The sequence below is a fragment of the Eretmochelys imbricata genome, chromosome 7 (assembly GCF_965152235.1).
Source record: "Eretmochelys imbricata isolate rEreImb1 chromosome 7, rEreImb1.hap1, whole genome shotgun sequence".
Lineage (NCBI taxonomy): Eukaryota > Metazoa > Chordata > Testudines > Cheloniidae > Eretmochelys > Eretmochelys imbricata.
The window spans coordinates 57929614-57981400 of record NC_135578.1 but is presented as its reverse complement, the minus strand read 5'-3'; the positions used below and the strand labels follow the sequence as shown (position 1 = coordinate 57981400).

General features: G+C 49.5%; 2 protein-coding genes across 2 annotated transcripts; one reads left to right on the top strand and one right to left on the bottom strand.

Moving 5' to 3' along the window:
* Positions 1-14622: 14622 nt before the first annotated feature.
* On the top strand, positions 14623-34876 carry RBP3 (retinol binding protein 3). The gene is made up of 4 exons (XM_077822988.1): positions 14623-17670; positions 24787-24977; positions 32980-33122; positions 34548-34876. The coding sequence occupies exons 1-4, from the start codon at positions 14623-14625 to the stop codon at positions 34874-34876; spliced, it is 3711 nt and encodes a 1236-aa protein (XP_077679114.1).
* A 9764-nt stretch (positions 34877-44640) lies between these two features.
* On the bottom strand, positions 44641-49599 carry ZNF488 (zinc finger protein 488). The gene is made up of 3 exons (XM_077822825.1): positions 49591-49599; positions 47785-48013; positions 44641-45806 (listed from the first exon to the last, which is right to left on the bottom strand). The coding sequence occupies exons 1-3, from the start codon at positions 49597-49599 to the stop codon at positions 44641-44643; spliced, it is 1404 nt and encodes a 467-aa protein (XP_077678951.1).
* Between the last annotated feature and the right edge of the window lie 2188 nt (positions 49600-51787).

Here is a 51787-nt window from a genome sequence, read left to right as displayed (position 1 = left end):
ATATCCCATTCCTGTCCCCTTCCAGTGGTGGCTCAGCCACTTAGAGGTTGATAAACATGTTCCACACTCAGCTAACAGAAGGGGGTGTTTAATTTTCAGTCAGTAGCAGTTCATGCGTTTAAAACCAGAGATCTGGGATTCAATCCCCACTGCCAACAATCCATCCAGGGCACAGATGCTCCAACCACACCCCCAGTGTCGTTCTTGACATTAAGGTGAGGAAAGCTTGTGTTAGACAAAGAAGTTCTTTTAAGGATAACTGTACATCCACCTAACAGCTCACAAACCTGAGCCTGATCCAGCTCTGATCAGCATTCAGAACCCTGTGCGCCTGTGTGAGCAGTGACCCCTGTTACTCTCCAGCCATCCCACGCACACACACACCCTTGCAGAACTGTTACTCCATAATGCCCCCATGCCTGGGCCTGGCTTGGAGTTGAGCTTAGGGTGACCAGGTGTCCGGTTTTCAACCGGAACACCCAGTCAAAAAGGGATCCTGGCGGCTCTGCCGTTGACCGTCTGGTTGGCGGCGCCGCACAGCGGGGCTGGCAGGCTCCCTGCTAGCCTCCGCGCTGTGCAGCTCCCAAGAAGCAGCCAGCATGTCTGGCTCCTAGGCTTAGGGGCGACCAGGGGGGTCCATGTGCTGTCCCACCCCCCGTCCGCAGGTTGAGCTCCCATTGGCCAGGTCACGGCAGGAGACAAACTAAAGCGACTCACAAGCGCGGCGGTTGAGGGGTCTTGGCGCATGCCTCTCCTGCTGCTGCCGGCCCTCTCCTCCGCGCGCTCCTCCTCTGGCCGGGCTTGAGCTGCGGCACACGCTCCTGCGGCAACCCCGCGGTCTGTGGCCCCATCGCCAGCACCCAGGAGGTGGAGGTATGTATCCCCGTCTCTGAGTGCTGGGAATGGGCCTGCTGGAGAAGAGGGGAGGAGAACAAGATGAACCCAGTGCCCAGTCTGCCCTGGCCACCTCTGGGAGTCGGGTGTGGGCCCGGCCTGGCAGCACCACCCCAGCACCGCCTCCACCCCCACAGCACCACCCCCTCATCCCGGGACAGACCTCCTGAGTCCGCTGCTGGCCTCAGCAGCCCCGGACTCTGGGCAACTCCTCCCCCGCAGCCCTGCACCCCCATCCCTGCATCCCTCCCCATCCCAACCTCCCCTACTCCCCCATCCCCCTCACTGCATCCCTCCTTGTCCCAAGCCTCCCACGGGGGCAGGGGCTCAGGAAGGGGCAGGGGTGTTCAGTTTTGTGGAATCAGAAAGTTGGCATCCCTAGTTGAGTTGCCTCACCTGCTCTGTGCCACCTGTATGCTTTCTTAAGCATTCTGGCTGATTTGCACTGCCAGAGCAACCCCAAGCAGTGGCAGCATTGAGGAGAAATCAGGACCATTGTTTTTCTGAAAAACCCACATGTTCTAAACTATGGAAACAGCAGCTAAGACTAACGTATACAACACTGATACCAAACATCACACACCATTCATTAATGCAGCCCCCTGTCCCCCCTCAGCCTCCCTTCTGCCCCCCTCAGCCCCTGCACCCCCCAGCCTTCCTCCTGACCCCCCCCACCCGTCCCACTGCCCTTCACAGCCCCTGCACCCACCTCAGCCTCTCCCTGCACTCCTAGCCAGCCTACTGCCCCACAAATCTCCCTGCACCTCCTCAGCCTCCCTCCTACCCCCCACAACCCCTGCACCCCTCTCAGTCTCTCCCTGCCCTCAGTCACCTCACAGCCCCCTGCACCTCCTTTAGCCTCCCTCCTGCCCCCCATAGCCCCCTGCACCCATCCTTAGCCTCCTTCCTGCCCCCATCCCCTGCACCCCCCAGCCTCTCACTGCCCCCCTACCCAGCCCACTACCCTCCACAACTCCCCTTAGCCTCTCTAAGTCTACCTCCTACCCTCACACACTCCCTCCATCTCCCTTTCACAGGGTCTATGTGCTTCCCTCATCCCATGTCCTGTCCAGCCCCTTGAGCCCTAGACTGGCAGCCATCTTGTCCTTGGGCAGCTTCAGTCTTGCGGAAAAATGGTGGGACATGGCAGCAAACTGTACTAAGGGCGGCCTCCCTTCCCCATGCGGGCAGGCTGTGGGGGATGGTGCCCATCGCGCTGGCTTCAGCCCATTGACAGTACTAGATGGTGGCCATCTTGAATAAGGGAAAAATTCACACGTTGGTGCCTTTCACCATGTTTTCACGAGGCAGGAAAAAACTGCCTGGAGTGGCTGGAGTTGCAATAAAATCACAAGCATTAGTCATACTGCATCACGTTCTCTTTCCCAGGCAGGGCCACTGCTTCTTGGGGAACAGACCCCAACTCTCCCTAAGCTCGGCACCTTTCCCCCAAACTGAGTGACTCGCCTCTTCCCCTCTCTGGAGCTATTTTCCCCTTAGCACGCCTGCCACAGTCCCTGGGTTCCTGGGTGCTGCATCTCCAGCTCTCTCTGCAAAGGCATGGGTCTGCTTTATATAGTCCCCATTCCCCCTCCTCGCCCCCCCGGCCAGCAGCTTCTTGAAAGGACTGGTTCATGGGAGTCAGCTGTCTGGTTGTTTGTTTTCTCCCCCAGATGACAAGCCACGTCTCACACACACCTGTGCTTTGTCATCAGCCCAGCCAGCTAGCTGCTGAGAGCTAGTGATGTCACAGAGGCCTGTGCTTTGTCATCAGCCCAGCTAGAAGTGCTGAGCTAGTAACATCACAGAGATCTGTGCCTTGGCTGATCTAGTGATGTCAGACAGGCCTGTCCTATGACATCAGTGCAGTGCACTGGAGTTTGGGAGCCAATAACGGCTCAGAGGCCTACTTCCTGATACCAAACCAACTAGCTAGAGATTCTGTCAACATACATTGGGCACGTTCCTCCTACACCAGAGTGATGGCTAACAGCTCCAAGATCTGTTTGACCTGGGTTCAAAACTGGCAGGCTTTCAGCATGACATGCTCTTAAAATCTGTTAGGCCACAGTCATTTGTGAGTTCTGGCAAAAAAAAAAAAACCCAAAGAGTATTGGGAGTCACTGGAATTCTCATTGTTTCATGTAATAAGCTAAGAAAGAGAACACTTTATGAGGGTTTAATAATTATTATTTGGCTAACTCTGACAGTGTGTACCAAACGTTTATGATCTAAACTGGACAAACAAGGGATTGGAAGGTACACACCAATACACGCTTATTCCCCAGTTTCTTTGGAGAATTACTTGCATCAGGCCCATAATTCAGCATATGGGTCCAAAATTAGTCCAGGTTGTATTGCTGCAATGCATTTTACTTGAAACCCACTTAGAGGCGTTTATTGGTGAGGTACATGGCAGCTAACCTGCTAGGGTTGCCAACTTTCTAATGGCACAAAACCGAACACCCCTGCCCCGCTCCTGCTCAGAGGCCCCACCCTTGTCCCTCCCCTTCTCCAGGGCCCCGCCCCCGCTCACTCCATCCTCCCTCCCTTTGTTGCTTGCTTTCCCCCACCCTCACTCACTTTCACTAGGCTGGGCAGGGGGTTGGGGTGCAGGAGGGGAGTGAGAGCTCTGGCTGGGGGTGTGGGGGATGAGGGGTTTGGGGTGAGGGAGAGGGCTCCAGGCTAGGGCAGGAGGTTGGGGTGTGGGGGGGGGGGTTGAGGACTCCAGCTGGGGGTGCAGGCTCTGGGGTGGGGCCAAGGGTGAGCAGTTTGGGGTCCAGGCTGGGGCCAAGGGGTTCAGACTGCAGGAGGGGGTGTGGGCTCCAACTGGGGGTGTGGGCTCTGTGGTGGGGCTGGGGATGAGTGGTTTAGGTGAAGGAGGCAGCTCCGGGCTGGGGCAGAGGGTTGGGGTGCAGGGTGGTGAGGGCTCTGAGGTGGGGCCAGGGATGAGAGGTTTGGGTTCAGGAGGGAGCTCTGGGCTGGGGAAGAGGGTTGGGGTGCGGAAGGGATTGCAGACTCCCGTTGGGGGTGTGGGCTTTGGGGTGGGGCTGGGGATGAGTGGTTTAGGTGAAGGAGGCAGCTCCGGGCTGGGGCAGACGGTTGGGGTACGGGGGGGTGAGAGCTCTGGCTGGGAGTGTGGGCTCTGGGGTGGGGCCAGGGATGAGGGATTTCGGGTGCAGGAGGGGGTTCAGGGCTGGGGCAGGGGGTTGGGGTGAGGAGGGTGCAGGGTGTACATTCCGGGAGGGAGTCTGGGTGCAGGACGGGACTCCAGGCTGGGGCAGGGGGTTGGGCTGCAGGTGGGGGTTCAGGGTGCAAAGTCCTGGCAACACTTACCATGGCTGCCGGGAAGCAACCGCCAGATCCCTGCAGCCCCTAGGTGCATGGGCAGCCAAGGAGGCTCTGTGCGCTGCTCTCGCGCTGGCAGGTGCTGCCGCTGCAGCTCCCATTGGTCACTGTTCCTGGCCAATAGGAGCTGCGGAGCTGACCCTTGGGGTGGGGGCAGTGTGTGGAGCCTCTCTGGCTGCCCATTCACCTAGGGGCTGCAAGGACCTGGCGCCTGCTTCCAGAAGCCACGAGGAGTTAGGGCAAGCAGGGAGCCTGCCTTAGCCCCGGGACCCTGCTGTACCGATGACCAGAGCCACCAGGGTCCTTTTTTGACCGGGTGTTCTGGTCAAAAAATGAATGCCTAGCAATCCTATCACCTGCTCACGGGAATAGTTTGGCATGAGCTTGTTATATCTGTGCTCTCTCTGTGGCCTACATGAGCTCCCCATGTGCTTCTGATTGCAACACAAAGTCTTGGCTAAAATTGGAGCTGGTTGAAAAATGATGAGTACCTTTGGCTTAAAATTTTGAAATTTTCCAATTTTTCACCAAAATATGATTTTTTTAAAAAAATTCCCCCTTTTTCTTCCTGTTTTCCTCTTCCCCTTTTCCCTTTTCTCCATTTTGCCACTAGAAAAGGGAAGGGAGTAAAAATTGGAAAAATACCCCCAACAAATGGAGGAGGGTTATATTTTCATCAAAAAATTAGAAAGTTTCAAAAAGAAAATTTGTCATGAAAAAAAGTTTCAAACAAAAAATTTCAGCTCACTCTAGTTTTAATCTATAAAGGCCTGTACAGTCTGGGATTTGATCGCCTCAGGGACTGTCTCTCCCCACACAACATCATGACAGCAGAAGACCATTTGCTGAGAAAGCCCTACCTAGCCTTAGTTCTTTCAGGTTGGGATAGTTAAAGGAACCTAGGGGAGTTATTAATTAATTATTAATTATTTGTATTACCATAGCAACTAGGAGCCCCAGTCACAGACCCCCATTGTGTTAGGTGCGCTACAAACACAGACAGTTGCTGCTCAAAGGAGTTTACAATCTAAATATAAGACAAGAGACAACAGATGGATACAGACCACCAGGACAGTGCTAAGAAATAATGGGATGATATTGGTCAGTGTAATAGGCAGCAGTCTTAGCACATCAGCAGTTGAACCTCTTCCCTGAGTATGTGGGAAGTGTCAAGTTTTTTGTAGGCATCATGGCAAAGGAGAATTTGAAGGAGGAAAATGTTTTGTGGATATTTATGGGGAGCTCCTCCTAAACATGAGGGGAAGCATGGGAGAAAACTAGGAGCCCAATTAATCTTGCCTCCTATTAGTCCAGTCCCCTGGTGATTTCTTTTGCTCTTCCTGGGATTCCATCACTTTGCAGTGTTGCAGTTGTGTTGGTCCAAGCCTATTAGAGGGACAAGGTGGGGGAGGTAATATCTTTTATTGGACCAACTTCTGTTGGTGAAAGAGACAAACAAACAGCTGTTCTTCAGAGCTTCTTTTTCAAGCGGTGTCTCTCAAAAGCTTGTCTCTTTCACCAGCATCAGCTTTGTTGACATTTGAGCACCATGGTGGCCCTATAAATTATCAGATCTGACCCATAATATACTTTTTTTCTATTTAGCATCACGGAAACTCTCATTGCCTTAAAATGATTTCCAAGCACATTTCTGTCTATGATACAATATTCTAAATATAGCCATGCTCATTTTCTCAAGCCAAAATCAGTTTGTGTCAAACGTTTGCCTTTAGCCTCTTGACATGTACAACACAGTGCGGAACGTACCAGACGGAGTCAGTGACTGATCTTTATTGATGACAAAGCTGCTCTTTCTGCCACCTTCAGATGACTCTGTTGCTACTGCAGCTTTGGAATGAACTAGGGTCTTAGGATTGGCCTTATAAGAAAAAGGATAGCAATGTCTGCAAAGAGAAGGAAAGTTCACAGGAGCTGAAAATGATTAAATCTGCCCATTGTGGAACCCATTGACAGTATGGGCTGAGAAATTTGGGACAGGTAAAAGGATGTAAGTCTTTCCTGAGTATGTGGGAAGTTCATACCTACAGGATGTCAGAGAGTGAAATACTTGTGGAAGCTTTCTTAAAAGGGTCACATAATTTTATGATCTATAAAAACTAGAGCTGAGCTTGAGCTATAAAGCTCAGATCCAAACTAGATTAGTTCAGAACTGGGTTTTTGCTTTAGCTTATCATAGAGGTCAGGCTCAGTTTTGAAGTTCCAATAATGGCATAGAGAGTACACTTATAAAGTTTGCAGACGATACCAAGCTGGGAGGGGTTGCAAGTGCTTTGGAGGATAGGATTAAAATTCAAAATGATCTGGACAAACTGGAGAAATTTCTGAAGTAAATAGGATGAAATTCAATAAGGAAAAATGGAAGGTGTACTGCAGAAAGGGATATGGGGGTCATAGTGGATCACAAGCTGAATATGAGTCAACAGCGTAACACTGTTGCAAAAAAAGCAGATGACATTCTGGGGCGTATTAGCAGGAGGGTTGTAAGCAAGACACGAGAAGTAATTCTTCCTCTCTACTCTGCGCTGATTAGGCCTCAATTGGAGTATTGTGTCCAGTTCTGGGTACCACATTTCAGGAAAGATGTGGACAAATTGGAGAAAGTCCAGAGAAGAGCAACAAAAATGATTAAAGATCTAGAAAACATGACCTTATGAGGGAAGATTGAAAAAATTGGGTTTGTTTAGTCTGGAGAAGAGAAGACAGAGAAGGGACATAACAGTTTTCGAGTACATAAGAGGTTGTTACATGGAGGAGGGTGAAAATTAGTTCTCCTTAACCTCTAAGGACAGGACAAGGAGCAATGGGCTTAAAATGCAGTAAGGGCAATTTAGGTTGAACATTAGGAAAAACTTCCTAACTGTCAGGGTAGTTAAGCACTGGAACAAATTACCTAGGGAGGTTGTGGAATCTCCATCATTGGAGGCTTTTAAGAACAGGTCAGACAAACACCTGTCTAGTTCAGCGGTTCTCAAACTATGGGTCAGGACCCCAAAGTGGGTCACAACCGCATTTTAATGGGATCGCCAGGGCTGGCTTAGGCTTGTTGGGAGCTGTGGTGGAAGCTGAAGCCTGAGCCCCATTGACTGGGGCCAAAGCCGAAGCCCGAAAGTGGCAGTGCTTGGGTGGGCTCAGGCTTTGGTCCCCCCTCCTGGGGTCATGTAGTAATTTTTGTTGTCAGAAGGGGGTCGTGGTGCAATGAAGTTTGACAACCCCATGTCTAGTTATTACTTACTCCTGCTTTGAATGCAGGGGACTGGACTAGATCAGTGGTTCTCAAAGCCGGTCTGCCGCTTATTCAGGGAAAGCCCCTGGAGGGCCGAACCGGTTTGTTTACCTGCCGCGTCCGCAGGTTCGGTCGATCACAGCTCCCCCTGGCAGCGGTTCGCTGCTCCAGGCCAATGGGGCTGTGGGAAGGGCGGCCAGCACGTCCCTTGCCCCGTGCCACTTCCCGCAGCCCCCATTGGCCTGGAGCGGTGAACCACGGCCAGAGGGAGCCGTGATCTGCCGAACTTGCAGACGTGGAAGGTAAACAAATTGGTCCGGCCCGCCAGGGGCTTTCCCTGAACAAGTGCTGGACCGGCTTTGAGAACCACTGGACTAGATGACCTCTTTAGGTCCCTGCCAGTCCTATACTTCTATGATTCTGGATCAGGGTGCTCAGAAACAGGGCTTTGGTTCAGGCCTTTCTCTAATAAAAGTATTAGTAAGGTACATATGTTAAGAAAAGAGGAAGTCAAATTTTGTGTTTCAAGGCACAAGTGTTCCTTTGGGGTCAGAAAGGATTTCCCCATATAAGTGGCTATGAATATAATGGGTCATTTCACCTTCCTCTTGAGCATCAGGTATTGGCCACTGCTGGGGTCAGGGCAATGGAACTGATGGACCAATTGGCTGAGCCAGTCTGGAAAATCTTCCATTCCTGTGTCATGGATGTTGAGTTGTGCAAGTTGGGGAATTTTTCATCACCCATCATGTAGAATTTTTATTGCGTGCCCTGTGTGAAACTAGTTCTGCCTGCATGCCGTTACATTCTAATGTCAAGGGGGGGGGGGGACTCAACGATCTGAAATGAAAGAATCAACCAGACTGAGATGAAAGCAGTGTTGCCAAGTCTTGAGCTTTAGCATGAGTCTCATGATATTTGGTATGTTTCTTAAAGCCCCAGTGCCTGGAGTCATGTGAATATGTGAGACTCTCAACTTCCACTTTTTTAAAGTAACTTTCTAGCCTTGATGGTTGCCCAGAAAAGCTTTCAACGTAACCAAAATGCACCCTAAAGGTTAACAGAAGGCAATAAAAAGAACCCGAAATGCTTTTGAGCCAATCTTAAAATTTTTTGGTTCCTGACTCATGATTTTTGAACACATAGAGTTGGCAATGCTGGATGAAGGCATTCAGAACCAGGTGGGACCAGGGCCCAAATGGGTACAGGAAAGTAAGTAATCAGTTTAACTGTGGATAGACAGAGATCATGTGGGTTTAGGTTGCTACACAGCACTTATTCTGCTTGGGTTCAGTTTGAAAATGCTTGGCCACTCTCAGAGCACAGGCCACACAACCTCCCATCTGTGTCTTGTTCTGTTCAGAGAAGAACAGGGAGAATCTGTAAACTTCTTTTCATGGCAAGTTGAAGTAGAGCTAACCCAGGTAATGTTGCGTCGATGTCATGCTACATTACCTAGTGTCCTCCCGCATCACAGAAGCAGGAAGTAACGGAGCACAATGAGCATAACTTGATGTGACAATGCAACACCTCTCAGATATTTTTGAAAGCCCCGTTCATTTTTTGGTACTTTGTTGTGTTTTAAATGGTGAAGAGATGGGACCTCTCCAGACACCAGGAAACTTTGTGTTCCCCTTGTTGTTATTTAGCGCTTTTACTGCCCTTCCTAGTACTGATCACCTATCCCCATATGAGCAAGTCTGCATTATGCACTATGTAGTAAAAGATTTTAAAAAGCCATTGTAAACATGCAACACCATTAATGTTTTCTGGGATGGAAAGGTGGATGCTTGAAGCATTCAGGCTAATGTACAGATGGACAGGAAAAGAGATCGGTGCTGACACATTCTCAGGGACATGGGTTATTGTACTTTTTTTTACTGATTCCTGTCACAATGGATCCATTTTGCAGCCCTGCTCTGTGGCTCGTGGGCATACCCTCTTGCAGCAGCATCACTGAAAGAAAGGAAAGAAAGACAGAAAGAAAGAAAACCCAACACCCAACCCCAGGAGGGAAAACATGTTAGTCTTTCATGTTCTGTGTCATTCAGATCACAGGTATTTTGTTCTTAATAATCTTTTTTTTTCTTGTTCATAATCAGCCTTGGACAACATTGTGTTTTCTTTTTCAAGTGAAGGTAATGCAGGCAAAAGGGGCCATATTGCCAAACCTGGAAACTGACATGCTCTGGCGATTGACAAAGGCAGTTCAATTTTCCCACAGAGTGGGCCTCAACCCTGATCTGAAGGGGCCACATCTAAGGCCGAGAGGTTAAGTTGACCTGCCTCGTTCTCTCTCCAGCCATGACTATGGGGGCCAGCGTAGACTGGGACAAGGAGCCTAGGAGTGAAGGAGACTGGGACTGGATGCTGGTGGTTGATAGACTGCGTGGGGGAGGCTACGCAAGGAGATTACAACCCAGGAACTAGGAGGACTAGAACCAGTGGAGGGGAACAAGGAGTCAGATGGCCTTTTCCATCAACAAATAGCTATGAAACCCCCTAGCAAAGTGTGTGCCATGCTCCTCTAGTGCCAGTCGACAATAGATGATAACCTACTATTGCTATCAGTTACAATGTTAGCTCAACTGGTCAAGGTCTATGTGGTGGATCTAAAGGTTCCAGCCCTGCTGATGATCTATGTGGATGTTGATTTGATTTCACATGATGGAATTTCTGTTTGCTTTTTATAAAAACCTAAGAAATTTCATGCATAAAATTACACTAAAAAAACATTTCTAAAGGTTGCAAAGTCAAGCACTCAAAAGTTAGGACGTGCCAGAATTAAGATTGTCTGTGCAACCTTAATTTGGTCTCTTGTGCATATGCATTATGAGAGAGTTTTAATTATGTGATCATGTACTATTTTTTCCCCACAGGTCCCCCTCCCTCATTCAGTACAGTTCTCTAAACATAGTGTTGTGTGTGTAATTACTATCATTATTATTACAGAGATCGGGGGCCCATTGCACTATGTGCTGCATATACCCCTAGAATGAGAAAGTCCCTACTCTGAAGAGCTTACAAACTAAACCGACAAGACAGACAGTGGATGGGAGGGGAAACAGAAGCCCCAAGAGGTTAAATGACTTGCCCAAGGTCACATAATGGGTCAGTGGCAGCGCTGGGAGTGCCATGACAATCTTTTGAGACCTAATCCAGTGCTGTATCCACCGGAGCAAGGTCCCTGGGTATGAAGGTACCATGGTTTTGCCCCACCTCTAAATGCCATTTTTTAAAAGGTATCAGAGAATTCTTAGTTAACGAGCAACCTCTTCTAAGCAATCAGTTTTTGTATCGTTGTGCCAGCCACTCCTGGCCCTTTGGGGTAAGAGGGTTCTGGAGGAGAAAGGGAGCACTCCAGGGGTGGGAAAAAGACAATGTGCTTTGGTGATCATAAGCAGCAGGGGGAGCCATTATCTACCTGCACAATTTAGAGCAGTCTCTAGGAGTGGGGGGTGTGGGTGTGTGTGAAAGGTGACTAAAAGCTTCTTCTGCCCCTTTCCACCAGGAGTCACCAACCCTGCTCTGGCTCACCCGGGCGTCTCACCCTACACCATTACTAACAAATTATCAGCAGCAGCTTTAGCCTCATCTCGGTCCTGCCTTTGGTGACCCAGCCGGCTGCCTTTCTGAGAGCAGGACTGAATCCTGACTGACGCTGGCCCAGCTGCTGCCTGAGACAGCAGCAGACAGAACATCCTGTACTCAGCACTTTGGCCACAGAATGTTCCTTCCTTCAACAGCCTCCTGCCCTGGCTGCTTTGCAGGGCTGCAAGCCGTTGGGGTTTCCCCCTTCCCTAGTTAAATCTCAGGGGTGACACTGTGTATTTACGGGAGACGCATCATTACCTTTAAGGAGCGTATTCTTTTGGTAACGGCAGTGTTCTCTATCAGTTTGGATAAACATGGCAGGCCCTGAGTTTCGCAAGCAAACTGAAAGTAGCTCAAAAGGCTAAACTGTTTGAGTCACTCTCGCAGCCTGCAGCACTTCCACTAGCTGTGATTAGAGTTGGCACATCCCTGAGTGCCACTGCAGCAATAGGCTCGGCCTACATATTGTACGTTTTAAGGCCAGGATCAAAGGGAGGTCCTGACGCTCTTGTGCAATTGGAGATCCCATTGCTTCAGGGACCAGTCAATAGGTCCAACCCCGCAATTCACTGGTGGGATGAAAGTTAATGTTACATTTAAATAGTTAGGACCCAGAAGGGGTGAATACCTACATACTGGGTCATATCAATCCACTGGGGATCTGGCTCATTGAATCCAATGGGGCGACACTGATTTACAGTGGCTGGTGTAAATTAGCATCGCCCCATTGGAGCTAATGAGCTAGCTCCCCAGCTGGTGTAAATCAGTGTAGCAATACTAAAGCTCAGGATCTGGCCATTGGAGTTCAGGTTCAGGGTGGAGATGCTTCCTCGGGGTCCAGCTGCTTGTCAGTCACAACCTCTTGAGTCTGCGAAACTGGACTGGAAATTTCATAAGATCATGCTCTCTTGCCAGATTTCTGGCACTGTGATTCTGTTTTTATCTTGGGTTCTTGTCTGGCCCGCCCCATCACCACAGCATCTGAGCACCGCACAGCCCTTAATATATTTATCCACACAGCCCCTCTTTGAGGCAGAGCAGTGCTATTATCCCCATTGTACAGATGGGGAACTGAGGCATGGAGAGACCAAGTCATTTATCCAAGGTCACACAGAAAGTCTGTGGCAGAGCCAGGAATTTAATCTTGGTCTCCCAAGCTCGTGGCCAAACCGCTGGACCATCCTTCCCTCCTAGGGTACAGCCTCTTCATAGTATTTCAGTAGTTTCAAGTTGAATCTATCAGCGCTGAGTCCTCAGGAAAAAAAATTGGCCAAACAGCTCCAGACCTCATGCGTTCATTTCTCAACATGAGCCAAGGTTCAACAGGGAGCCAAGGTCCAAGATACCAATGACCAGAAGTGAAGCTAGACACATTCAGACTGGAAATCAGGTGTAAATTTTTTATAGTGAGGGTAACTGGACCAACTTTCCAAGGGTCATGGTGGATTCTACATTACTAGTGATTTTAAAATCAATATTGGAGCTTTTTGAAAAGCTCTGCTCTAGCGCAAACAGAATTATTTAGGGGAGATTCTCTGGTGTGTGTTGTGCAGGAGGTCAGACTGGATGATTACACTGGTCCCTTCAGGCCTTGGGAGCTATGAATCTATGGTTAGACACGGCCAAAATTCTTTTGCTGAAAAAAAATGGAAAGCAAAAAATGTTCAGAAGAAATTTTCAAGACTGAAACTCAAAAAATATCTATATTACCAAATGCTGATTTTTTTATTTTATTTTATTTTTTTTACTGAAAACAGTTTTTGTTTCAGCTTTTTATCAAAAAAATTTTCATTGGAAATTCCAACGAAAATGACAAAATTAATTCTCCCCCCCCAAAATTTCCTGAGAGAAAATTATTGGTATTTTTTAATTATCTCAAGCTATTATTAGAAATTATCTCTGTCTATGTCTATGAAAATGATTTGCCACCTCAGCCCCCCCCCCCCCCGCCCAGCTTACAGAGTGGTGGAGAATTCAGCTTTGTGACAAAAACCTCATGGAAATGTTTCTGCATTTTTCTAGCAGCTCTGGTTATTCTATTAGCTAAATCCCCACCCTTATAGCTAATGCACACTCATGTGTGGCATAAACTACATTCATACTAGCCTACAGAAAATGCCTGCACCACTGCCCATAAAGGACACAGGCAGAATATGAGTCACTGGTGAAGCAGATCCCAAGGCCAGGTAGGACCAGTGTGATCATTTAGTCTGAGCTCCCGTGTAATGCAGGCCGTAGAACTTCCCCAAAATAATTCCCATTTGAAGTAGTGCTTTGATCAAAGCAGAAGTCAGCTAGAAGTCAGTCACCACTCCATGACACTGAGTGGGGATGGCCAGAGCCCCTGTGCACCCACCGGAACATGGCAACAGGTTGATGCACATTCTTCATTCTGGAAGCAGGTGAAAGGGCTGCAGCTCCTTCTCCCTGGGCTATTCTTGCATCTGCCGCATGGCTCAGAGGATCATCACTCAGCCAGCACTTGTCTCAAAGGTAAAGCCAGAATCTGGCCCCATCGTGTATCTTTGTTATGTCACCCTGTAGCTCGGTATGTTGACAGTTCAAATGGATGCCACCATCAGCTGCATCCCGCTCGTGCTGATCCGCTTTCAAACTCTTAATACAATGGAGTTCCGAAGACACTGGAGAACAAAGTTCTATTTTAGTATATCAAGTCGAATGTCTATTGGCTGGAAGCTGTGGCCAGACACGACCATATGTTACCCAGTGGTATTACCAGTAAATCCTCATTGAGTGCAAATTATGAAGATTAAAGTCACCTCAGATTTAGCTGCAGTATGTTGAGGCAAATGTATTTTACACAGCCCCATTCAAAATTATGGGAATTGTCACCACTGAAATGAATGGGCTGTTGTTACCTTGCATTTAATAGGCTGTTTCCAAATGTTCTGTGTTTCCAGTTGAGACGCCGTAGCTGCAGACTGTAAATAGAACCTGTTGCAGTCAGTGGGCTGGAAAATACCAAGGACAGAGAATTATAAGTAATCACCAGGGCAAAAATACCAAATTATCTGCTGATCTAGCCTAATTCAAAATGTTCCAGGTATTATTTTGCCACAAGTGACAATAATAGATTGGATTATTGCTCTTCTAATTGTGGTTCTCTGCCAAATGGCTCTGCATTTAAATGATTTGAGTTTGATAAGTCTAGACCAGTTTAAAATGGGCAGTGGTGTATTGAAAGCAGTTAACTGTCAAAGGGAGACCTATAAGTCTAACAACTTGGAATAAACATCTCCTTGAGTGTTCTTCATTACTGTTTCATAAGAGGTTTGGAAAGTGGCATGATGCTGAACTTCATCTATTCATGCACTTTGGCTGATGCACTCCAGTTTAATGAGATTAGAGGTTTAATGCAGATAAAAGACTTATCGAGTCGGTACTCCCAGATTTAACACTGGGCTTTCAGTGCTGATTCACAGACAGAGAGGGTCAGTGGAGAGCTAAACGTGTCTAGATCTACAAGCATCTCTGGTTTCTTATCAAGGTGCAATTTATTTTCCTCCCTCTAATGATTCAAAATGATTGGGGGACCTCTCTTGTTGTTATCAGCTCTGGTTTTCTGCAACGTATGTACTGAGGAAATCTTCCAGCCAAATCTGGTGCGGGACATGGCCAAGGTCCTTCTGGATAATTACTGTTTCCCTGAAAACCTGGTGGGGATGCAAGATGCTATCGAACAGGCCATCAAAAGTGGGGAGATCCTGGACATCTCAGATCCCAAATTGTTGGCCAATGTCTTGACGGCTGGTGTACAAGGTGCCTTGAACGACCCAAGACTGGTGATCTCCTACGAGCCGTTGGCTCCTGTGGCTCCAAAGCAAGAAAATGAGGCTTCCTTTACTCGGGAGCAGCTCCTGGATCTTATCCAGCATGTGGTCAAGTACGAGCAGCTGGAGGGAAACGTGGGCTATCTGAGGATTGATCACATCATCGGCCAAGACGTTGTGCAGAAGATTGGGGCTTTCCTGGTGGACAAGGTGTGGAAGACTTTGATGGGGACCTCTGCCCTGGTGCTAGACCTGCGCCACAACACTGGGGGGCAGGTCTCCGGCATCCCTTTCATCATCTCCTACCTCTGCGAAGCCGGCAAGGTGCTGCACGTGGACACGGTGTACAACCGGCCCTCCAACACCACCACGGAGATATGGACCCTGCCCCAGGTGCTGGGTGAGAGGTATGGCAAGGACAAAGATGTTGTCGTGCTGATCAGCCGGCATACCACTGGGGTGGCCGAAGATGTGGCTTACATCCTCAAGCACATGCACAGAGCCATCATCGTGGGGGAGAGGACAGCTGGGGGCTCACTGGACATCCAGAAGCTGCGGATCGGTGCCTCCCATTTCTACATGACAGTGCCCGTATCACGGTCTGTGAGCCCTCTGAGCGGGGGTGGGCAGAGCTGGGAGGTCACTGGGGTGCCGCCATGTGTAGCCAGCCAGATGGAGCAGGCCCTGGAGAAGGCACTGGCCATCCTGTCAGTACGCAGGGCAGTGCCTGGCATGATCAGCCGCCTCATGGGCATACTACAGGACTATTACACCCTAGCAGAGCGGGTGCCCGTGCTGCTGCAACACCTCTCTGCCTTCGACTACTCCTCCGTCCAGTCTGCCGAGGACCTGGCCACCAAGCTCAATGCCGAACTGCAGGCTGTGTCCGAGGACCCACGCCTCCTGCTCCGGGTCACCATGCCAGGCGAGGCTGCTACCTCACCCATGGAGGAGGAGACCCCGGTGGCTGCTGACCTGCCCGACAATGAGGAGTTGCAGCGGGCCCTGGTGGACACCGTGTTCCAGGTGTCAGTGCTGCCGGGCAATGTGGGCTACATGCGCTTTGATGAGTTCGCTGATGCCTCCGTGCTGGCTAAGCTGGGCCCCTACATTGTGCACAAGGTGTGGGAGCCCCTCCAGGCCACCGAAAACCTGATTGTGGACCTGCGCTACAACCCTGGGGGCCCGTCCTCAGGCGCCGTGCCCCTGCTGCTCTCCTACTTTCAGGACCCCACCACCGGCCCTGTCCACCTCTTCACTACCTATGACAGGCGCACCAACCACACACAGGAGCACAACAGCTGGGCTGGGCTACTGGGCCAGCCCTATGGGGCCCAGCGTGGCATCTACCTGCTCACCAGCCACCGCACGGCCACCGCCGCTGAGGAATTCGCCTACCTCATGCAGTCCCTGGGCCGCGCCACTCTGATCGGCGAGATCACAGCGGGCAGCCTCTCACACACCCGCACCTTCCCTCTGCTGCAGCCAGAGGAGGACATCACCCAGGGACTCAGCATCACCGTGCCCGTCATCACCTTTGTCGACAACCATGGAGACTGCTGGCTCGGTGGTGGCGTGGTGCCGGATGCCATTGTGCTGGCTGACGAGGCGCTTGAGAAAGCCAGGGAGGTGCTGGCTTTCCACCAGGTCATGGGAGCACTTGTGGAAAGCACTGGACAGCTGTTGGAGGCTCACTATGCCATCCCAGAGGTAGCTGGGAAGGCCAGTGTCATGTTAAACACCAAGCGGGCCCAAGGTGGTTACCGCTCAGCTGTGGACTTGGAGACATTGGCCTCCCAGCTCACCAACGACCTGCAGGAGGCCTCAGGGGACCACCGTCTGCACGTCTTCCACAGCCACATGGAGCCCACCGCCGAGGAACAGTCCCCTAACAAGATCCCCACTCCAGAGGAGCTGGCCTACATCATCGATGCCCTCTTCAAGGTTGACGTGTTGCCAGGCAACCTAGGCTACCTGCGCTTCGACATGATGGCCGAGGCGGAGACAGTGAAGGCCATCGGGCCGCAGCTAGTGCGCCTGGTATGGGACAAATTGGTGGGCACTGATGCGATGATCATCGACATGAGATACAACATGGGTGGCTACTCCACCGCCGTGCCCATCTTCTGCTCCTACTTCTTTGAGCCCGAGCCCCGGCAGCACCTCTACACCATCTTTGACCGCAGCACCTCCCACAGCATTGAGGTGTGGACCCTCTCCCAGGTCACTGGCCAGAGGTATGGCTCCCTGAAGGACATCTACATCCTGACCAGCCACATGAGCGGCTCAGCAGCCGAAACCTTTGCCCGCTCCATGAAGGATCTGCACCGGGCCACAGTCATTGGTGAGCCCACCATGGGCGGCTCGCTCTCGGGGGGCATCTACCGGGTTGGCAACAGCTCCCTGTATGCCTCCATCCCCAGCCAGGTGGTGCTCAGCCCCCTCACCGGCAAAGTGTGGAGTGTGTCGGGGGTGGAGCCACACATCACCATCCAGGCGAGCGAAGCCATGGCTGCAGCTCAGCAGATTGCCGCCTTGCGCGCCAAGGTGCCTGGCATGCTGCAGACAGTGGGGAAGTTAGTGGCGGACAACTACGCCTTTGCAGACATGGGGGCCGACATGGCGACCAAGCTTACTGCCCTTGCCCCCAAGGACACTTACAAGATGGTTAACTCCGAAGAGGAGCTGGCCAAGAAGGTGGCAGCTGACCTGCAAGCCCTGTCTGGAGATGCGCACCTGAAAATAGCCCACATCCCAGAGCCTTCCAAGGGCCACATTCCGGGGATCGTGCCAATGCAGGTGAGTCTCTCACACGCTCAGCTAGGGACTCGCTACCATCTGTCACGTGGGTTCTAGGACTGTGTGCAGCGAGTTAAGGACCCCAGCTACATTCCTGGCCCATATTTCTAAACCTCCCAGGTTTCCCAGGCTCCAGCACAGAGGCGAAAGCCCAAATGGGTATAGGGCATGCAGGGCTTTGTAGGGGGACCTTGTATGGCCACTGCTCTGGGGCTGCTGAGCTGAGCTCTCCCATGACCAGTGAACATGGAGGGGTTGCTGGGGGTGGGGGGTAGGGAGCATACCACTGATTACATGGAAGATGTCTCATACCAGGTGACTTCTGACTTCTTCTCAGATGCTCTAGTTTTGCCATGTTGTATTAAGTTGGCCTCAGTAAGTACATTACTTGCATGACCAAGCCTGATGGCATTGATTTTTCGATCTGAGACGAAGTGGTTGCTCTAGAGGTCTTTAACAAGAGACATGTCCATGCATTTTGTAATCTACCCTTCTGCACGTATAAGATAACCTCACCCACCATCTCATTTTCTGTGACTCCCAGGATTGTAGGGAACTCCCTTATATTGACCATCCTCTCCTAACGGGTCTCCTAATCAACATTAGAGAGCTTGGCCGCGCTTTGCCTTGGAAAAGTGGCTGGATAGACGCTAGATGACCTCAAAGAGAATTTGATTTTTAATAATCCACTTTTGCCCCCGCTGTGAGGTTTGCCGGGCAGCGCTTCTGCGTCATTCTCAGCTGAGCTGCTCATACCCGTGGAGTGCTTCAACAAACCCTTTTATTTGATGTGCTGGAGGGAGCTCCCAGGAGTCACTTGTTAAAATTCCATCACAGATGGACTCAGCCCCTCCTTGGTTACGGCTGTAGCATCCCTGACCCAGACAACTTACCCCTAGGGCTCTTAATGTTGCCTTTGGAAGAGCGCCTTATTTTGCTTTTGGAGCGGACCACATGGTCGGGCATCTTCCTGAGGAAAGAGATCCCTGAGCTTCTACCCTGTGAGGTCTTTGGCTCGTACAATTTATCGTGGGGGGTGACCCTGTGCCATGCTCTCAGCCTCTTCCCTGGGGATCACGATTGAGCATTTCCAGGAAAGGGCACTTGTTTTAGGTTTGTTTGCCCAGAGGTGCTGCCCCTTTCCTTGGCTGTGAGAAAGAATTTGTGCTAAAAACGGGAAACTAATCAATGGATTCTCCGTTCCGTTGCTCACCCACCTCCCAGTGGTCCTGGGGCATGGGCATATCCCAGGCTAATGGGGAACTTTTGTGGGAGCTACTTGCTAAAATATGGGCTACACCTCACTGGTGATCTGCTGTCAGGTCCGTAAAAGTGCCGTCTAGCAAGTCAATCCCCCTACCCCTGCATGTAATAGTTATTTATGAGTGTCTATTATTGCCTGGTGAACCCTGATTGTTGGAAGCAGATTCATAGGATAAAAATCTAACTTAGCACCTCATAGGTGAAATTCCAGCCCCGGTGAAGCCAGTGGGACCCCACACTCAGTAATGCTTCTGTTCAGTCCTGCTTGTCCAGGGCAGGCATTGGAAGAGGTAGGATGGCTCCTCCGTAAGAGTAGAGGGGGAGAATGGAAAGGGGTCAGTAGCCTCCAAGAGGGAACGCATATCTCAGGAGCAGAGAAGGTCTGACAGTCAGCTACGGGTGGCGAGCAGTCTGGGAGCAGACTCTCTCATGGTAGAGTACAAACCAGGAGAGGGATAAGGGCTGGATAAGGGGAGGCTGGGCTTGGGGAGTTTCCAGAGCCGAGAGCAGGAGTGGACTAAGAGCTGGAGGTGAAAGCCTTAACCTGGTGACAGGGAGAGAGCAGTAGAGGCTGGGGACACTATTGTGCGGAGCACTGGGGCAGCAAGAGGGCCCACGACGCGCCAGCAATGTAGCCTCTTCTCTCTTTCCATAGCCAACTACAGCAGCTGGCCAAGTGCCAGCAGTGAGCGGGCTCAGCCCAGAGTAGCACCATCGCCCCACAACTCAGATGGGGCCCCCGCTCCCCTCTTGACCCTCTTTGCAGGACGGACATTCGCCTCTACCTTGCTCTAGCTGCCACAAGGGGGTGCTGTCTATGCATTTTTCCTGAGAACCCCAGTGCCACTGTCCAGAGAGCACATACCTCAAGGTAACGTTGAAGCTCACATTCCCAAGTGGCAGACTGTAGTAGATGAATCTTTCCCAGGGCATCTTCATTCACTGCCATAATAACCCCTCCAGCTTACTGCCTACATCCTTCCTAAAACGAAAGGCACCAACCTTCAGAGCCAGCCAGTCCCTCAAAAGTGGGGTTTGCTTTAGCTTGACCCTGATAATAAAGCAGAAGAAAGTGATGGTGTGCGGGCGGAAGAAGGGGAAGGATGCAGGAGACATGCATGTAGCCCTGGTGTGGCCACCCCATTGAAACAGCTGCTAAACCAGCATTTAGCGAGTGAAGAGATCTCCTCTGTGACAGCGGCAAGGTCAGTGCTAGCTGGAGTTCCCTGGTGCAGAAATTCTAGTTGCCCCAGTCAGGTTTCCCAGGGGCTAGCATTATGTAGGCGTTTGCTGTTCAGAACATAGCCCACACTTTTGCTGTGAAGCAGGGTTCCATATGCTCACAGATGCCTGCTCAGCAACCCCGGCTCCAACTCCCCAGGCTTATCCTCTCGGCTGATTCTCTTGTCTCTTTCCCCCCCCAAACCACAAAGTCTCCAAGGACTTTTCCCTTTGCATACTGAGACGTCCATGTGAATGAACACCCAGGCCCTGTAAGTTGCATGGGGCTGGGGCAGAAAGGACATGCTGCCCAATTTTTCCACACGTGATGCACTAAGTTCAGATGACAAGGATCACAGATGGGGCCCTTTCCTCCAAGCTCCCACTAACCCCCTACATTTGGGGTTTAATTTTCTGAGTCTCCAGCTGAGAATAGGGCCCCTAGTAGCCTCCTCACTGCACATCTCTAGTAAGCAGGATTCATTTTAAACAGCAACTATCCTTGCATCTCAAATCTTCCCTTTCCTAGGTAAATATTACATATGCACAGTCTCTAACCCCAGGGGTGCTTTCTGGGGTATTGTCAGTATTTGGGGAGGAACGAGGGGGTTTACGGACAGTTCAGTGCGAGTGAGGAAGGGAAGCTTATGTCTTTTTGCTTGGCTACACTAATGAATAAAGGCACAGCACTTTGCTTAAAGGGACAGTGTCAGGAGAGGGGTAAAAAAATCAATACCTATTGTATTACCAGCAGATGAAAGAATTTAACTGTGGGCCCAGTTCTCATCTGGTGTATACAAGTGTAACCCCATTAAAGTCAATGGAACTGTGCCAGTTTACACCATCTTAGAATCTGGCTCCTATACAAACCTAATGGACTCTTTGCTGTTTATTTCCTTTTCACATTTCGCTCGGGCTGGACCACAGCAACGCATTGACCCAGATCTCCAGAGCTCTCTTCCAACCCTAATCTTCTATGATTCTATGTCCCTTGCTTTTGCCTCTCTCTGATCCTCACACACTAGCACAATGCAGTTACATGTAGGATGCACAACAACGCAGCCAGAGCCATTTTTTAAAAAAGTAAAAACACCACACACAGTCTGTTTAAAAGTGCCTGTTCATTTTTGGGTTTTGTAAAACTGATTTTGAATGAAATCCTAAATTTGGCTGCCTACAGTGTACTTGCAAGCTTTCCTTTCTATGATAATATGCCACTGTATTTGTCTGGAAATAAAAATGTTGCAAACTAACTTCAGCCAGAATATTAATTTACAGGACACCTGTTCAAATAGCTCTGTAGCAGTGGGCCGGCTGGTGTGTTTGTGCACCACTGCTCCCTGCTGGGTGGAATTAGAACAGCCCAGTTGTGTGTTTGTCTTGATGCTCTGGCTGGTAGAGTGCTGTGATTACATGAGAACCTCAGTTCTCCTTTTAAAAAGAAGTAAGTTTCTAGCCTTGCTGGTTGCAGAGAAGACATGACCTGAATGTAATTCTCATGGTTTAAAAACCACATGCAAGAGAAAAAGAACCCAAAATATATATTTTTAAAATCTGATGATTTTTAAGCCATCAGGATTTCAAGGCCGTATGGCCCATCATTTTTGGATGCCTGGAACTGGCAATGCTGTTTGTTTATAGTACAGAAGTACCTAGAGGCTCTGAGATCAGAGGCCCATTGTGCTAGGTGTTGCACAAACACATAGTAAGAGACATTCCCTGCCCCAAAGACAAGAAAAGAGTGGGAGAGGAAACTGAGGCAGGGAGCAAGGAAGTGATATGCCCAAGGCCATAGAGATGATCAGTGGCAGAGCCAGGAATTAAACCCTACTCTTTGAAGGCCAGGCCGACATCTTAGTCCTGCATCAAGCCACACCATCTCATTCACGTAGCATTACTATTGTGTGCTCAGTGTTTACAGCACAGGGCCCACAGACCCTATGCTGTTAGTGAACAGCAATTCTTCTGTCACTCAGGTGGCATGGGCCTGGTCTGTTGGCACGGGAAAAATCTCCATTCTAATTCTAAAAATTCTCCATTCTAAAAATCCCCACTGCTTGCAGTGTTCTTCTTATTTAGGCCCAGAGAGCTTATATGTAACAATTCAACCCTTTTAATTTAACCATGCTGTCATGAATTTCCCATTGTGTAAGAGGAAATAACTCACTACTGTCAACCACCCATGTTTAAAAAACAAAGCACGCATCAGTCCACTCCAAATCATGAGATTTAGAAAGAAAGGAAAGAAAAAAGCTTTTTATTTGCCTTCCAGCTTTTGAGCCATTGGGATACCCATATTTTCCAGCTTTTCACTGCAACCATCAAGGCCAGGTAGAGATACTCTCCTGTTCACATGACTCCAGGAGCTGGGGCTTTAAGGCAAACACCAATTAAACACAAGATTAACAATAAAGTCAGGAGGGCTGGTGACACTTCTAACAAGTGTGGCGCTCCGAAATGGGCACAGATTGGTTACAAGCATGTTCAATGAGCGGGTAAGAAGCTAGATCATAAACCACATAAGTGTGAACAAATACAGAGCTTATTTTTAACCAACATGCTTAGGGGCAGTGGGTCATCCCTGATATAGAGCAAGGCCCCACTCTCAGCTCACTCTTACTTCTCCCAGATAACTTGTTTGCAGTCCAAAGTACTCACAGTAACAGTCCCCTACCTAGCATCCAATTTACAGAGTCTCGAAATATCCAGTTTCCTCTAGCCCTTCCCCCCGGCTAAGGGATTCCACAGCCTCCTTTCCCAGGGCTATGATATAGCTCAAGCCAGCTTCCCCAGCAGTCATATTCCAGCCCCACTTCATAGAGTTTCCCTTCCAGCAAGTCAACTAACAGCTAGGTTTTGATCCTGGTCAGGTGATACCTCTCTAATTACCACCTGGTCCCATTCACTAGCTGGTCCTCTCCTCCCTTAAACACCTATTCCTTAAAGGGGCCATGTCATGGAACAGGGTGGGCTGGCCCAGAGCTCCCCCTTACTCTCTAATGGGACCAGAACATTGTGAAGGTATATTCCAGGGATCTGTGCTTATGGTTGAAGTCTTATTTGTAGGTTAATTCTTACTGAGAAGAAACACATCTGTAGATGGGGTTTTTTCTGACCTCTCCATTGCAAGGAGGGGTTCAGCATTTCTGCACCAGACCAAAGCAGCATCAGAACAATGCAATGAATGCTGGCTTTTTTCTTTAAACCCTGGGAAGATCAAATTGCATGGCCGTCACAGGCGTGAGTGACAAGGTCAGCAGAGTTGAACTGATATGTCTGCAGCCCAGACAGCGGGGTTGTTTTCCAGAGGGCACAGAGAGAAAGAGGGGCAGGAAGGGAATCCACTAGGCAGCTCTTGCGGTTAGGTCAGTAGCTGGTACCAGCAGGGACTCGGGATCAACAGTCAAAGTTTTGGCTTTGCAAAAGGCACTGGGATGGTGGCAACAAATAGCTTCAGGAGCAAAGAGGAAGAAAAGCCCTGGGCCTCCAAGTAGCGCTGCCTAATGAGCTAGCACTCAGGAGACCTGGTTCATTTCCTACCTTGGGTGAGTTACTTCCCCTCCCTGTATCCCAGTTTTAACATGGGAATAATGATACTCCTTTGTGATGCAGGTGGAGATATACTGCTGGGAAGGGGGCATTTGTACTTGCAGAGGCAAAACCACGATCAATAATGTACATTTACCTTAAACTGTTGGGCTGCATTCAGTCTGGGCAGGCTTTTCTTATCACTGCCATAGCTCAGTGTCCCATCAGCATTTATAAAGGGAGCCTCTCAGCTCTAAGGGATTTGCCCAAGGTCACATGGACACTGTGGCAGAGCTGGGATGTGCATCTAGGGACCAAGGACGTTGATCCGTTCTCAGAGACGTGCAGGCAAAGCACTGAAGTCTGACTGGAGGAGCAGGCTGTGGCCCCACTATAGACAGGGGTTACAGGGACTAGAGCCCTGCCCCCAAACCCGACAGGACCCTACAACAAGTGTCGAGTCTGGGCTGTGCCGGGTGGGAAAACAACTGGATACTGTTGGACCCGACTCAGATCAGCTGTCCTCCTCCTGCCTGTGGGGTTGTTGTGCTGGCATCTGCATGCCCCGCTCCTGCCAGCCATTGCCACCTAGTTGTGCTGCGAGCGTGCCGAGGAGTGCTCTAAAATTAGGCCCAAGCAGACCTCACCCATGGACACAGTTCTTCTACTCGTTGGCTACACCTTGTCTTTCATTATTTGTTTTCTATGTTTGCCCTGGAACATCCAGATGAACAAAATAAAGTTAATCACTGCCCTGCATGTGAGATTCCAGACACATGTCCCACATATAAGCATCTTAGCACAAGGGCACCACATGATATTCCTGACACATGTACCATGTATAGGAATCTTAGTACATGGCCACCACATGATACTCCTGACACATGGCCACCACATGACATTCCTGACACATGGCCAACATAGCCTCTTAAAACAAGTCTCCCACATGACATTCCTAACACATGCCCACCACATGACATTTTTAACATAAGATTCCTAACATATGCCCAGCATGGGCTAAACCTGACACATGTGATTCCTCTCCAATCTTATGCCAAGAGTGCAGTGCCAGATAATGATTTTTTTTTTTTGCAACTCTTTCAGATCCCTTCCCCAGAAGTATTTGAAGATCTGATTAAATTTTCTTTCCGCACCAACGTATTTGAAAACAACATTGGCTACCTGAGATTCGATATGTTTGGAGACTGTGATCTTCTAACCCAGGTGTCTGAGCTGCTGGTGGAGCATGTGTGGAAGAAGATCGTTCACACAGATGCATTAATCATAGACATGAGGTAAATTCTGGACAGAAATTCACCACATATTCTGTTTAAGTATAATTTTATTTGAAACAGTGAACTCACAGATTCCAAGGCCACATGGGACCATTGTAAAAAGAAAAGGAGTACTTGTGGCACCTTCAAGACTAACAAATTTATTTGAGCATAAGCTTTCTTGAGCTACAGCTCACTTCATCGGACCATTGTGATCATCTAGTCCGATCTCCTGTGTAACACAGGCCAGAGAATTTCCCCAAACTATTTCGTAGAGCAGAGCTTTTAAAAACACATCACATCATGATTTAAAAATTGCCAGTGATGGAGAATCCACCATGACTCTTGCTACATTGTTCCAATGGTTAATTACTCTCCTTGTTAAAAATGTACACCTTAGTTCCAGTCTGAATTTTCTTCAGAACTAGATTTATGTGGTTCACTGTCATGCCATGTCAGCTAATACTGGGGATGAAATGAAGAAAAGGAAAATTCGGGGTGAATATCCAAGGAAAATTTCCTAACAGTGAGATCTATTAGCATATGGAATGATGTCTCAAGGGAAATTGTTCCATCACTTGGGACATTGAAAACTAGATCAGAAAACTAGGAAATATACCATAGGACAGCGTTTTTCAAAGTTCGGGTCGCGACCCAGTACTGGGTCACGGCATGTCAGGCACTGGTTGCTCTGGTCAGCACCGCCGACCAGGCTGTTAATTGGCAGTGCTGCCCAGCTAAGGCAGGCTAGCGCCTACGTGCTCCGACACCGCGCTGCGCCCTGGAAGCAGCCAGCAGCTGGTCCGGCTTCTAGGCAGGAGGGCCATGGGGCTCTGCGTGCTGCCACTTCCCCGAGCACCGGCTCTGCACTCCCACTGAGGGCTGGTGAGGGGTGGTGCCTGCAGGCGAGAGCCGCACAGAGCCGTTTGCACGCTTCCGCCTAGGAGCCAGACCTGCTGCTGGCCATGTCAGGCGCAATGTGGTCCGCAGTGCCAGGACAGGCGGGAAGCCTGCCTCTGTACCCCAGCTGCGCCGCTGACCGGGAGCCACCCGAGGTAAATCCGTGCCCCAATCCCTGACCCAGCCCTGAGCCCCCTTCCCCCCCAAACCTGGAGCCCCCTCCTGCACCCCAACTCCCTCATCCCAGACCCCACCCCAGAGCCTGCACCCCCAGCTCAGAGCCCTGACCCCCTCCAACACCCTAACCCCCTGCCTCAGCCCCGAGCCCCCCAAAGCTGGAGCCCCTCCTGCATCCCAAAACCCTCATCTTCGGCCCCACCCCAGAGCCTGTACCCCCAGCCCTGACCCCTTCCTGCACCCCAACCCCCTGCTCCAGATCAGAGCCCCCTCCCACACCCTGAACCTCTCATTCCCAGCCCCACCCCACAGCCCTCACCCCTGCATCCCAACCCTCTGCCCTAGCCCTCAGCCCTTCCCACACCCCTAAACCCCTCATCCCCAGCTCCATTGGATTGCAGGCATCAACAGTTATCTTCAACTGGGTCCCCAGAAAAAAAGTTTGAAAAGCACTGCCATAGGAAACAACCCTGAACTGACACAGCGTTGGGACCTCCCAGCTGTTTTCCATCTCTGATCTCTATACAAGCACTGACTGTATATGCCTTTGTTTACCTGCGTGTGTTGGTTAATGATATATTTTATTATAGGTGATGGTCAAGCGATTCACTAGTAGAACAATAGATGCTACTATGGGCTGCACTAAGTTACACCAGGGGATCAGTGCAGATTGGTCCAAGAGTGAGGAGCACAGAGGTGGCCCACCCACCCCCCATTAGCCCTCTGAAGCCCAGTTGCAGCAAGGCACTTAATCACATGCCTAACTTTAAACAACAACTTTACTGAGCTGCCCAATGTATGAAAAATGGTACATATTCTTAAGGGTGAGTTGCTGCTGCTCTTTGTCTTAGCAACCATCTACAGAGGTGCAAATAGTTCACTTTTACACAGCACTCCCCTCGGTGGTTTTCTTGCCTCAGCCCAGAGCTACCGTATATGAGGCCGCAACACAACTGGCAAATATTTACCTAAAAAATAAACCCAGTGTCAGAAACGGTTTCAAACGCTCAAGAAACGCACACATCAATTACAGTCAGGAGTCTCGCCGTATTCGGCATTTTGCTTAAAAATCTGGTGGTTCTATGAGAATCATCTCCGCTTTCATTTTTCAAAAAGTAGATTTCTAGCCCTCGTGGGCGCAGCGAGAAGCTGGAAAAGGAGACACAAGCACACGTCAGGGCACAGAATCCAATACAAAGGACGCAATGTTTATTATGGTTTTAAAATCTTGTAACTTTTCAGCCAATCTCGCGTTTCTTTGAGGGGCCCAATGTCTGATTTGTGAATGCTGGGGACTGGCAATCACATTGTTATCTAGGTCTGGCCCCCATCCCTGTGCTATCTGAGCCCCTCACCATCTTTAATGGATTTATCCCCGCAACGCAGAGCTGTTGTCAGCATAGTGCAGACAAGGAACTGAGGCACGGAGAGACTAAGGCCCAGATCCTCAAAGGCCTCACTCCTTTTGATTGGGACCTAAGTGACTCGCCTCCCATCATACAGGAAGTCTGCGGTCAAGCAGGGATTTGCACCCAGGTCTTGAAAGTCGTAGACTAGCGCTCTAACCATTGGACCATCCAGGCTGGATTTTCCACCGCAGCTCATATTCCTAGAAGCAGGACACATGTACGGTTAGACACACAAGGCAGGGGAGATGATATCTTTTATTGCACCAACCTCTGCTGATGAGAGCTGAGTAGCTCAAAAGCTTGTCTCTCTCACCACCACAGGCTGGCCCAATGAAAGCTATCACCTCCTCCGCCTTGTCTCTCGGATATCCTGGACTGACACGGCTACACCACCACTGCGTATAGACAGTTAGTTAGTGCTGCTGTATTATTATTATTGTCTTGTCAAAACACTCATCATCCCAGAGCTCTCAACAGTGGGCTAGAAAATTTGCAGCGTCCCCCCCCCACGGATTTTCACAGACAGGAGGCATTTGACATTTTCTGCTCCTTCCATGTCCTGTAGACTCAATCAACTCAACACCATGTGAAATCCACACTGCAGGGCAGGCAGCTGCTCTGTCATCTCACTGCCTGGCTTCAGGATGGCTTTGAAGCTTTGTCTCTCTCTTCCCCAGCCAGCTGCTCTAGATTTGCATTCTGGGGACTCTCCTTAATAGCATCCTGGTGAGAAACGTTTGTCATCCTCCCTACCCGAAGAAAGTGACCCAAAGATTCAGATAGTCAAAGATCGGAAGGGAAATGGCCAGGGATCTTTGGCTGAATTAAAGTGGTCTTGGATTGATGGCATATGAAAAATAATCACTTTAATTTACAAAGAGGCATTCCTACACCAAAGGGCTTTACAAACTGGTTTCAAGGATCACTTCCCCTCTCTCTGAAAGGGGCGCTGCCTGTGGGGGGGAAAGCTTGTAACTGTTTAACAACACTCAGCAATGCTACGGGACAGTTTAAGACAGGAAGTGAAGAAGATTCTCCTGCAATTGTAGGGGGGAGTTTAGGCAGGCAGAACATAATTGCTTGCGATAGACTGGAACCAGGGATGTTAGTGAAGAGGTTCCACTCACTGCTGGTGCACCTCCATGAGACTAAGTGTGGGATTAGCTCTCACCCCCTCCTGTCAGTTGCTCATGCTGCGGCCCTTCTCTCGCTCTGTGTGACTCAGGGTGCTCTCTCTTCATGACTCAGCCCTCTGGCCAGGTCACTCTAGTGTCCCCCCCACTTGTGGGGTAACAAAGTCACACCAGACAAGCTGTCTCAGGTGGTCTTTTGTTCCATGTTGCCAGGTCCTGTGCCACTTTCCCAGTGGCTGGTAGGGGAACCCAGGCCCACCCGCTACTCCGGGTTCCAACCCTATGACTTGCAATCCAGATCTGCTCAATCTCTGTTGCAGTAGCTCTTTTCCTGGGCTCCTTCCTACCCCATTCTTCTCTCTCCTGGCCTATCTCTGGGTTTACCACCAGAGATTCCTCTGCTCCCCGTGGCTACTTCACCCCTCTCAGCTGCTTGTCAAGTTCCCCAGTCCAGGGAAAGACCAGCACTTACTCTCCCCCTGGATCTTCTCCTTGTCCCTGGCCAGATCTCTTTCCCTCTAGGGAGTTTCAGAGTAACAGCCGTGTTAGTCTGTATTCGCAAAAAGAAAAGGAGTACTTGTGGCACCTTAGAGACTAACCAGTTTATTTGAGCATAAGTATCCGATGAAGTGAGCTGTAGCTCACGAAAGCTTATGCTTAAATAAATTGGTTTGTCTCTAAGGTGCCACAAGTACTCCTCCTCTAGGGAGTGACTGCAGACCTCCTCCCTGCTCTCACTTCCTGGCTTTACACTCCTAGCCCTGCTCCCACCCCAGCTGGGCTTCACCTGTCATTAATGCTTAGCAATCCCTGATTCCCTTCCAGGTGCAGTGTCTAAGGTTAACTGGCCCATCCTGGCCCACATTAACCCACTCAGGGCTTGTGTGGGGTAGACACCCCGTCACTCACCCTTCCTGCAAAGGGACCAGAGGACACCAGTTCTCGCTGACAGCACGTTTTGAGGTTTCAACTTTGTCTGGGTTCCATACTGGAACAAAACCAAACCTATCTGCATTAAAGCAGAGCTGGGTCTAAATGCCTCAGAGTGGGCAGTCGGGCATCGGCACATGGGGAAGTCCAGGTTCAAATCCCAGCTCTGCCTGATGCAGGGCACAATTTTTCATTCCCAGGTCATGCTGATTCCAACAGAGCAGATACTTGAATCTGGGTTTCCTATACCCCCAGGGCAGCACGCTACCCACCCCCCTAGAGAGTGTGAGAGATTCCCTCGCTCCCCAGCCTGACAGTCTTCAGCAAAACTGAAACATCTCGGTTCCAACATTTCATTCTGTCAGAAGTGGTCTGACCCGCCCAGCCTCACCCTGGCCAGCACCTCTAGTAGTACGGCTCTGCGCTCAGGATGGCTCTACACCTACTGACGAGGAAAATGGCATGTGCTGAATTACCAATATCCTTTGCTGGAGCCACAATGCTCTTTAGTGTGAGTTCCTCAGCCCAGCCCAGCCTAGCCTGATATAGAGCAAAATTCCGCTCTCTGTTACACTGGTGTAAATCCAGAGTACCTGCATCAGAGTCAGCAGAGTTATTCTCAATTTACACCGTTGTAACAGAGAGCAGAATTTGGCCCATGATTCCCCTTCCAAGCCCTTTCTCATTTCATTGTGGGGGGGGGGAAAGAGGGGGAGCTCATCTCCTGCCCCCAGTTGGCGGTGAGCTCATAATGACAGTCCTGCAGGAAAGGGACCGTGACTGGAGCCCAGTGTGGTTCAATGGAGTTCATGGTGCATGGCAAATGGAAAGCTAAGAGTCCGGGCTTATCCGTTCACATCCATTAACCATGCATTGCCTCCTGCACCCCATTCAGAACCCTCCAGCACTCTGCACACCCCTCATTACAGTGACAACTGCAGCAGCTTGGGCTGTGACAGGTACAGCTGGATCCCTGCGATGTACTGGCAGCAGAGCCTCGCTCTACTCTTCCCCAGCATTTTTCATCCCTAGATCTCCACATGCGTTACAAAGGAGATCGGAATCATTATCCCCATGTTACAGATGGGAAAACTGAGGCACAGAGTGACAGAAAGTGACTTGCCCAGGGTCACCCAGCAGGCCAGTCGCAGAGCCAGAACTAGAACGCAGGTCTCCTCTGAATCCCAGTCTAGTGCTCTGTCCACTAGCATGCAGGAGAACTGTGTCTCCGGCTGATTTGGCTATCACTGACTCCAGCGTGAGTCCACTGTGGCCATTCCCACATTGCGTAGGAAGCTGGGCTGATTTCCCTGTCTATGATGGAGTGACCCCCCTGGATTCTACTAACCCCTCCCTGGGCTGGAGAGCCTTTTTTGCCTTGGGGTTTGGCTGGATTGCACTGAATATCAGTTATCACCAGACCCTACTACAAGGTCTGTGCCTTCCCCCGGATGTTAAATTACAGCCCGGGAACACCTTGCCCTCACTAGCTGGGGAGCAAGGGCTAAACATTTCCAATACAGTGCACCAGACAATGTTCTGATTGAAAGGGGAAAATAAATTAGCTCATTCTTCTCCTCTACACCAGCATGTTGAAATCGGCCCTGGGATGCAGGGCAAAGGGGAAATACTTGTAGCAGCCTCTTGTGACATCTCTGCAGCACATTACATTAATGTGTGTATACGTCTGCTGTGCATGCCATCAGATATACAGATTAGAGATGCTCCGGACTGTCCACTCGGGGGTGCTTTACACCACAGCACATATGGCATTTATTTACAGGAGAGAAATGGCTGGTGTCATTAATGGGGACATATTTAAAAGGAATGGTGTGTCTTTGCGGCAGGAGCTCCATCTGGGGTGATACATCTATGATTTGTATCTTGAGCTGCTGATGTAGAATTAAAAGGGAGACTCTTAGTTTAAGAATCGTGGGCCAAAATTCTCAGCCTTGCATGCCCTAAGTTAGGCACCTGCATGAATATTTAGATACCCAAATACGCCGGCTGATTCGATGTGGTGCTGAACACTCACAGCTCCGATTGGCTTTCATGGGTAGGGCAGGGGCTGAAAATCAGGCCCCTTATTCTGGTGCCTAAAAATGGAATCCAGCATCTAGATTTACACAGCAAAGTTTGAACGGATTGGCTCATTTTTAAAGGCCTTTGCTTCTGCTAGTAAGAGCCTTAGGTTAATAAACCCGGAGAACTATAAGAATGTCATGTCCCCATTGACGCCGCTTGTTTACTCTGTGCATTCTGGGGCCGGGGGGTGACCCAGGAAAATAAACCTAATGAGTTTCACTTCTTGTTTCTGGTCAGGTTCCCTTGCAGATTCTCAAGGGCCAGCACAGTTCTGCAACGTTAGGGGTGCAAATACTGCAGGGCAGAATGCACTATGTAAATGGAAGCCATGACGTCTAGGCCATATTACTGGAGGTGTGCAAGCAGTTGCACTCGCTGCCACAGCACCCCCTGCCATCAGGTCAAGGTACTGCAGGGGTCCTCACCTCTAGCACACCTGTTGCTCACCTTCTGCAATTTCCACAGTATGCATCCGATGAAGTGAGCTGTAGCTCACGAAAGCTCATGCTCAAATAAATTGGTTAGTCTCTCAGGTGCCACAAGTATTCCTTTTCTTTTTGCGAATACAGACTAACATGGCTGTTACTCTGAAACCTGTCACCTCTTTGAGCGTTTCTGTCCACAGCTTAGCCCTCTGGCTCAGTCACCTGTAGTCCAGCTCCTTCTGGGGCAACAGAGAGTCCAAACATCCCAACAAAAGACCCTTTCACCCTCTGGAGCTACTCCTCAAAACACCTGTCCTGAGCTCTGTCCTCAGCCCCATTCCAGGTACAAAAATCCTGGTAGAGGAACTCAGACCCACCTTCTGCCCTTGGTGCCAACCAAGCTAGGTCTGCTCCTTCAGATATGCTGCTGCTTCCATGGGCCACATCCTACCTCCTAGCCCCTTACACTGCTTCCCCGCAACCTGTGGTTCACACAGTCTGTCTTCTGGCTCGCAGCCCTCTCCACCTTTTCCCTGGGTCTTCTCAGCTCCATGGTCCTCCCCTAGAACCCAGGACTGCCCCACTGCCTTTGCCAGGGCCCACCACAGGGACTAGGTCCATCCCTGCAACCCTCTTCAGCTTATCTTCACCATGCCCTTCCCAGAGAGGGGAAACACCCTGCCTCTTCTGTCCTGGCTCTCCTTCTACTGACTGGGTTCTCGCTGTCTTTGCAGTGAGCCTTGACCCGGTCACAGCTGCCTCACTAATGGTAATTAAGCCACTAGATCAGGCTCAGCTTGGGGGTAGCTTAAAGGACCAGCCAGCCAGTGACAAGGCACTACAAAGCAGACGCTTGTGGGAGGGAGATGGGCAGGGCAGGGCAGTTGTACTATTTGCCACAAGCTTTCAGTTATGTCCTTACATGCTTCCGATGAGGGGGTTTTTTTTGTTTGCTTTTAAAAAGGTACAATATTGGAGGCCCCACTTCCTCCATAGCAGCCCTGTGCTCCTATTTCTTCGATGAAGGGCACCCAGTTCTCCTGGACAAAGTCTACAACCGACCCAATGACACGATAAGTGAGATCTGGACCCAGCCGCAGCTCGCAGGTGAGTTATCAATTACTCTTTGTGAGAGCTTTTCCTTTCAGGTGACGACAAGTACTCTCGACCTATTTCCCAGACCCATGGAATGCTGGTTTCCTAGCAATCCATCAGAGACAATGTTCCCCTACCACTAATGGCCAAGTCTGTATGGAGAATGGAAAAGTAATGAGCAGAGGAAAATGATATACTCCAAATGTCTGAGCTCCCTGAATACTGATCTTAACGTTAAGGGGGGAAATTGCAGACAGTGCTGGCGCAAGGTGCTGCATTGTCGGCCATAATTAGACATGGTGAGTGCTCTGGAGCAGCGTGAATTGGTGACCTGTTTGAGCATGCTGCAAACCCCCAGAACGGACAGAATTCCATTGACTTCAGCAGGAGTTGGATCCGGCCCTACGTATCCGCTGTGATGACTGGGGATATCTTCTGGGAGGAGTTCATTTGTTGGTGGCACGGGTTGTTTTTAAAATGAATTCTCTAAGAGAAGCTTCGAGCATGAGGCGGCCCCCTTGCTGATTGCTCAGAGCTGGCTGGCTAATAAGCTCCCAGGATTGTCACTCTGTGTGTGGGTCACGCTGACGTCTAGAATGTCTGTACGGTCCACATGAAGCAGCTACAAGCACTGCCGAGGGCTTTTTGTTCAGAACATCGCCAGGTTCCATCATCACTGGGTTTGGCGACAGTTCCCGACCAATTTGCATGTTCTCTGCTTTTTCTTTACACTTAATAAATTTGAGCCATGCCACAGCCTGGGCTCTCGCCTAATCATTAACTATAACACCATGGGCACCTATGACAGACAGATACTTAAAGAAGCTTTAAAAGCTTTAAAAAGACTGGATTTTTAAAGGAGCTTAGGATCAGATTTCCAAGTGCTCAGCTCCCCTTGCGACACCTAGAGCTTAGCACCCAACCAGCACTCAGTGTGCTGAACTATTTTGAAAATCTGGCACCAAGAGAAAAATCTACTGCTCCCATCTGGTTATGTAAGGGACACAGCCAAGTCAGTTCAGATCCCAATTCGAGATTTTCTATAAAAGGGTTTGGCAAAACCTCTGATCAATGGAAATGTTGTGCCTTTTTTTTTATTGTGTTTGAGCTCCACAGAAAGCCCTGTGAATGTAAAACATGTCCCCCCTTACCCCCATCCCCATTTTCAACTCAAGCACCCTGGCAGTCTTGTTACTGCAGGAGAGCCCCAGAGGGAAACTGACTCTGCACCACAAGTGAAACTGACTGGCCTTGCTTACCATGTGTCATTTGAGGGCAAAAAGCAAATTCATACCCTTCAAGCTAGGGAGTGAGTGAGGGTTTCAAAATTCTTTCAGGGGCTATAATGCAAGGTGGGATGGGAAAGCCCTTTAATTGTGCCTCGGCAATTTTTTGAAAGTGGAACTTTGTAAGGACACTTGCTCTTGCCTCTCACAGGTGAGCGGTACGGCTCGCAGAAGGGCTTGATCATCCTCACCAGTGCTATGACGGCTGGGGCAGCCGAGGAGTTTGTGTATATCATGAGGAGGCTGGGCAGAGCTTTCATCATCGGAGAAGTGACCAGCGGCGGCTGTCACCCGCCTCAGACATATCATGTGGGTGATACCGGCCTCTACATCACCATCCCCACCTCCAGATCTGTGACCTCTGCTGATGGCACCTCCTGGGAGGGCGCAGGGGTGGCTCCGCACCTGGAGGTGCCAAGCGAGGCAGCTCTCATCCAAGCAAAGGAAATGCTCAATGCACACCTGCACAGCTCCCAGTAAACTGGCTGGTGCAGCGAGCTCCCTGCCAGAGGGATCTAGGTGGCACTTTTCAAAGGCACTTAAGGGGGTTAGGTGCCCAAATCCCATTGATTTCCTAACTCCCTTCAGCCCCTTTGAAAATCGCAGCCAAGGGTCACCGGGGGCGTGACGCACCCCTCTATGGTGGTGTTTCTGTCCTCGTGACACATGCACAAAGTCCATCGTGTCTGCTTTGGAAAATAACGTGTATGTTCCCCCTCCTGTGTCCTGAAGAGGGGTGAGAAATAGATGCAAGGGCCCAATTCCCAGCTGAGTTCATCTCCCGCCTGGCTCCTTGTTCATGTGTTCCAGAAGGACCCTTCTCCACCAGCCCCGGCACAGCCTCCCTGTATTTCTGGAGTTGCATTCCTAGTACTCACTCCCCCAGCTCACAGAGAGATGGGTGGGGAGTGAGCAGGGAAAAGGCAGTGGTGTGACTCTGCCCCCAATGTGCTAGCTGGCATAGCTAACCAGCAGGTCAGGGTAGGAAGAAAGTAACCACCTTCTGGTCAAAGCCAAGAGCAGATTGCGCCCAGCCCAGGAGCAAGGGGGAAAGCAGCGAAGAACCTACCTTGCCAAGGCCCAATTCCCTCGCTGGGCTCATCCTGGGCTGGTGCAGTTACATGCTTCTCTTGGCATGGAGTTAGTTAAGGGACAAGCGAGCCCATAGCACCCAAGTATGGTAATTGACATGAGCCCCAATCAACTCAATACATCTCTGAACTTCAGGAACCCTCTGATCTAGTAGTTTGTCTGTCTGTGTAGGGATTTATACATACCCTCCGCTCACTGCGATCTGGGTCTGAACTCTGTTGCTCAAGCCCATCTCCACTAAATACCTGTTTGAAGGCCCTGAAGGAAGTAGATGAGGTAGTGTAGGCACCCAGGTTTGGAAACTGGTCTTCAGAAGCTGAGTTAAACGTCGCCTTTCTGCAGTATGTAGCGGTTACACGTTGGGTTTGTTGAAACTCAGCGTGCAGATTTAAAAAGAAAAAAAATGCTGTGTTTTAAACACCGAATCACAAAGAATATATTAAAAGATTGACCTGGAAAGAGTTTTAACCATCAAATAGACTTTGTACCATTTCTGTGATGTTCACCTTTTCAACATCACTCAGTGAAACCAAAGACTGTTCAGACTTCGCTTTCCATTCATTTTCGTGGCTGGGTTTCTTGACGCTGCAGGGGGCTGTTTAAATGGATAAAAGTTTGTACAGGACCTTAGCTAGTCAAAGCACTATATAAATGACAAGTATTAAAAACACTAAATCTGGCAATGCCCACAGTTGTCAATGCATTCATAAAAAACACCGTGAAAATATTTGTATCCGTACTAGGTTTTGAAAAAGCCCCTTTGAAGTCTAAATGAGCTAGCTTTGCTTCTTTTGTTTTCCGAAACACAAGTCTATATTTCCATGTGAACAAAGGTCATCAAGTGTGAATGCTCCTATTTGCTGTTACTTACTGGCTATTTATTAATTATTTTCCTGTTTTAAAAATTTCAGTCATCCCGTCAGGGGCCAGAAATTCTGCCATGTGACTTAAGTGACAGCACTAATAGCAAATAGAGTTAATTCGTCAAAACACACCCGTGGACCAAAATTTGTTCCCATGAACTACATGGTGATGATTTACAAATGACAGACGCATGACGGAAAATGGGATCAGTCTGGGAAAAGAAACAAAAAAGTTGCATTTTCTAAGCTAATCTATTTGCAATGGATAACTCAGCCAGCTCTGCTGAATCCCACTGGATTTGTCTTCACTAGAAAGTTAGGTCATGTGAGAACATGACCTTGAAGAGTTGTGTTAACTTACACAATGTTAATCATGATATAACACTTAATGGACACAAGTACAATTGTGTTTAACACCCCGTCAGCTAGTCATGGTTCACCTCTACAGGGCTTAAAATGGACCAGCTGATGGGGTGTTAAACATGGCTTGTCCCTGTCTACACTGACTGCTAAGTCATGATCATCATCATCTATGTTAATACAATGCCCCAAGGTAGAGTTCTAACACAACCTAATTTCTCAACAAGAAAGACGAGGGCCATTGAAAACCATTTGTATGAGGAGAGATTGAAAAGGCTGAGGCTGTTAACCAGAGAGAAGAGATGAATAAAAGGGGATGTGATAAAAATACTCAAGATAATGCATGGGGAAGAGAAGGTAGCCCAGGAGTTCCTGTTTCCCATCTCATAATCCACAAACAATGAAACTGAAAGGAGGCAAATTCAAAATAGAGAAAAAGGAAAAACTTGGAAAGGGAAGCCTGTGGAACTCATTGCCACAAGATGTCATTGAGGCCAAGAGCATAGCAGGATTCAGAAAAGGACTGAACACTTCTATAAACAATTGTAACATCAGGCGTTATAATGGTAAATACTAAAAAAACTTTGATGTAAACTCTAAAGATGGAGGGTTTAGATCCCATCCAATCTCCAATGGCTGGGAGTCAGAAAGAAGTTTGTCCTGAGGCAGGTGTCCCACAACTGGCTGCTGCAGGGACCTTGAACCTTCCTCTGAAGCATGTGGTGCTGGAGACAGGATACTGGGCTAGTCTGGGAAGTGCCATGTTCCTCGTAGAGCGGAGCCCTGGGTGCAAAGGCACCGCGCAGGGTTGTCTCCCAGACAGTGATGGACATCCGAGAGCACACAACCCCATCCTGAGCAGCGCGTGCCCCAGGCGGGGTTTGTACCATGGGGGAGGTGGGAGGGAGAGACAGGAAATGGAAAACGGAGTACCCTAGGGGTTGGTCTTGGGGCTGGTTTTGTTCAACATCTTCATTAATGATCTGGAGGATGGTGTGGATTGCACCCTCAGCAAGTTTGCAGATGACACTAAGCTGTGGGGAGAGGTAGATATGTTGGAGGGTAGGGACAGGGTCCAGAGTGACCTAGATAAATTGGAGGATTGGTCTAAAAGAAATCTGATGAGGTTCAATAAGGACAAGTCAGAGTCCTGCACTTAGGACGGAAGTATCCCATGCACTGCTACAGGCTGGGGACCGACTGGGTAAGCAACAGTTCTGCAGAAAAGGACCTGGGGATTACAATGGATGAGAAGCTGGATATGAGTCAACAGTGTGCCCTTGTTGCCAAGAAGGCTAACGGCATATTGGGCTGCATTAGTGGGAGCATTGTCAGCAGATGGAGGGAAGTGATTACTCCCCTCTATTCGGCACTGGTGAGGCCACATTGGGAGTATTGCGTCCAGTTTTGGGCCCCTCACTACAGAAAGGATGTGGACAAATTGGAGAGAGTCCAGCAGAGGGCAACGAAAATGATTAGGGGGCTGGGGCACATGACATATGAGGAGAGGCTGAGGGAACTGGGCTTGTTTGGTCTGCAGAAGAGAAGAGTGAAGGGGGATTTGATAGCAGCCTTCAACTACCTGAAATGGGGGGGTCCAAAGAGGATGGAGCTCAGCTGTTCTCAGTGGTGGCAGATGACAGAACGAGGAGTAATGGTCTCAAGTTGCAGTGGGGGAGGTCTAGGTTGGAAATTAGGAAAAAACTATTTCCCTAGGAGGGTGGTGAAGCACTGGAATGGGTTACCTAGAGAGGTGGTGGAATCTCCATCCTCAGAGGTTTTTAAGGCCCGGCTTGACAAAGCCCTGGCTGAGATGATTTAGTTGGGGATTGGTCCTGCTTTGAGCAGGGGGTTGGACTAGATGACCTCCTGAGGTCTCTTCCTACCCTAATCTTCTATGATTCTAAGGGGCCAATAAGGGCGAAGAGAGAGATGAGGGAAGGGATGAAGCAAGTGGGGGAGTGAACACACTGAGGAGACGGGCTCAGAGGCAGGCAAAGGGCAAACCAGAGGCAGAATGTGTGGAGGGACAGGGGAAGGGGAGCGAAGGGCTGGAGAGAGAGGCTGAGGCGAAGGGAGGGAATGGGAGCAGGAAGGGGAGTGAAAGGGGCCACATGGTGGGAAGGAAAAGGGCAGAGCAGGGAGGAGAGGAGATGGACCAGGATGGGGGGCAGCTATCACTGTCTCACTTGGGCACTGCAAGTTTCTCTCTTCCTGCACTATGAAGGTCATGGGCCAGATCCCCAGCTGGTGTAAATCAGCATTGCTCCCATGAAGCCTGTGCAACTCAGCTGGTGCCCGCCAGCCAAGGATTACAGCTGGCAAGGCAAGTGGGCCAGAGTTCCTGCATTCAGCGCCGACAGCTGCCGGGGCTCAGGACAGGATGCATGCTGCAGTCCCTGCATCTCAGGGCAGGGGCATCCTGCAGCTCTGGCGGAGATCACTGTGTCACAGTGAAGAGCCGCTGCTCCCAGTGGGGAACGGGTCCCCTCTCACCCATCCTTCAGATTCCCTGCCTGGTAGTTTCCCTTTTCTTGGGTCCATCTGACTCTCACTGCTCAGGGACGCTGGCCCCAGGTTCCTTAGCCCGAGCACACAGGGCAGGCGACAGGAGCTGTGTTCTGTGGGCCCGGACAGGAAGAGGGACTGTGTATAGATGGCAACCTGGAGCAGTGGACAGGATGCTGGGCTGGAGGCAGAAGATGCAGGCTCCATCCCCAGCTCTGCCATTGACTGGCTGGAGGATCCTGAGCAAGACACTTGTGGCCACATTTGCCAGAGTGGCCTCTGATTTGGGGTGCCTCAGTTTCCCACACTGCAGCCATATGACAGCTCTGAAATGGAGCTGTGAGCTGACAGGGGGGACCCCTCAGGCCTGAAGAACCCCCCTAGGGCCAATGGAGACAGCAGAGATCTCCCACTGCCTTCCTGCAACCCCAACCACCAGCACTTGTTCAGAGAGCTCTGCCTGAGTCTACTGACCTCCATCTTTGGGCTCCCCTAGTGCCACCCACTTCCAAAGGGGCTAGGAGTCCTGGCATGTTACTGGGGTCAGTAGCTCAGAGCACAGGGACTGATCTCCCTGACCCCCACCCCTTCTGGGGACCGCAGATTTCCACCAAGGAATGGCTGCCGCTTGATTTATTAGCTCTTTGCGGCTATGGACAGAGACAGTCTCATTCCCTGGATAGTGACCTTGGTGCCTCCGTCTCTGACCACAGCACAACAGCCCTGGGACCACACCTCCCAGCCAAACACCAGCTAATTCACTCAGCCTCCCAACTCCCCTGAGACTCGCGTCTCCCAATTGACTGACTGAGACAGAGAGGCCCAGGGAGGTAGCGGCAGAGCCGGGGCGGAACGCAGAGCTGCTGACCTTCGGTCACAGCCTTTCTTCTCCAGCTGAAAAATCCTGCTCCTTTCCTCCTTCACTCGGGCCTGAGAGGGAAGCACAGAGCTGCACTGGACTTAGTCCTCAACCCCTGCGTTAAGTCCCTCCACCTCCCCAGCCCCCTCTCTGCTCCCCGGAGTGCCGGCTGGATGTCCTTTCATCTGCACCAAGTTAAATGTTTGGACTCCTAGACGTGGACTGAAAACACTTCCCGGGTGATGCACTTGTAGGAAGTTTGTTTTTCTTTGTCCCGTTTGGCTTTCTCCTCCTTTCTCCAGCAACAGCTGGTTCTGCAAGAAATCGAATCCCTCCATTCTTGGGCGGACACACTGGATTATGTTAGCAGGCTGAGACGAGAGGCTCTTTAAGCATGGATGCTTGAGGAAAGATGTGGTCCCTCCTTGCACTGCGAGCTTTATGTGTAAGCTCATTGTGCATACTGGGGCTTCACCAGTGCTCTCTCTTATCAGCACAGGTGGGGCTGACAACTGAGCTGGGACCATCAAGTCTCTCATCAGTCAATGGTTTGTGTGCATTCCAGCCCTGCTCAGGAGAGCACTGCTGCTTCTGCTTGAAAATAACCATGTACTTTGGTTGACTCAATGTCTGAGATATGGATCACTATTTGCTCCAGCTGCCAATAAGCAAGGGCAACACAGCAGAGATCTGCAGTATGGGTCCTCCCTATGTGCAAGAGGAAAACTCGCAATCCTCACATGCCAGGGGGCTGCTTTCACTCACCCTTTCACAGGGGAGGAGGGACACGAGGAGTAAACGCTGACCAAAATCACCCTAGCACTTGTTGGTTTTAAATTCTGGATTGCAAGCGGCTTCTGCCACTGTTCAGATCTGGTTCTATTTTCTATTGGTGTATCTAATATAGGGTGACCAGATAGCAAGTGTGAAAAATCGGGACGGGGTGGGGTGTAATAGGCGCCTATATAAGAAAAAGCCCTGAATATCGGGACTGTCCCTATAAAATCAGGACATCCGGTCACCCTAGTTTAACAGATGGAACTTCAGTGGAGCCATATTCCACCAGACTGTGCAGTTCTGTTGAAATCTAACAGCGCTGTGAAATTAGGTCAATTTCACTGGCATTCCATTGAAGGGAAAACAATTTCCAACATCCCGGTTCAAGATCTTCAAAATGAACCATTTCAGGTTTTTATTTAGAAATGACTTGCCACTTCAGTTGTTTTTCTGTTGTATCATATTGCATATTGTACTGCAATACACAACATTTTTAAAAGTTAACAGGGCCATTAAATATTTTGAACGACTCCAAATGCTTTTTTTCCCCCTGTAATTTTGAAATTGCTGGGTTTTGTTCCGATTTGGAACACAGCCAAATTTCAAAACTTCAAAGTCCTTCATAAAGTGGAACTTCTATCTCCCCCCAACCCCCTTCTAATACCGGAGGTATTTACACAGTGCTAATGGCTGAGTTCCTATGGGCAAGGGATTCCCACAAACAGGTTAGCTAAAATATGAATTTTCTCCTCAAAGAAAACAATGGCATTGCATAACCTGTGAAGAAAAGTCTTCAGGGCACCCAAGATGCAGGGCCTTACAGAATCTGGCCCTTTGAGCTGGTATTGAAGCAATTTCCCAAAACAGGGGTAGAGAGCAGTGTGCAGCTGGAGGTGCTGACTTCCATGTGACATGCAAGACCAAGGCCCTAACCACATGGTCATTGAAGATCCAGGATTTTTTTTTTACAAGAGTGTGAGAAAATGTTAAGTCACAACTGCATCAAATGGCCTTTGTCTTACTTATCCTGGGCCGACTCTGATCTCAGAAGATGCAGATGTCAATCTGGAATAGCACCCTGGATTTCAGAGGAGTTATTCCTGGGTTTGCACTGGGGTGAGATCAGAAGCCATAATCCTCCTCATATATGAACACTTCTACTCTACTGAGTTCTTCATTACGCTTTATGGATTTTGACTTCTCCTTGACAGGCCAGCTCCCAGCTAAAGCCAGACAGAGCTAAGTTTGGCCCAGAAAACTTAGACATGAATAAATTCCTTATGTGATAAATTTCATTGGACACAGACGTTAGAGGTGGAAAAGATGCAGGGGGCGAGGAGGAGGGGGGAAATCACATCTCGCCCTGCCCAATGCAGGATTATTTCTTGCACTGCGTGTTCAGTTCTAAATGACTCCAGGAACAGAGCTTCCACCACATCCCTTGGAAGACGGCTCTACAGTCCAACAGACCTCCCAGACTCAATTTGCTTCCTCTCAGTTCTAGAGCATAAGCCGCAAGCTGTCACATGTAATCATTCCCTTGCCTTATCTTGGGTAAAGTCTGGGCCTGTCTAGCTTGGTTTTTGGCCTGCATTTATATGGATGGGAAACTTCCACCCATGAATGCTGGGAAAAAAACACCCCCTGATTCATGGAACTCTCTCAAGAGCTGACAGGGAGTGTAATAGCGCATTGGATCCAACTGCCAGCCACCTAGGCCTTCACAGGTGTGCTCCTGACCACTCCGAATTTCCCAATGACATCAAGGGAGATCGACTGCTGAGCCACTTGCCCTATATACTTCAGTGGGACTCCTTCAGTTAAGACACTAGGTGCAGCTCTGGTTCCCCGGCTCCCGCAGACTATAGTATAAACAGAAGGAGTTCAGAGACAGACAGCCAGAATTAGGGGCCTGGAAAAGTCAACATCTGAAGAGAGACTGAATAAGCTGGAACTGTTTGTCTTAGACAGAAGATGAGTAAGAGGGGACGTGACAAAGGGATTCAACATCATGCGTGGTATAAAGAGGATCGAGCATTTATTTTTACCTTTGGCATGATACGAGGGCAAGGGGCCACGCAGTGAAACTGAAAGATGACGGATGTAAAAACTGATAGAAGAAAACGCTTATTTTAAAAACACAACATACTATTAGCCCGTGGAACTCACTGCCACAAGATAAAGGTCAAGAGCTGAACAGACCTAAACATTGACAGCCTATAGTGAGACCAGCCACAGTACCATGAGGTAGCATTTCTTTTCATACGGGACCTAGCCCTCATGTTTCAGGGAATAAACTGAGCACTAATTGATGGGGGCTGGAATAAATTTCCCCAGCAGCAGGTTTTTCCATAACTGTCCATTCCTGGGAATTTAACACCTTCTTAACAAACAGCTGTCCCATGGCGGAAATGGGCTATTGGCCTAGATACTCTGCTCCAGTACAACAATTGCTATGTTTCCTTATTACTTTGCAAAAGAACTGCTAGCAGTAGAGGGCCCGTAACTCAGAACTGAGCAGTTCTGATTCCATCTAGCAGAGGGCACTGGTGATACATTCACCCTGACCAGGGCATTAACATGGCCAGTAGTGAACAATGGACCAAATTCTGCCTCCATTGTATCTGTACAAACCCAGTGAATTTCATGGCTGAATTTGGGCCTGTGTCTATTTGGTAACAGTGAGCACAAGCCACAACATAGAGATCTGGATCTCGGTTTAAAGAAAGACGTTTCAGAGTTTGCAGAGTATGAACAGAACCCAGATCTACTGATGTTCAATCACATCCTCTTCTGAGTTTGGTTTGGTCCATTACAGAAGAGGGGTGTTTACACAATTCAGATGGTGTTTGGATCACAACTCCCTTCAGCAGCCCTGGGGCAGGCCAGAGTCGAGGTTTCGTTTCAAGCCGATCACTGTAATCAAGTATGTCTATTTCCTTTACACAACCCAAGCTAGGAAAGCGGCACCCTCTAGAGTCTGGTCCACATAAGAGGATAAAAGTCTACTACATCTGTCAGCAAATGGTGTTATTCCTTTAGTGTAAGTATTTGAGTCTGAAGCTTTTTAATGCTGAGTGTCCGAGGTTCAAGCCTGCTGGCACTCAGCCAGCCCCTGTTACTAGAAGTGGGTGAAAATTTTCTGTCAAATACTAAATTCACTGAAAAATGGAGTTTCGGTGCAACCAAAACGCTTGATAAATTTGGGTTGAATTCAATGAATAATTTTGGCCAAATAAAAAATGAGGAAACATTTTTTTGAAAAAAGTCAAAACGTCATTTCAAACCAATGTTGGAATGTTTTGTTCAACCCAAAGAAAGCATTGTCATTTTTTTGTTTTGGGGAGAAAAATGGGAAAAAAAATCAGTTTGGGTACAAAACTAATTGATTTTTTTTCAGATGATTAAAAAAAAAAATCAATTACTGGCTCAGCTCTAATTGTTGCATATGCATATAACGGCACATCTCACATGCGGCTGCAACAGATTGTTGTCTGTAAAGCAGCAGCTTCTAGCCTAAATTAATAAAACATTTCAATTAATTTCATCATTTTATTTCCTCAAAAATATACCAACAAGCGCTTGGCTGCATTTTCAAAACCGCCGACCCCTTGGTCTCATGTAAACATATATTTTTTGTGAAGCATCGATTATAAATTATTGTAAACAGCTGTTTCCTATAAGAAATTAATTTAAACACTGGAAAAAATAATAATGATACCAACTAACGTTTTCCCTCCCCACCCCCCCAAGCTGGTCCTGCAGTCAGATCAATCTACCCAGCTCTAATTATGAGAGGTCATGTGTCGGGATAAATGGTGCCGTTCCCGAAAGTACTCGTGACAGATTGGACACGTCAGCGCCTCCTCCCGTCTCCTCTTGCACTGAGACTCTGCCGAGGAGTAGTCCTTTTTGTGATGGGACCGCATGTGGAAGACTAAGTCGGACGTCATGCGGAAGGAGAGGTTGCATTTTGCGCACCAGTTCTGGGCAGCCACCCCGAAGGACGTGAAGGTGGGCGGCAGCAGAGTCAAGGAGGAAGAAGAGGAGGAGGAGGTGGTGGTGGTGGTTTGCAGCTGCCCCCCAGTTGGTTTTGGCCACGGTTCTGAGGTACATGGGAAAGCGTTGCTCCGGCTGATGCTCGTCTGCAGTGCCTGAGAATTACACAAGTCACCGACAAAGAACGTGGAATTCAAAAGGTTGCCATAGCACATGACATCTGCTGTGGTGATGAAGCCAGACAACTCCCCCAGGCTCTTCGGTAGCTCGTTCACGAGATGGGAAGAATTCCCGGCAGGCTTGTCCACCAGACACTTGGTTGGCTTGCTAAAAGCACTTTTCTGTTCCCCCCGGGCTCGGGTGGGCCATACGAAGGAGAACGCGCTACTTGAGGAGTTCAGTACCACGTCCTTGGGCATCTGCTCTTTGCCAAACTGGCCCAGGCCACCCCCTTGCTCCACCTCCTTCGCTCTCTCATTCCTCAACCGGTCCTTCATCCTCCTGACCTCGGTGAAAGCACTCTGTTTCTGCTCCAAGGCATCCTTCTTCGCCGACAGCTTCCCTGAGCTGAGCTTCCAGACGGAGCCAGCCAAGGCGTGTTCCCCCACCGCCTCCTCCTTGCCCCCATAGCTGTGAGCTTCCCCCAGGTTATTTGTCTTCTCCAGCAACACAGATTTCCTGCTCCTGTTGTTCTCTGCCTCTTCCGACTTTGTTCTCTTCTCCCCTGACAGCCCACGGGGATCATCTCTCCGCATGGCTATTTTGACCTCCAGATCCCTTGCCAGGCTGTGGAAGTTTGTGGCCTGCTCAGGCAAGTGGCCCTTCCAAGCCTTCTGCTCCTGAAGATTTCTCCACGGCGGGGCATTCTTCTCTGGGACACAGAGGAAGCGGACGTGGGCCAGATAGGAGTGCCCACCTTTAAAGGCCTGCTCGCATTCCGGGCACCTGAGCTCTGCGGAAACAGAAAATAGCCATTGAGTTTTGCGTAGTCAGAGTCCCGCCTGCTCCTAAGGCCTGGCTGCTCTCGCTGACACTAGTCTAAACCAGGAGCAACTCCATTGCTGGGACACTGGGGTCAAGCTAACCGGAGTGCAGGGTCAGGTGCCATCTTGCTACAGGAGGCACCTTGCATACATTTCCTTCCATACGCTCTACAGCCCGATGCTGGCTGCTGAGTCATGTGCTCACAGCAGACACGGGCCTGAATTGACCCTTCGAACTCTGTGGCAGCTCAAAGCCCAAAACCCAGATCTGCGCCTGATCTTGCCAACAGCCAAATCATCTTTACAATGGTCTCGATGAGAAACCCAGCTCCAAGCACCCTGTGGATCCAAAACCAGAATCCAAACGTGGCGGCACCTCTCTCTACTCCATAGATCACTCGGGAAGCCTACGTACAGGGGACAGCCCTACTAGTTGTACGGACAGAGTTATGCCGGTGTTCTTAGAACACTCCTATTCTGGGATAAGAGGCCTTTTTTCTATTGCATTTACATCCCCTCCAAAGTGACATAAGCTAAACTGATAAAAAGGCTGTCTTATACTGGATATCTATGTGGGAGGCGGTTATACCAATATAACTCTACTGATTTAAATTCACACCTTAGGTTATATCAAAAAAACATTCCCACTTTGAGTTGGTGTGATAGGGCCCTCAATGGCCGTGAAGCCTAGTGGCTAGATCGTTGGTTAGGGGGGCTGTAGGGAGACCTGAGCCCTCCTTCTCCCTCAGGTCCTGGCCCAGGGTCCTGTGTTGCTCAACCCCTAAACAGGGAAGATGGCTCTTTCTCCCAGCCGTGGCGGGGGATGTTCAGGGCCTGTTTTCCTGGCCTGCTCCCTATGCAAGTCCTTTTAGTTTGGGGCGTGGCCCCACTAGTCCAGTTGCCCAGGGCCATCCCTACCCATATGCAAAGCATGCAGCTGTGTAGGGCACCAGGAAATTTGGGGCATTGGCTGCAGATATAACGGGGCGGGGCTATTTGAACCCGGAGGTTTTCTTTAACCCCTGCTACGCCCGGCAGCAGGCTTTCTGCTCCTTCACAGTTGGTAAATTTCCAGGCCACCATAACCAATTTTAAACCGCTCTAACTGTGTCTACACACACACACACAAGTTGCACTGCTTTCACTAAAACCAGTTTGAAAGCAGACTGGGTGCAGACTCCTGTGTGGACACACTTCTATCAGTTTAAAATGGGTTATAGCAGACAGTGAATTTACTAACACAACCTATCTTGCTACAAGCCAGATTTAAATTAATTCAAGACCCTCCACACTGGGTTTTGACAAAGTCCATTTAAATATCACACCATAAGTTACACTACAGCCTTGTGAGTAGATGTGGTGTGAAGCTGTCAATCTTTCCCTAATGCGCAGTGTTTCTTTAAAAGACTGTATTGCTTTCTGTGTTACTCATTTTCAAAGCAATTCATGGAGTATAAGTGAATCTCTCCCAGCCAGATGTGTTCCCAAGAGTCCCTGAGAATCAGGACCATCTGCACTTACCCAGGTCTCAGCTAATTTAAGCAGATTGAGCTGTATCAAGAAGTGTTCAGACCATGAGCTGTTTTCTATAGCCCAGTTCAGTTACATCATTCGAGCTCACCTCTGACCCTATGGCAGCACACCCAAACCCCTAGGCTCGAGCGGCTAGCCCAAGTCTCCACCGGAGCAGCTACCCTTAGTGAGCTAGCTCAAGCCCTGTTAGCACAAGACTGTCAACCATGGCTGGAAGACTCCCTTCATTGACTCCAGCTCAGTGCACCAATAAAAAGATTTGCTTCTAACTGCCCAGCCCTGAAAGCCCAGCCTGGGATCGGAGAGTCAAGCTGGTCTCTTCCCCGCTTGCCCAGCATCACCTGTAACAAAGATCTTGCTCTCAGTGATACCCGCACAACCTCAGTGTCTGGCAATTTTCTCTTCAGTACTCACCAGTTTGGAGAGTCCTGGCTTTGATGGCGCTGAAACCCAGGAGCCTGGAAAGCTCCTCATCGTACCACACAAGGAGCTCCTCGTTTTTGCCTATTTTCCTAGTAGATCGATAATACAACTGGCTGTTTTTTAAGTAGGCTTCCAAGTTCTGTTCCTTGCTATTGGCAGCTGCTTGAACGAGCCTCATCCAGGGCAGTCCAGCGGGGCTATGCACCGAGGTGACATCTACCTGTTAGACACAAGGCAAAAAGGGAGACAATAGGGACCAAGGATGCATAAATTCATCAACTCTCTCAGCAAAGACTGTCCTTTCTTGTCTTGCACGTGATCCAGTATGTAAGGGCCGTGGCCCTGACGCAGCAAACGCTTACACAATGGGCCTGATCACAATGTCTGCAGCCTTCCTGAACTACACCTCGCACCCATGGGACCACAGAGCCTGCAGCTGTGGGAAGGCTGGCGAGATGGTGCGGCCATCTGCATCAGCCCATGGAGCAAGACAAAAGACACCAGAACGCGGCAGGCGGCACCCTCTTAAATGATGGAGAAACCTGTGCTGTCCTACTCAAAGAGTGACTCCCCCTGCCCCAATACCCACCCTCTCTCCCTGCCCTGCTGCTCCCATGCTGCCTCTCCCCAGTCTTCCTCTGCAGCATATGTGCTCTCAGCCCTGACACAGTCATTTGGGAAATCTCACCTGCCCACTTTCCTCTCTCCTCGGGCTGCAAAGAGAAGGAGCCTCCCCAATACACACAAACACACACACAAGGTTCTTCCTCCATAATTTCAGTATCGCCCCATCTCCAACAGGCCATGTCAGGGCAGGGCTGTCTTCAAGTGATTGTGACACTGCTGTTAGTTTGCTGCTCTGGGACAGCAGCTCTTTTCAGACCTGACACACTCACTACACCTAACACACCGTTGTCACAATATATACCCATAAGGTGGCATGTAATATATCACTGGACAACTAATAACTCACTGATCATTAATATTCTTGCATGGTACATGTAGAGGGTCTGTGCAAAGAGTTATGGATGTGTTCTTGGATTACGTTATTAAAATGTGTTTGGCAAGCAGTGCGTAAGTCCAGCCTGTGCTAGACAAAGGAATGAGTATCTGATTGACAGGCAGGGAACACAAAGGTACGTTTAAACAAAGCCATCAGCCTCATGAGTGTGGGAGATAGCCTCCGGATTATAAAGTCAGGGGGCCTGAACCTCAGCTGAGAAGTAACTGAATCAGCTGATTACACACAAGATTACTGCATTATAAAAGTGCATCAAGTCAGGTCTTTTCTGAAAGCTAATGACACATTGGTGATTAATATCACTGTGAAATGTCTGTATTAACACTCCATGAGGGATTATGGCTACTCACTGATATTACGCTTTAAAATCTGTGACCACAGGGAGAAACAGGCTCTCTTCCAGACAGGAAGCAGGGAAGGCATCTAGCTACCTATCTCCAGTGAAATTAAGCAAGCCCCATTTCCATACAAATCAGCAGGAACATGAGAAGTTCACAGGAAGGGAAGCGCTGAGTCTGGAGACAGAACAGGGAGCTTGAAAGAACATAAGGAAAGAGAAGAAGCCATCTCAATAACCACAAGGGGCCAGACCTCTTGCAAGCAGAGAAAGACAGGAAGCTGAAGTCTCTGCAAGACTTGCTATCACTTAACCTACGCCCTTTTGTTAATAAACGTCTTTTATTTTTACTGGAACCCAACTCGGTGCTGTGCTAGCAGGGCAGGGTGTATTTTCCCCAGCTGTAATGTGCTTTTGTCACTTTCAAGGAGCAACACACCATATTCATTCTCGTAGTGCTCCAGTACAGAGTTGGCAACGGCAGGACAAATGGTCTGGGGGAAATTCAGGACTGACGGGTGTTGGGGTCCCCCAGCAAATAGTAACCCAGGCTGGAGGAGAGCAGAGCAGGGCTGGGCTGTTGTGCTGTAGACAGGCTGCTGGGGTCGGAGCGCTGACCCAGGGCTGCATGGCACACAGACACTCAGGGGGCTGCACGCTTGTCTGCTGGCTGTCGGCATCCAGGCTGTGAGCCCCCGCAGCGGAGCACTGAAGGCACCCAGGGTTACAGGGCTAGCAGTGACACCCCCCTCACTGGTGTGGGTTGCCCCCCCCTCCCCCCTGAACGTCAGCCCTCCAGGCCCTGTGATGTGCGAAGAGCTGCCCAGAGCAGCTACCTGTTCCTTCCCCTCCCCTGGGAGCCCCTCTCCCCTTGTGCCTGGGGTGCAGTGTCTGCCAGCCAGCGGCACACACAGGTAATTCTAACCCAGCCACTGCCCACCCTCCCAACTGGCAGCTGGCTCCTGCAGTCCCCATGCCAGCCCAGCTTCCAGCTTCCTCTGTCCATGCAGCCTTCCAATCTCTCCTGGCCAGCCTTGGCCATTTTACTCAGAGCTCCCTGTGTTTCCTGCTCCCCACCTGGCTGGCTGCCTGGCCTCTATCCTGCTCTCCAGCGCCCACTCCCCTGGCAGCACTCAGATCCCCACCGCTACCAGAAATGCAGAGCTCCCTGCCCCTGCAAAGTTCCTTCCCTGGGAGATTCTCGGATCACCTCACTGCCCAGTCATTCAGCCTCACTCACATCACACCTGCCCACCCCAAGATAGGCCAGGACCATTATCCTTGTGGTACAGATAGGGAAGCTGAGGGAGATGAGGTGACTTGCCCAGGGTCACCCATCGAGTCAGTGGCAGAGCAGGGAACTCAAGATTCCTGGTCTGCTCTCTAGTCAATAAGCCTCGATCTGGAAAGCATGAGTATGGTATACCAGATAGAAACCAGAAACTCCATTACATTGTTCTCTGTTGTCAATTCACTCCAGAAGAGAAAGTCATAGAGAAATTAATGTAAAATGATAACCTCTCCCTAGGCTATAATGAACAAGCCTATAGAATTTAATAAATAACTAGATCCCTGCCCACTGAATCCTATAGGACAGTTCAAAACCCCTACAGAAATTATCTCATTCTCCATTAAATTGTGGAGGGCTTCAGAATTATTACTGCAGAACCCTATTAAACATCTGTAGAGTTCTTTGGATTTCATCTCTACTAATGCCTATAGAGCTTTTCCATACAGGATATTATTAAATACAACTAATAAGCACTTATACCTTGCTCTCCAGCTTCAGAAATAGTGCAGTTTATTCATATATTTGCATCAAGTAAAAAATTCAAATTTATTTCAAGGTATCCATAAAGGACAAGCACTCAACAACTGAACACTGCAGACTCAATTATTTCTGAAATAATGTGGTATCGCCTAGTGGTTCTCAACCAGGGGTCTGGGGCCCCCTGCGGGGCCGCAAGCAAGTTTCAGCGGGTCTATCAAGCGGGGCCAGTCTTAGACTTGCTGTGGCCGAGGGCAGAAAGCTGAAACCCCACTATGTGGGGCTGACGCCTGGGGCCCTAAGCCCCACCAGGAGCCTGAGCAACTTTGCTTCGCAATGCCCCCTGTGGCATTGGCCCCGGGCAATTGCCCTGCTTACTACCAGCTAACACCGGCCCTGGCTTTTATATGCAGAAAAACAATTGTTGTGGCATAGGTGAGCCATGGAGTTTTTATAGCATATTGTGGGAGCCTCAGAAAGAAAAAGACTGACAACCTCTGGTATAGCCGGTAACAGCTAATTATAATATACGTGCAATATTACATACGACCCCCCCCATATAAAAAGAATTATATTTAGGTTACAAAGTCAAGCACTCAAAAGTTAAAAAATGCCAGAATTTAAGGTATTTAATGTTACCTGTGCAATCTTAACTCCGCTCCCTGGCACATCTGCATTACAATATGCTCTTTAATTACATGATCCCATAAAATTTTTTCCGCAAGACCCCAGCTCATTCAGTGCACAAGATGGACGATGCTCTGAGAATGACACAGCTATTCAATATTACTTTTATCCTCATTGCTTTATGTGCGGCCCTGCCTTATTCACTGCATGCCATTCTAAACTTGCACTGAATAGGGAATTA

Excerpts from the sequence above, each read along its gene's own strand:
- RBP3 (XM_077822988.1), top strand. The coding sequence starts at position 14,623 with ATGATTGGGGGACCTCTCTTGTTGTTATCAGCTCTGGTTTTCTGCAAC. Across the intron at positions 17,671-24,786 it reads CGGGGATCGTGCCAATGCAG|ATCCCTTCCCCAGAAGTATT; the intron begins GTGAGTCTCTCA and ends CAACTCTTTCAG. Across the intron at positions 24,978-32,979 it reads GCATTAATCATAGACATGAG|GTACAATATTGGAGGCCCCA; the intron begins GTAAATTCTGGA and ends GCTTTTAAAAAG.
- ZNF488 (XM_077822825.1), bottom strand. Across the intron at positions 45,807-47,784 it reads AGCCAGGACTCTCCAAACTG|AGCTCAGGTGCCCGGAATGC; the intron begins GTGAGTACTGAA and ends CTGTTTCCGCAG.